Source organism: Nothobranchius furzeri, chromosome 2, assembly GCF_043380555.1.
Source record: "Nothobranchius furzeri strain GRZ-AD chromosome 2, NfurGRZ-RIMD1, whole genome shotgun sequence".
NCBI lineage: Eukaryota > Metazoa > Chordata > Actinopteri > Cyprinodontiformes > Nothobranchiidae > Nothobranchius > Nothobranchius furzeri.
In genome coordinates this window covers 52921155-52992208 of record NC_091742.1, presented here as the reverse complement: position 1 = coordinate 52992208, position 71054 = coordinate 52921155, and the positions used below count along the sequence as shown (strand labels likewise).

The 71054-nt window shown below is 46.0% G+C and overlaps 4 protein-coding genes across 11 annotated transcripts in view; 2 read left to right on the top strand and 2 right to left on the bottom strand.

The window, feature by feature from the left end:
- The window catches only part of LOC139061588 (uncharacterized), a 21152-nt gene extending 4440 nt beyond the window's left edge, over positions 1-16712 (top strand). The window contains exons 1-9 of one of the 7 annotated variants that reach the window (XM_070546465.1): positions 1272-1659; positions 1783-1949; positions 2396-2660; positions 11827-11878; positions 12215-12288; positions 12459-12670; positions 12742-12889; positions 14824-14933; positions 16067-16712. In XM_070546465.1, the coding sequence (XP_070402566.1) occupies positions 12249-12288; positions 12459-12670; positions 12742-12889; positions 14824-14933; positions 16067-16372 (816 nt within the window). In that variant the 5' untranslated portion in view covers positions 1272-1659; positions 1783-1949; positions 2396-2660; positions 11827-11878; positions 12215-12248 and the 3' untranslated portion in view covers positions 16373-16712. The other 6 variants (XM_070546472.1, XM_070546466.1, XM_070546476.1 and 3 more) reach the window with 6 other exon arrangements.
- Positions 16713-28680: 11968 nt separating this feature from the next.
- LOC139063751 (uncharacterized) lies at positions 28681-32528 on the bottom strand. Its single transcript, XM_070546481.1, has 3 exons — positions 32345-32528; positions 30494-31020; positions 28681-29825 (listed from the first exon to the last, which is right to left on the bottom strand). Exons 1-2 carry the CDS (start codon positions 32394-32396, stop codon positions 30494-30496), a joined length of 579 nt encoding a protein of 192 aa, XP_070402582.1. The 5' UTR covers positions 32397-32528; the 3' UTR covers positions 28681-29825.
- Positions 32529-41786: 9258 nt separating this feature from the next.
- Positions 41787-47283, bottom strand: LOC129165212 (putative nuclease HARBI1). Of its 2 annotated transcripts, XR_008564608.2 has the most exons (4): positions 46721-47283; positions 45512-46338; positions 45219-45425; positions 41787-45106 (listed from the first exon to the last, which is right to left on the bottom strand). XR_008564608.2 is itself a non-coding variant. In XM_054747800.2 (3 exons), exons 2-3 carry the CDS (start codon positions 46104-46106, stop codon positions 45376-45378), a joined length of 645 nt encoding a protein of 214 aa, XP_054603775.2. In that variant the 5' UTR covers positions 46107-46338; positions 46721-47283; the 3' UTR covers positions 45113-45375. The 2 variants fall into 2 exon arrangements, 1 of the variants encoding a protein (XP_054603775.2); XM_054747800.2 differs by lacking the exon at positions 41787-45106 and having other exon boundaries at positions 45113-45425.
- A 552-nt stretch (positions 47284-47835) lies between these two features.
- On the top strand, positions 47836-58176 carry gpr78b (G protein-coupled receptor 78b). The gene is made up of 3 exons (XM_015976853.3): positions 47836-49364; positions 49449-49562; positions 56261-58176. The coding sequence occupies exons 1-3, from the start codon at positions 48694-48696 to the stop codon at positions 56496-56498; spliced, it is 1023 nt and encodes a 340-aa protein (XP_015832339.1). The 5' UTR covers positions 47836-48693; the 3' UTR covers positions 56499-58176.
- The last annotated feature ends 12878 nt before the right edge of the window (positions 58177-71054 follow it).

Here is a 71054-nt window from a genome sequence, read left to right as displayed (position 1 = left end):
CCTATTCCAGATTGCAAAACTGTAAAACCACTCTTGTTTGTAGTTTTATATCGTCCACCAGGCCCTTACTCTGAGTTTTTGGATCAGATCTCTGATTTTTTATCTGATTTGGTGCTACATACTGATAAGGTCATTGTAGTGGGATGTAACAGACACTGTCTATTTTGGTGGCCACAAGGTGGCCTCATCGCTACATCTTGCTCTCCTGGCTCTAACGGAGCCAGGTGCAGCTCATTTCAATCAGTGCGCTCCCTGTTAAAAGGCAGCTCCTTCTGACAATCGAGGAGGGAAGCTTAGAAGAGGCCTGGTGTTAGAGCGAGTGTTCCTCTTTTTCCTTCCTAGAAAAGTCTCGTTTGATACCTATGTGGTTAGATTATCCTTCCTCGAAATATCATGCTTGGTTGTGTTTCACTAGCATACTCGTAAAAGAGTTCAGCTCACCCTTTTGGTGGAGTTTTTGGTGTTCCTCCAAATTCCTTCCTTTTACCCGGTTTAGTCCCGGCGCTTTGTGTTTAGTTGTTTATTGTTATTTACCCACGTGTTGGATGACCTCTTTGTTTATTAATCTTAGTGTTGTTTGCCCAGTGTAACCGGGTCACCTTAGTTCCCGGAAGTAATTCTGGTTGTACGTGTCATGCCGCTGACACAGGAGAGGCCAGGTGTGTAGTTAGAGGGCTGCTATAATTAGGGCAGCTGGGGTCTAGCCGCAAAAGCCGAAAGCCTCGCTTTGGGTGCAGACGTGGGTGTAGCTAAGTGGTGAGTGATCTGGCTTTGCTTTAGTTTAAAGGTTTTTTCCTTAATCGGTTTCTCTTTATGAAATGTGAGCAGGACTGAGGGGTGAACAACCGGGAATTTACATTGGCAAGCGGTCGGCCGATGAGGTACTGGTTTACAACATTCATAGCCAGTGGCGGCTGGCCAGTAGAGGGCGATAGGGCGCCGCCCTCCCAGTTTTTCCGTGTTTTTAATTTTATTTTAAAAAATAAATAAATAAAATTAACAATAATCACATATTCTAAGTTATTTGTGTGTTTTGTAACAAAAATAAATCATATATATATATATGTGTATATATATATATGTATATATGTATATATATATGTATATGTATATGTATATATATATGTATATGTATATATATATATGTATATATATATATATATATATATATATATATATATATATATATATATATATATATATATATATATATATATATATATATATATATATATATATATATATATATATTGGTCTCTGCCGAGCGGTGGAGGCTGTGTGCTGTTTTTCAATCGCCCAAACAGGACGAGACCAGCTGTCCAATTGCTGACAAGAATATCAAAGGGGTTGGAATGGGAATGTATCCAATCAGCGTCGACGTTGTTTCAGAAGCATGATGGGCGATGGAGCTACCGCCAAAGGATTCGTTGGTGTTCGGTAGAACTCGGCAGAGTCGTTTTTTGGTCGTGACGCAGATGTAACATGGACGCCGCCGGTGACTACAACCAGCATGGATACCGGATCTCAGCAGCCACTGAATTCAGTTCGGTCTCCTCCAGTATCCGTTCGAGAGGAGAACTATGGTGGAAAAACTTAATGTCAAAGAGCTTGGACCAGATCAGCCCGACGTAAAGATAAGCCAGCAGGAGAAGGAGAGAGGTAAACTGTACACACGACGCTTCTCCCGAAATTGGTACACCAGGAAGCAGTGGCTAGCTGGATGCAATCACGCTAATGCGTTATTTTGCTTTCCGTGTTTGTTATTCAAAACGGCTGGGACAGATAAGGCATGGATGAGTCAGGAGTTACAGACATGAAACATTTTTGTGAGAAGGTGAAGAAACACGAGTCATCCCGGGCACACATGGACAACAACACGGTGAAGCTAGCCATGCTAGGCAGCAGAGCTAACGTTGCCATGCAGAGAACAACAGCAGCTGGGTGCAGAGGTAAGCTGTACATTACATTTCTGTGAACAAGATAATCAGAATCAGAAATCCTTGGTTGTCCCACAAACCGGGACATTTGTTTAATAACATGTTTAATGTGCAATAACTGTAAAAACTAATTTCAACACACATACTTATTATACATATTTAATCACGTAAATGTGTATTTCATGTAAATTTGTACATACATCAATCTGATTCCATTTTACTTGTTACACTTCTGCTGCAGCAAACAAATTTCCCAGCTTTTGGGACAATTAAACATTTCTGATTCTCAATTAGATGTTTTTACCTCAAATGTAAAAACATCTGATTGAGAATCAGAAATGTTTTATTGTCCCAAAAACTGGGAAATATGACATTTGTAAGAGGATACTGATGACATTATTTCTTATAAAAGTGTTTCCTATGTACTTATCTGTTATTTTTTATTTATCATATGACAGGTTTTTCACACCATCCTGAGCCATGCAAAAGAAGATTCTTGTCACCACACCCATGACCACAGCCGAATCAGAAAGGTGCTTTTCTACTTTAAAGAGGATTAAGACTTTCCTTGAGGAACACCATGACACAGGATGGGCTGAATGCTCTTGCCATGCTCTCCATGGGAAAAAAAGCTTGTCACAAACATTCCTGACTTCAATAAAAAGCTCATCGAGAGCTTTGCCACTCAAAAGGACAGAAGGGCAAAATTTCTGTACAAATGAGGTATCACACACACACACACACACACACACACACACACACACACACACACACACACACACACACACACACACACACACACACACACACACACACACACACACACAATGCATCCACTTGATCTTTGTATAAAGTTGACCTTGGCACAACACTCCAGAAATATTTAACAGTGTAAATTTCTGGCATTTTGTCTAAGTGGTGTTTACTACCATTACTGTAACAGTGACCTGCTCATAATTTTTGGTGTTCACTCAAATGTTGAAATTAAACAAAATGTTTTTGTTACTTGCCTCTTGCATTGCCTATTTACCATTTATGGTCGTGTTATTTTATGTGCAATTTAATGCAGTATTTTTCAACCTTGGTCTGCAAGGCAGCGTGCCAATAGTCACACACCTGGATTAATCAGTTTGTCCAATGATGTAAGACAGGAAATAAGAGCTGTGCTTAATTCAGGAAATAGTGAAGTTGTGCACAAAGCTCAGAAAGCACAAGTTTGTTTAAAAATAAAAAATAGCACAGCCCCACCAAAAATATTTATAGCATTTTTTGTGCTTCGTTAGAATAGGACTAACAATGCGTGTTTTGTTCACAGATCTTAGCCTGCTACTGTTTTTCCAGTTCTTTTTATTAAACCTTTTCCAGCTCTTTTATTAAACCCTTTTTCCGGTTCTATTTTATCAATAGTCGTCTTCTCTAGAGGGGAAAGGAAGGAACACTTTTATGAGACTGGTGGTTAACATTGAGGACAGTGCTGTCTCTGGGAGGGTGTCACGACGTGCTGCGGAGTGGAGCGGAGATAAGGCGAGGATCCAGACCGGGGAGGAAGCAGGCAGACAGGTAGAATTAACTTCACAGGTTTATTAGGACGCACGCTGACAATGAAACAATGACTCCACACAGGACACAAAACAGACAGGGTTTAAATACAGGAGGACCGGGAGCTAAGGTGATTGGGAAACAAGAGGCAGGTGGGGGTAATTAACGAGACAGAGCTGAACTAAACAGGGGGACAGGACAGGGTGTGACAGTACCCCCCCCCTTCAAAGGGCAGATCCCAGACACCCACAGGAACAAGGAGCAGGGCGGGAGGAGGGGGACCCGGAGGGAGGGCCCAGAGGAACCGAGGGAACGATGTAGAGGCGGCAGGGAACAGCAGAGTCCGGGGGCCTGCGGCAGATGAGGCGACGGGCCCATGGAGGCCGGCGCCTGCGGCAGAAGAGGAGGCGACGGGCCCATGGAGGCCGGCGCCTGCGGCAGAAGAGGAGGCGACGGGCCCATGGAGGCCGGCGCCTGCTGCAGAAGAGGAGGCGACGGGCCCATGGAGGCCGGCGCCTGCGGCAGATGAGGAGGCGACGGGCCCCTGGAGGCCGGCGCCTGCGGCAGAAGAGGAGGCGACGGGCCCTTGGAGGCCGGCGCCAGCGGCAGAGGAGGAGACGAGGACGGACCCTTGAGGGTCTGCGTCCATGATAGAGGAGCTCTGCAGGCTGGGCCGGTGACAAAGTCTGCAGGCTGGGCCGGAGCGGCCCTCAAAACCACCATCGGAACCGGAAACCGTGGAGACGCCCGGCTGGACGGAGTGTCGACCTCTTGAGTGCAGAGAGCATCCCCAGACGAGCCGACTTCAGACGAGGCGACGTCGTCAGACGAGCCGACTTCAGACGAGGCGACGTCGTCGTCAGACGAGCCGACTTCAGACGAGGCGACGTCGTCGTCAGACGAGCCGACTTCAGACGAGGCGACGTCGTCGTCAGACGAGCCGACTTCAGACGAGGCGACGTCATCAGACGAGCCGACTTCAGAAGAGACGGCGACGTCATCAGACGAGCCGACTTCAGACGAGGCGGCGACGTCATCAGACGAGCCGACTTCAGAAGAGGCGGCGACGTCATCAGACGAGCCGACTTCAGAAGAGGAGGCGACGTCATCAGAGGAGGAGGCCACGTCATCAGACGGGCCGACTTCGGAGGAGGAGGCCACATCAGACGAGCCGACTTCAGAGGCGACGTCATCAGACGAGCTGACTTCAGAGGCGACGTCATCAGACGAGCCGACTTCAGAGGAGGAGGCAACGTCATCAGACGAGCCGACTTCAGAGGAGGAGGCGACGTCATCAGACGAGCCGACTTCAGAGGAGGAGGCGACGTCATCAGAGGAGGAGGCCACGTCATCAGACGAGCCGACTTCAGAGGAGGAGGCCACGTCATCAGAGGAGGAGGCCACGTCATCAGATAGGCCGACTTCGGAGGACACGCCTTCGGACACTTCGACTTCAGAGGAGGCGCCTTCGGACACGTCGACTTCAGAACAGGCGCCTTCGGACACGTCGACTTCAGAACAGGAACGGGCGTCGACTTCCCTTGACTTCTTGTCCGAGGGCGTCGGCTTCGGGTCCGGGGGCGTCGACTTCTGGTCCTTCGGTTTTCGGACAATCGACCTCTGGACCGGAACCGGAACCGTCTGCTTCGGGCCCGGAGGAGTCAGCTTCTGGTCCCTCGACTTCTGAACCGCCGAGTTTTGGTCCGGATCCGGTACCGTCTGCTTTTGGGTCGGTAGCAGGGCCACTGCTAGGAGAGCTTGGAGCGATGAGGAGAGGCGGGAGGTCAGCTTGTCCAACTCTAGCTCCCTGAGGCTGAGCGCCCAACGGAGCTGGGCCAGCTCAGTCCGTTGACCAGCGAGCTCCGCTGGGTGAATCCCGCGCTCGCTCCTCTGGCCCAGAGACGAGGAGGATAGAGCATCCAGGTGAGACTCCTGGCGGCTGAGGAGCTCGCGGAACCGGTCGAGCTCCGCCCGTTGCTCTATCAGCCGGGCTGCGATTGCTGCTCCTTCCTCTGCAACCGACGGAGGCTCCGGTTCGGCAGGAGACGGGACTGGTGGTCTGGCCGGGGGCGTGTCCGAACTGCCACGCCGGGCACGGCCAGCGGCGGGCTCGAAGCTCCGTCCAGAAGCGCAGGGCTGCGGTGGCTTCCGGCGTCTCTCCCCACGCCGTGGACCGACTCTGGGGGAACAGATCGCCAGCCTCGTGCCCCCATAGCTGGAGCGATCTGGCAGCGGCTCCCAGTCTAAACATGCCTCCGGTTCCGGGAGGACAGGGAGGAACGCTGCGGCCGAAGGTCGGCGAAGCCGGCGGCGGCGGCGAGGCGGAGATGGGGCTGGAGACGGAGAAGCCGGCTGGTGGGTCGGGGTAAGCCACTGGAGCAGATTCTCCCAAGGCAGAATCTCCCGGCTGGATCCGTCAACGGGTTCGGGTGGAGTCATTCTGTCACGACGTGCTGCGGAGTGGAGCGGAGATAAGGCGAGGATCCAGACCGGGGAGGAAGCAGGCAGACAGGTAGAATTAACTTCACAGGTTTATTAGGACGCACGCTGACAATGAAACAATGACTCCACACAGGACACAAAACAGACAGGTATGGCGTCAGAGGCGTGCCACAACACGTGCACGCGGATTGGGTCCACATCGCGCGTGTGAACGGGACTCGCGAGTGAAAATATACATAGCGAGAGGTCATTTGTGCACTGAGAGGGATCAAACTGTGTCTGTGAGCGCACAAGGATGTGCACAAGTGACAAACCTGCGTGCGCGCGTTGCCAACGAGCACACGGCAGAGGAAAACGTGCGCTCGCGGCAGCCTCTCTGCGCGCTCGGTTTCTGACTCTGCTCGCTCGGCTGTAAGGGGTTTTGGCACTCTGGAGGCGTGGCCTGTGGCAGATCTTCTCTGTCCTCTGATTGGTTAGTTTACCCCGCACTTTACCCTCTACCTATCTATATAAAGAAATCTGATATTCAGTAGTTGTTGTCATAGCTCAGCTGGTAGAGCTGGTGACTCTCCCCCCGGAGGATCCAGGTTCGAGTATGGGCAAGGCAAATAGAGTAGATGTTGTGTAATTTTTTCCTAATTCCTGTGATATTATTTTACAGTTGTGACCGTTCAACTGTCATTAAACGTCCGAATGTTTGCTGGGCAGTGTTTTAAAAAGTGCACATAAGCTAGATGATTTTAACCATATAAAATTAATATTTTTTGTGATACTGGAAAAATACATACTGAAATAAAACTACTGATTGAAAACTTTATGACTGTGGTTGTATAATATATGACTCACTAATACACTGCAAAGGCCCTTAGAGTGGGGCTTCCAGAGAGAAAGAGAGAGAATTTGTATTCTGTCAAAGTAGTAATATTACTTCAGCCACTCTTGAGAGGAGACTCCAGGTAAAAATAGACTTGTGGGTGTAGGTATGTTCAAGTTTAAAAAGTTCTTGCCTCATTAATGTATTGTTTATTTTTTTCAGCATTTAATTGACAAATTCTCCTTTCAAATAATTAATTGATGAGTTACATAATTGTCCATTTAGAATTGTTGAATGGACTGGGTCAAGTTTGGTGCACTTTATATATTTCAAAACATATTTTTTTAATTTATTTTAATGATTCATATAAATAATTTAAATGTTAATTTAATGAAATATTTCTATTTTTTCATTACCTCACCCTTGTTTTGACAAACGGGACCTTGCTGGATAATATCATGGAGAAACTATTTGTTCACAGTACTTGGCTCAGTGAGGATCTGTTTACCAAAGGAGGAGATACTCAGAAATCTGTCTGCAGATTGTTACAACCCAGACTGGAAGTGGTGGGCTGTAATAAGAAAGGAGACCAAACAGAGGAGTGGGGGGTTCAACAACTGATTTATTTAACCGTCACCTTATCGTGGTGGAGGAGTTTGAGTGCCCTAAGGATCCTAGGAGCTATGTTGTCTGGTGCACTTAGTGCCCCTGGTAGGGTCTCCCATGACAAATTGGTCTTAGGTGAAGGGTGAGACAAAGAACGGTTCGAAGGATCTTTCATGGCGGTTAAAACGAAGAGTCGGAGTACCCGGCCCGAAGGGTTACCGGGGTCCCACCCTGGAGCCAGGCCTGGGGTTGGGGCCCGTGAGCGAGCGCCTGGTGGCCGGGCTTTCGCCCATGGGGCCCGGCCGGGCCCAGCCCGAACCGGATACATGGGCTCGTCCAACTGTGGACCCACCACCCGCAGGAGGTAACATGAAGGGTCCGGTGCAATGCGAATCGGGTGGCAGACCAAGGCGGGAGCCTTGGCGGTCCAATCCCCGGACAAGAAAACTAGTTTTTGGGACATGGAACGTCACCTCGCTGGCGGGGAAGGAGCCGGAGCTTTTGGCAGAGGTTGAGCGGTACCGGCTAGATATAGTCGGACTCACCTCGACACATTGCATTGGCTCTGGAACCCGAGACCTGGAGAGGGGTTGGACACTCTGCTTTGCTGGAGTTGCTCTGGGTGAGAGGCGGAGGGCTGGGGTTGGCTTTTTGTTAGCCCCGAGACTCTCTGCCTGTGTGTTGGGGTTTACCCCGGGGGACAAGAGGGTAGCTTCCTTGCGCCTTCGGGTCGGGGAACGGGTCCTGACTGTTGTTTGTGCTTATGGGCCAAATATCAGTTCAGAGTACCCACCCTTTTTGGAGTCCCTGGGACGAGTGCTAGATAGTGCTCCATCAGGGGACTCCATTGTCCTGCTGGGGGACTTCAATGCTCACGTGGGCAATGACAGCTTGACCTGGAGGGGTGTGATTGGGAGGAACGGCCCACCTAATCTGAACTCGAGCTGTGTTTTGTTATTGGACTTCTGTGCAAGCCGCAGTTTGGCCATAACGAACACCATGTTCGAACATAAGGATGCCCACCGGTACACTTGGTACCAGGGCAGCCTAGGTCACAGGTCGATGATAGATTTTGTAGTCGTATCATCTGACCTGCGGCCGTATGTTTTGGACACCCGAGTGAAGAGAGGGGCGGAGCTGTCAACTGATCACCACCTGGTGGTGAGTTGGATCAGATGGCAAGGGAACATGCCGCGTAGACCTGGCAGACCCAAACGCATAGTGAGGGTCTGCTGGGAATGCCTGGCACAAGAACCTGTCAAGACGGTCTTCAACTCCCACCTCCGGCAGAGCTTTGACCACGTCCCGAGAGCAGTGGGGGACATTGAGTCCGAGTGGGCCTTGTTCCACTCTGCGATTGTCGAGGCGGCTGTTGCTAGCTGTGGTCGTAAGGTGGCCGGTGCCAGTCGTGGTGGCAACCCCCGTACCCGCTGGTGGACACCAAAGGTTCGGGGAGCCGTCAGGCTGAAGAAGGAGGCCTACAGGGCGTGGCTGGTCTGTGGGTCTCCGGAGGCAGCAGACAGGTACCGGATAGCCAAGCGGGGTGCAGCAGTGGCAGTTGCCGAGGCAAAATCTCGGGCGTGGGAGGAGTTTGGTGAGGCCATGGAGAAAGACTATCAATCGGCTCCAAAGAGGTTCTGGCAAACTGTCCGGCGCCTTAGGAGAGGAAGGCAGCAACTCGCTCACACTGTTTACAGTGGGGATGGGGAGCTGCTGACGTCAACTGAGGCTATAGTCGGACGGTGGAAGGAATACTTTGAGGAGCTCCTCAATCCCACCAATGCGCATTCCGAGGAGGAACCAGAGCTGGGAGGCCTGGGGATGGACTGTCCGATCTCGGGGGCAGAAGTTGCTGAGGTAGTCAAACAACTACACAGCGGCGGAGCCCCGGGGGCGGATGAGGTTCGTCCTGGGTATCTCAAGGCTATGGATGTTGTAGGGCTGTCATGGTTGACACGTCTCTACAACATTGCGTGGTCATCGGGGGCAGTTCCTAGGGAGTGGCAGACCGGGGTGGTGGCCCCCATCTTTAAGAAGAGTGACCTGAGGGTGTGTTCCAACTGTAGGGGGATCACACTCCTCAGCCTCCCTGGAAAGGTCTACTCCAAGGTACTGGAGAGGAGGGTCCGATCGATAGTTGAATCTCAGATAGAGGAGGAGCAATGTGGTTTTCGTCCTGGCCGTGGAACTGTGGACCAGCTCTATACCCTTGCAAGGGTGATGGAGGGGGCATGGGAGTTTGCCCAACCAATCCACATGTGCTTTGTGGATTTGGAGAAGGCTTATGACCGTGTCCCCAGGGGCACCCTGTGGGGGACGCTCCAGGAGTATGGGGTGGGTGGCTTTCTGTTAAGGGCCATTCAGTCCCTTTACCAGAGGAGCGTGAGTTTGGTCCGCATAGCCGGTAGTAAGTCGGACCTGTTCCCAGTGAGGGTTGGACTCCGCCAGGGCTGCCCTTTGTCACCGGTTCTGTTCATCACTTTTATGGACAGAATTTCTAGACACAGCCGTGGTGTGGAGTGTGTCGAGTTTGGTGGCAGGAGAATCTCGTCTCTGCTTTTTGCGGATGATGTGGTCCTCCTAGCTTCATCCAGCTCTGACCTTCAGCTCTTGCTGGGTAGGTTCGCGGCCGAATGTGAAGCGGCTGGGATGAGGATCAGCACCTCCAAATCTGAGACCATGGTTCTCGACCGGAAAAGGGTGGCTTGCCACCTCCGGGTCGGGGGAGAGGTCCTACCTCAAGTGGAGGAGTTTAAGTATCTCGGGGTCTTGTTCACGAGTGAGGGTAGGAGGGATCGGGAGATCGACAGGCGGATTGGTTCGGCGTCTGCAGTGATGCGGACGCTGAGCCGATCTGTCGTGAGGAAGAGGGAGCTGAGCCAGAAAGCCAGGCTCTCGATTTACCGGTCGATCTACGTCCCAATCCTCACCTATGGTCATGAGCTTTGGGTAATGACCGAAAGAACGAGATCGCGGATACAAGCGGCCGAAATGAGTTTCCTCCGTAGGGTGGCCGGGCTCAGCCTTAGAGATAGGGTGAGGAGCTCGGACATTCGGGAGGGACTCGGAGTAGAACCGCTGCTCCTCCGGATCGAAAGGAGCCAGTTGAGGTGGTTTGGGCATCTGGTCAGGATGCCTCCTGGACGCCTCCCCGGGGAGGTGTTTCGGGCATGTCCTGCCGGCAGAAGGCCCCCGGGTCGACCCAGGACACGTTGGAGAGATTACATCTCCAATCTGGTCCGGGAACGCCTTGGGGTCCTGCCGGAGGAGCTGGTGGACAAGGCCGGGGAGAGGACGGCCTGGAGCTCCCTAGTTGGGATGCTGCCCCCGCGACCCGGACCCGGATAAGCGGAGGAAGACGAGACGAGACGAAAGTAAGGATTTACTAAAGCAAGTTAGTGAACAGAAAATGGCCATCTCAAGGTTTTACTCGGATGTCCCTCAGCAGGGTGCAGCACTGTTGAAGGTCATCTGAATGAAAGCTTGATATGCAGCTTCTTTATGAAAGTGTGTAAATATACAGTGTGGTTGCCGTACATATGTCGAGGTTCTCAGACATCAGGCGTCTTTGCCCAGGCCTTCACCAGTGGGCTATTTTAAAAGTTGGTAAGGAGAAAAACCACAGCATATAGCTGTTTGTGTACAAATGCAAGGAGGGGAATAACAATCAAAAAGCTTGTGTTCTTGGACCAGATGAATGGAGTGCTCCACATGCACTCTCAGACATGTTATGGCTTCTGTTTCTATAACTTCACATGCAGACATTTGAGTTTTGCCAGAAAGGAAAGGACTAACCTGGGAATCTGGTGTGTTCAAAATGCTACAACTAGAGATGGTCATCATGGTAGACAGGGGTTTCTTCATTGATGACATTGTGCCCTGCAAAGTGTACAGGCCAGCTTTCCTTTCTGGCAAACCTCAAATGTCTGCATGTGAAGTTATAGAAACAGAAGCCATAACATGTCTGAGAGTGCATGTGGAGCGCTCCATTCATCTAGAACAGCTGAAAAAGAAAAAGAGATATTAAGGGTGATGTGTGTCAGCCTTCAGAAAGATGCTGATCAACTAGCTGAACAGGCAGAAAACAAACCGAGCACGCTCATGGCTCAAATGATAACAAAATCTAATACTCTAAGGAAGAGATACAGGGACAAATGCAATGAACTGACAGATGTTGAGTCAGAGCTGGAATCAAAAACTAGTGAGCTAAGGCACATGCATTAATCCTGTTGTGTGTGAAAAAAATGCTGTAGCATGTTCAATAACATGTAACTTTCCATGCAACTATGTATTTGCTATGTTCCAGGCATACATTTTTTTGTTGTTTATCTCAGGGTACATTATAATACATTGAATTCTCAGAGGATTTTTTTATGTACATATATATCCGTGGATTCTCATGTGTGTTTGTTTATGGCATTAAAAAGGTTAAAAATGGCATTAAAATGGCATGAAAAAGCATTAAATTTGTTTTGCTGATTTCTGCAGAAACCCTGGATAAAGAAAGTCACTCATCCTGCCGGAAAGATTACACACGAGTGTAAGGTGTATGGAGCTTTCAGTGAACTATTTTCAGTTTGTGAAAAAAAAAATCATGAATGAAAGAATTTGGAAAATCAACAGTTCATAATTGTTTTTAAGAATAAAAACAACAGGTTTTTTTCAGTCATTCTTGTGAAATTGATATTACTAATATTATTTGAAACACATGATCAAAATACAGTTCAACCCCAATAAAAAACATAAGAGATGTTTGATGCTTTTGGTGCTAAACTTTGGATCCATGACAGGTGGTCACTAGACTTTTAAAACCAGTCTAGAGCAGTTTCCGTTTTTATCTGCATGGCACAGCATGATGGTTGTTTCTGTCCTCCAGGTAAAGGCACAGTTGAAAGGAACACAAGGAAATCATGGATGGATTGGATGATTTTACAGTATCGATTCTAAATGGTATGTCAACCTTGTGTTTCAAAATATATTCATCTGTGTAAACTGCTGAGTAACTGGATTGTTTATGCTCACAGTTGTTTAATTTAACTATGTTCTGTAATCCTTATTCACATAGATTCTGAGACTGGAGATTCTCCTATGTTTTTTAAATGTTTTTTATGTTTTTTTAGCTGACAAGGATAGTCGAGTAACGCAGGCCAGGCATTACAAGACTCTGCAGGCAATGTATAAGAAGCCAAAGCCCAACCAAGACGCTGTCCGGCAAATCCTTGACCTTGAGTTTCAATCAAGACGAGCCTTCATTGACAGTGATGTTCTGAAAGAAGAGGAAAGAGCCGGAAAGATTCTCGAGGCATACCCATGTTTCAAGGAGCTTCACAATGTAAGTGGCTTATTTTTTATTGTTTCTTCCCCATAAAGCAAGCATATACTTTTTTGTTTCTTTCACTATAGGTGATGGACGAGCTGAGGCGCATCCTGGATAAAGGCAACTGCACATTCCTGACAGAATTAAAGAAGCGATGGGATGACTTCTGCTCCACGGTTCAGTTTTACGGTGTTTGGAAGAAGGTGTTGAAGCCACCCATGAACCTGGATGAAGGTTAGTCATTGTGCTGTCATCCACACACCATGTAACTGTTGCTACAGATATAAGTATGATTATCGTTATGTATATTGTTAACACTGATGAAACTGGAATAATTGTACCATATTGGTTAGAATGTCAGATGACCCCTCTTTAATAAAGTATATAGTTAAATATTTCTTAAGCTGAGGAGACCAAACTTTCTCAGAGAAAAAGATGATAGCTGGGGTGCACTGTCACATCCACTCCTGCCAAAACCAACCAGACTCCACCTCCCATCAGGCCAGGAGTCGAACCTACTGCTCCCGTCAGAAGCCAAATTTCCCGCTCCTCTCGGAAGCACACACCTGGAGCAGCTGGCTTTTTCCTGCCTCCCGCTCCAACTCCACCCGTGGGGTAATTCACCATCTGTGACAGCATGACTGAGCCCTGTCACGGATGGTGACTCACCCCACGGCTGGAGTCGATGGAGCGGGAGGCAGGAAGAAGCTGGCTGCTCCAGGTGTGGGTGGAGTGTGCTCCAGATAGGAGCAGGAGGTTCGGCTCCGGATCGGAGCAAGGAGTTTAGAGTCTGTTAAGGTAAAAGAGGCTCTAGTCTTGAGCTTGAAGAACCCTCGATGACTGACGGCGTCTGGAAGAATGCTTCCGGCTTTTATGAGTGGCGTAGGGAACGTTGGCGAGTGCCGGAGGCACGAGGCCTGATAGGAGGTGGAGTCCGGTTGGTTCTGCTGGGAGTGGATCCGGCAAGAGTGGATGTGACAGTGCACTGTGTGTCCTTGAACATTGATAAGTTCGAGGGGCAACAAGGACAAGAAGCTTGACCTTTCTGTACATTACATCAACTACATTTAAAATTAAACACAACAAACCATAAAAATAGTCTACAGTGTTTAAATTTATTTATAATTTTATTTATATTGCTCTTTGTGACTGCTAGGATTCTGGGGCCTCATTCACCAAAACTTTGTAGAAATATTCCTAAATTCGTTCCTATGAAAGAAATTTAGATTGTTCGTACAAACAGTCAAAATCCTGATTTATGAAACATGCGGTGGCCTCTCGTACGCACGTTCCTCTGTACTCGTCTGATTAAAAATCACACATGCATACCCAGGTGCTCATGTCTGTTCAGTCATTTATATACAGAAACACCCTCAATTAACCATATTTGGTCACGCTACGTCCTCAGCACATTAAGGGATTCCTGTTTTCTACCCAGAAAAAAGAAAACTTGCGAGATCGGGACACTGGCTGCCAAAGTGCAAAAGAACCAAGCTAGTTGCAGAGGTTATAAACACAGTCGGGACAGAGGAGAGGTTCCTGTCGGGAATAAATTAAAAATAGAATTGAATACATCGTAGAGTAACGAGTTGTTATTTACATTTAAGAAGTCGATCTGCCTGGTGTTTGTTTTATTTGGAAATGTCTGAGAGTGCAGCCTCTTCTGAGCTGTCATTCAGTCTGGTTACCTTGAAGCGTGTGATTGGGGAGCAGAGGAGGTTCTGGAGGGTTCTAGTTGTAAAATAGAATATGGACTGGATTCGGATTTGTGCGGTTCATCTGTCGCTCCACAATGGATCCCAAATCACAGCATAGCTCCAGATGGATCTCCTGCCAGTGCATTCAAGGACACGAGAGCATGCTCAAATCCTTAATAATAACATAGAAACAATCTTTTATTTAATTCAGGCAGTAAGCAAGTGCCGACTGGCTTGAGATCCAGTCAGCTGCGGAGTCGATGCTCTTGTGATTGACTCTTGAATGTCTAGACCTAAAATATAAGATGAACAATTTTTGTCAAATGAGTGTACATAATAATGCTTTCTGGTATTTAGAAAAATACAGGACTGTTAATGGTGACACGGGATTATTTGTGAACTCAAGATGAAGCTGTCAATCACATTTAGGCAGAGTAATGTTGAACTAAAAGTTGATTTACTGTGTTCCAGTGAAACACAACATAGCCCTGTTCAGGGCACTCCCCATGCTCTTCCCATCACCAGCTGTACCCCCCAAGAAGCTGGGACATGCCAGTGAGGCATTAATTCATGTCCTTCAGGTTAGTTTTCTCATATCTGTTGAATGTCTGCAAGTGGTTTTATTTTGTACATGCAGGGTTTTTCCTGACTCAAATTGAGGCAGAGGTGGTACCATCCTGACCATGCCCCACCACATACTCTGTGCATTCAACTGCCTCAATTTTTTAAAAGCCAAATATGTTATCGTTAAGTGTTTGAATCTAAGCTTCTGTGGATTAATTGAATATTTCATTTGACAACGTTTCAAGTGAAACAAAACTGGTTTGCTGCTAAAAAATATGAAATAAAACATCAAAATGATCAGGCTGAAATAACAGACTCTTATTATGAAAGGCTCAATAATATGCATTAGATTAGTGTTTATTTCCTTTTTACCATCTGATATTTATAGTTAAAATATTTTTATATATTTGACCCACATTTCAGTAACGTTTTAGGTTTGTATTAATAACACTCATCTTAGTCTAAATGACACATAAATATATGCAGTAAAATATAATGTATTTCATTAACATGCATTTGGATTGGAAATGGTAACAACATTTAATTTCTGCTGCTAACAATGCAATGATGGCATGTCTATTATGTACGGGTTGGCAATAATACAGTTTAAATTATGTTCACTACAACGGCTTGCTGTACTTCCTGCTCCTGTGTGTGGAGCAGACTTGTAGCAGTAATGTGACTCGTATCTGCAGCGGTTCTGATCCGTAGTGCTGCAGGATGCAGAATAAACAGGATGGTGGGGACTTTTCATCTCTCTCTCTCTCTCTCTCTCTCTCTCTCTCTCTCTCTCTCTCTCTCTCTCTCTCTGTCTCTCTCTCGAGGACTTTTCATCTTTCTCTCTCTCTCTCTCTCTCTCTCTCTCTCTCTCTCTCTCTTGGGGACTTTTCATCTTTCTCTCTCTCTCTCTCTCTCTCTCTCTCTCTCTCTCTCTCTCTTGGGGACTTTTCATCTTTCTCTCTCTCTCTCTCTCTCTCTCTCTCATAATGTAATGTAATTAAAATTAGTATTAGACAGAGTCTCTAAGTAATTAAAATTAAATGGTCAGTCATGTGGGGACAGCAATTGTGTCTCATGTAGTTGGACTGCACCAGTAACATTTCAGATTCTCTGTTCTACCATGAAGAAATAATTTGTCCTTTTTCTTTAGCCAACAGAAGATCCAGCCATGTACCTCCAGAAGAGATCCCTCTTGGGCCCGGTTTTGCTGTTTGATGGGTCATCCTGTCTTGTGGCACTGGAAACCACTCCCATCACCACATTTGCAAAAGAAGACCTCGGTCAAGGTTTGCTGTATCTAATGGCATACTGCTACACCCTGCATCTCACTTATCCAAAGTGTGTGGCAACCCTTCTGTCTGTCATTCAGACTGAAGTTTTAAAGGACAATATCCATGAGCAAGACACCACAGGCTCATACAAAAAAGCCATGGCAGAGTGGAAAAGTTTTTGTTAGAAGTAGCACTGTCCAAGCTAGACTGTCATGTTTGTTCAGAAAAGTTCTTACCCAACATTTAGAGGTTGTGATGTAGACATTTACAACTACATTCTTAATTTTTTTTGTTAGATTCTTCCTGACACTGTATACGTAACCAAAAAAAAAAAAATCTGTGTCTAAAATGTTCATCTTAAAACAAAGTTTTAGTATATGAAATGTTGAGGTTCTTCATGTGTTAGAGGAATACAAAACAATACGCTTAAAATTAAGATTTGTTAAGAAAGTCGTTGATCTGTGCGATGTTTGGAAAAATTTTTGACATTTGAAAAGAAATTTCAAATAAAGGTTGTTTATTACACCCTGTGCCTAATTTCTTTTATTATAAATTCTTTGTCTTGATTTAAAACAAAACCTATTAATGATTCTTGATTGCAGAAGATTAATCTTGTACAGTTGCTTGTTCCAAGATTGTTCATCTCAACATGAGAGGGATAAAAAACTGAAAAAAGCACCAACAGGCTAGTTTTGAGTTAATTTTATTTAATTTTGCACTTGAAATTAGTGTTTCACTACTTGTATTAAGAAATCTGTCACTTGTCTAAAGTGTAGATATTTTTTCTTATTTCAAGAAGTCTTACCAAGTGCAATTATCTTGCTGCACTGGCAGATTATTTCACTTAATTTAAGGTCATTTAGACTAAATTCAACTATTTTTTAGCTTATTTTAAGATGGCTAATTTTTGCAGTGTAAACCTTCAACTTGCGTTTTGGATCCAATCCCAACCAAATTATTTAAAGAAGCATTTCCTTTGGTTACTGCCCCCATTCTACATATAATAAATCTATCCTTAGTAAATGGATATGTACCACAAGATTTTAAGGTTGCTGTAATCAAACCTTCACTTAAGAAGCCTTCTCTGGATCCAGATGACCCAATGAATTATAGATCAATATCTAACCTTCCATTTTTATCCATAGTCCTGGACAAAATAGTGGCCATCCAAGTATGTGAGCATTTAAACACTAATGCTCTGTTTGAGGAATTTCAGTCTGGTTTTAGAGAGTATCACAGCACTGAAACTGCGTTAGTGAGAGTTACAAATGATATTCTTATGGCCTCGGATAAGAATCTTGTGTCTGTTCTAGTCTTGTTAGATCTCAGTGCTACCTTTGACACAGTTGATCACAATGTTCTTTTAGAAAGACTTGTACATGTTGTAGGGATCAAAGGAACAGCGCTAGGCTGGTTTAAATCCTACCTGTCTGACAGATTTCATTTTGTAAATTTACATGACAAATCTTCATACTCCAGGGTTACTTGTGGAGTACCACAGGGTTCAGTGCTTGGACCAATTCTTTTTACTATATATATGCTCCCAATTGGTAAAATCATTAGACAGCATGGGATAAACGTCCACTGTTATGCTGACGATACTCAGTTATATTTATCCATTAACCCTGATGAACCTAATCGGTTGGGTAGATTACAGGCTTGTCTTGAGGACATAAAAAATTGGATGACTCTAAACTTTTTGCTTTTAAATCAAGACAAGACGGAAGTTCTCATCTTTGGACCATAAATCCAGAAAAGGAAATTGCTTAGCCAATCACCTGACCTGAATGGCATTACATTAATCTCCGAGAACAAAGTAAGGAACCTTGGTGTTATCTTTGACCATGACATTCAAATCCCAGGTTAAACAGGTTTGTAGGATTTTCTTTTTCCATGCACCTTCGGAATATTGCTAAGATTAGAAGCATCCTTTCCAGGAGTGATGCTGAAAAACTAGTTCATGCATTTATTACATCAAGACTGGATTACTGTAATTCATTACTCTCAGGAAGTCCACAGAATGTAGTTAAAAGTCTTCAGCTTGTCCAAAATGCTGCAGCTAGAGTTCTGATGAGAATTAAAAAGAGAGATTATATCTCTCCTGTCTTAGCTTCCCTACATTGGCTACCTGTTAAATTCAGAATAGATTTTAAGATCCTTCTTCTCACATATAAAGCTCTTAATAATCAAGCTCCATCAAACATCAGTGATCTGATTGTTCCATACGTTCCTAACCGAGCATTTCGCTCTCAGACTGCAGGTCTACTGGTGGTTCCCAGAATATCTAAAATTAGGATGGGAGGCAGATCTTTTAGTTATCAGGCTCCTCTCCTGTGGAACCAGCTCCCAGCCTTAGTCCGTGAGGTAGACACCTTGTCTACTTTTAAGAATAGGCTTAAAACATTTTTATTTGATAGGGCCTATGGTTAAAATCTGATGTTAGCCTAAATCTGGACAAGTGGGGGAGTAGAGGGAGGTGGAGTGTACAGTCAGTAAAGACGGCTCTCCCTTGTACTGACTCCAACATGCCTCCATCTAAATAGGATAGATTATCATGAGTTATCTCTGTAGTTATGCTGCTATAGGCTTAAGCCTGATTTATGCTTCTCCGTCTGCGTCAGTGCGGAGACACGCAACGCCATTATCTGTCCTTGCGTAGGGCTTCGGCAGGCACGCAAGTACGTACGGAGTCGAGCCCACTTTTTTAAACATCCGTCGAACGAGACGGATTACGCAAGCTTGTGATTGGTCAGGACGCTGCTGTTGTTTACAGCGCCGCCATTGCAAAGAGAGCCGAGTTTAACTAGCGGCAGACATGGAGAAGCTTGAAGAATACCTCGCGAAAAAACTCTAAAAATATGAACGTTTAAATCCCGTGACTGGAGGAGTGAAAAGATGCGCAGCAAGCGTTTTATTTGTGGACGGAAATGACAGGAAACGTGGGTTTAGAGGTGGGGAGCGCATGAAGAGGTGGGAGAATGAGAGACAAATATGTCCGTGTTAAAAGTCTCTTATATACCCAAAAACACAATATAAACACACGATCTTGGACCGATACATGACAGGATACCACAGAACAGCGCTGCACCCTCTGTTGTCCTGCCCGGCAATTGCTTTGCAACACTCTCCAGGTGACGGAGAAGCACGAGAGCAAAACACTTCCGTATATCCGTGCGTATCTGTCCCTTGCGGAGCTGACGGAGAAGCATAAACCAGGCTTTAGACTGCTGGAAGATACACTGACCACTTTTCACATTCTACTGCTTTCTTCCACAATCTGCTCTTTAACTGTATTATTTTCTGCAATTTCAGCTGTTAACTTTATTTTCTCTCTGTTTTTCTCCCCAGAAGAAGCTACAACAATGTTCTACTGAGCTGTGGTGGCCTCATGGAGGGGGCTATTGTCTAGCACACTGCTGCTAAACACTTAAACTTTCTCCCTCTCCTGATAATAACTTTTTGCTTTCCTTGATAGTGGATGTGCTACTACTAGTTTATCTGTTTAATTATAGATCTACTAGGATAAATATAATAAAGTTTATCTCTCACCAAATAGAATATTTACTAAGAAATCACAATATAACTATAGACACATTACTTTGTCTTTGTGTGTGTGTGTGTGTGTGTGTGTGTGTGTGTGTGTGTGTGTGTGTGTGTGTGTGTGTGTGTGTGTGTGTTCTCGATCCCCAGTGAGTCGTGGAGGATGGCTGCTTATTCTGAGCCAGGATTCTCTGGTGGTTTCTTCCTGTTAAAAGGGAGTTTTCCTCTCCACTGTCGCTTTATGCTTGCTTAGTATGAGGATTGCTGTAAAGTCATTGACTTGATGCAATTTGCTGGGTTCCTTATATAGGAAACATTATTTCTGATTGGCTCAATGAACTGACCTGAATTGGAATGTTTATTATGTGAAATGCCTTGAGACGACTCTTGTCGTGATTTGGCGCTATATAAATAAACTTGAATTGAATAGAAGAAAACTCCCCAGTCACCACTAACTATCCTGTTTATTTATTGCAGATGGCTGCACTGATTATTTTTACATGATTTGTTCTGTAAAAGTTGGCATTTTTGGTAGTCTACAGTTTTTTTGTCAGTTTAAATTACAATTACAGAGGTAATTCTAAAATATTATGGATCATGATAAAGATCTATTGGAGGGGGGGAGGGGGGGGGGGTTCAAAGGGGGCCTCGCCCGGGGAGTAATTCCATGTAGAACCGCCACTGGTTGTACCTCACGTGTGATGGTCTCTTATTATTATTATCAAGCATAAAACCTTCATGTGTAGAGATGAACACCGGCGATCTGATTTATGTGCAAGTGTCTTAAGAATTCATAGCTGGTCTGATCCTTAGCGTAACTACGTACTGTACGAGCAGGAGGACACTGACATGAGCAAAAAGCAGGGACTACGCACACGCTCTGTTCTAAAATAAAATGTTTTATTTTATTTTAATTACCTTAAAAGACTCAAAGTCTCTTTTTACACTTTATATTTATTTAATCAGGATCGTTGTCAAGTCGACGCCAGAAACAATGAAACACAACATGAATATCAGATGAACAACAAGGCTTTATTCAACCGGTATTCATACAAGTTATCAATCATGAACGAAACATTTCTCTTACCGTTGCTTATGGGTGGAGAGCTGAACACCCCAGTTAGAAAACGTAATCCATGATAGGTGAAGAACTGAACACATGTAATCCATGAACCTCGTCAGGTAGAATCCAACAAGCAGCTCTAACAGCTCTGAGCTCTGCTCTGCTCCTTATACATTCCCTGATGTGCGTGCAAAGCTGCACACCTCCACCAAGATTACCTTGATTACATCCTCATGATCACATTATGTTCGGCTCTACCATGATTATCCTTGATTATATCCTCATGATAAGTGTGATTGACAAACAGTAGTGATCAATAACTTGTATAAAGCAATTATACAACAGATGACAAGTTCATTTTTATTACATTCCACTCTTGAACTTTTCATCTAATTTATGTAACATCACCATTTCCCCATCAAAACCAACGTCATTTATAACATACCTTGTAGTTCCACTTTAATTTTCATCGTAGTCTTTGCATTATTACCCAATTTATTTCTCTTCTTAATCGAATAACATACCAACAAATAATAAGATTACACAATGTTAGAATGCTGATTATAATTAATGCTGCAATCATAGGTGGAATTAGCACTTTATTAGCGGTACTCGACATGCCTGTAAATATATCCCACCAATGATGAGCGGAAGCCTGTTCAATCAATGTAGCAACATGTTTTATTTCCCCTTGTGCCACAAGAGTAGACACCATGAGCCTGGAAAGGTTGGACCTATGAGAGTCAATCAATTTTGCCACTTCAGTGGAACCATCCAATGCGCATTTGAATTGTTCCAGTGAGAGTGTCCAAGGGGAGTGTAAAACCTCCCATTGTATCTTAGTCAGCCGACTAGATACAGTGTAATTACTCAACCAATAGGTCACGTTATTCCATTCCCACATATGTATACCCTTGAGACAACCTGAAAAGGGAACTGAAGGTACCTGTGGGGAATTGGTCATTGTAGCCACGCATAAGGTGTTAGGACCCACCTGCCAAAACTGTTCCTCTGGGGGTGTGACCGTCCAATCACAGAGTACGACCCTTGAATCAGTGAAACATGGATTGCTATGTCCTTTTACCAATGGGCAGGCTAAACCCTTATCAGTCTCATCACAGTGTTTTACTTCATATGTTCGATTTGTTTTAACATCCCACCACTCTCCACTAACATGGAGATACCAAAACCCTTTAGTGGTTATCACCGGCAGTATCTGATATCTACACACAGTCATTACTGATGTCATATTATACTGATCCCAGTATCCAGTACACATAGATTTATTACAAATCGTCATTTCTGCATGTAGCTGTAGCCATAATGAACTACTGATGTTCCATAATGTTCGCCATGCATGATAGTTATTACTCATTACCTGTATTTGAAACCTATTTCTCTGTGTCTCAGCATGAATAGTCTGCAAGGAACAGACTGTCCAATTACCTATGTGTGACAAATTATGCAATGCATCATAAGTTTCATTCCAAAGCTTTAGATTCCATTTAAATACACTTTTCCACACATCACTTCCTTCTAACTGACTAGATACAGTCGAAGGCATCCATCTTGCAGTCTTGGTGACAGCTTGTGCGGTGTATTCTCCAGTGTTGGACAGCATAGTTCGTGTCACCTCATTGTCTGCTGTGTTAGCCAGACCATACAAAGTTCCAGTTCCTCCTAGCACGGTGTCATACCATGCTCGCCTCCTCCTGTTGCAAGGCGGAATAGGAGGGAATTTCACAGTCCATCGCACATATTCGGCTACCCTTATTTGTCCCATTTGTTGACAAGTGTGAACCAGGGGAGCTACAGCTGTCTGCGTAGCTCTAGCTGTGTCGGGCAGCACCCAGAATATGTACAAATAGGCGTGTCCTCCTGTGATTACAGTTCCATTCCTGATCCAGAAATCGTGATCAACCTTCATACTCCAATTTGTGCAATTTTGTATGCAAGTACCATTCCCCTGATGGTATGCACAGATGCGCGCTGCAGAATTAAAGGTTACTGTTGATCCTTGAACCAACACCCCCGGGCTGATCACCCTTCCTCGGATTTTAAGACATCCTCTGCACCGGTACATCTTACCGGTAGATGTTAGGTTTCCCAAGTAGCAAGCGTCATTTGCTCTGCATGTGAATGTGCCTTGAGTGCGGTTGGACATACTGCTAACCAATTCCAGATGGCCCATGACCCCTTCTTCCAACACTTGTCCTTCCGTGAGCCCCCAACAGAAATGTGCCCTCAGTGCGATGACAGCGAGGACATGGAGGACGATGACCAAACATCCGACACCACCAGGTCCGCGGAGCCCATCCATCGCCTCGACAAGGGTTCAATCCTTTTGTAGGGGAAGGGGACCCAGTCAACCACCGTCACTCAGACACCCGCCTATGGGATACATACAAAACTGCAGATAGAATGACAAGCATTAATTTTCTCTCCTGTAACATTTGTTTATCGGAATATTAATCCATTTTTCCTCTCCGGGGAACAATACACTTACCACAGCATCTTTTCCCTGTGCAATAATCTCTCCAGCTCTGGGAGGACCATTGAGCTGCTCCACCCACACTTTTGCCCCCGCAGTAAAGTCTGATGATCCAAACCCAGTTTCACCCCTCTGAGTGATAGTGGTAGGTTTAGTAATCTCTTCAACTTTGGACATTACACACCGTTTGATTACTAACTGAGCTATCTTGTCTCCTTTTTCCAGTACCAACGGTTCTTTACCTGTATGCTGACACACCACACCTATTTCCCCTTGATAGTCTGAGTCTATTACCCCAGCTAAAATGGTTAGACCCCTCAAAGCTAAACCACTTCTTGGACACACATGAGCATAAGTTCCTGGTGGACATTGAATTCCCAATCCTGTTTTTACCACTGTCACTTTATTGGTTACTAAAGTGATGCTTTCCAAGATTTTAAGATCTAATCCCACAGAGCCCGCAGTTGCTCTAACAGGGAGTTCTGCCTCAGAAGTTAGTTTCCACATTCGTATAGGAGGGTCAGTAGAAGTTGTTTCCCTTCCTGCCCTGGCAACCATTAGCATCAGTGGAGTAACTCCATCCCCCACGGGTCTGTTATTTAACTGATGTACTGCCCTAGTCAGATTTTCTCTCCATTTGTCCAAAGAATTAGTAACCGATAGTTTCCTTAGTTTCTCTTTCAGTAACCCATTCATTCTCTCAATGAGTCCACTAGCTTTCGGGTGATATGCTACATGATAGATCCATTCTACCGCGTTGTTCTCTGCCCATTCTTTGATCTTATTTCCAGTGAAATGGGTACCATTATCAGTCTGAACCTGCAAAGGTAGTCCATAATAGGTCTCTATTAATGACAGACATTTCAATGTAGCCTCCTGATTGGCGTTATGACACGGATGCACCACCAGTACCCCTGACACCGTATCCACGGCTGTGCATGCATACTTACAGTTTTTACTTTTTGGCAATGGTCCAATGAAATCAATCTGCCAACACTGTCCCGCTTGTTTACCTCGATGTATCTGTCCCTGTATATGTCGAGGGATTCTCTTTTTCTGATGTTGACAAGGTTCACAATCTTCTATGGCAGTTTTAATATCATCAATGATGAGATCTATTCCTCTGTCCCTCGCCCATTTCAATGTTCCCTGCACACCCCAATGTCCAGCAGTAACGTGAGCCCATTTGGCTAATCCAGGACTTGATTGTCTTACAGCCTGAATTTTCACTATCTTATCTACAGTCTGATTATGCAGGGATTCAGGATCATTGTTATTAGTATGAGCATCCACATGTAATACTGACACAGGAATATTTTGGCATTTCTCCCAAATGTCCTTCCATAGGTCAGCTCCCCAAACCTCTTTTGAATGTATCTTCCATTGTGTAGCATGCCAAGTTGGCATCCAAGTTAACATTCCTTGGGCTACTGACCAGGAGTCAGTATAAATACTTACTCCCTGCACCCCAGCTGCCATTATTACCATGTGTACTGCTTTCAACTCCGCCCATTGACTACTCTTTCCTGTCCCTGTGAGTTCCATAACTTGTTGTGTACCAGGGTTAAATGCCCCAGCCTTCCATTTCCTGGTTCCTGCCACATATTGACAGGAACCATCAGTGAACCAGGCTCGCTCCTGCTGCTCTGGGGTGAGTTCGCTCCATCTTACCCCCAGTTTCACAGGAGAATCCTGGATTGGTTTTACCTCAAAAGGCACTTCATCCATTTCTGGAACGTCTGCCACTTGCTCGTGGAGCATTGATACTCCTTTTTCTCCTGGTTTCATTCTCTCAGAAACATACCACTTCCATTTTATGATGCTAGCCTCTTGAGCTACCCCTATGCGGTGAGTTGTAGGATTGCTCATGACCCAAGTTAGAATGGGTATATGTGTTCTCATCATTACTTCATGCCCCACAGTTTGGGCTTCTGTTTCCAACAAAGCCCAATAACATGCCAACAACTGTTTTTCAAATGGAGTATATCTCTGTCCTGCATCAGGCAATTTCCTAGACCAAAAACCCAAAGGTTTTCTGCACCTATCTTGTTTTTGCCACAAACTCCAGTTAGCATAATCATTTACTGCAGAAACCTGTAACTCCACTGGTCCTGACAACATCTTCCCCAAAGAAACAGCTTGTTGGATGGCCTCTTTAGCTAGTTCAAATGACTGTTGTTGATCAGGCCCCCATTCAAACTGCTCCTTCTTCCGAGTGCATCTGTACAGAGGCTGCAAGATCTGTCCTAAATGAGGTATGTGGTGTCTCCAGAACCCAAACAACCCAATATACCGCTGAGCATCTGTCTTATTCTGTGGTATTGGGAACCGTGCTATTTTCTCTTTAGCTTTAGTTGTTATTTCTCTTTCCCCTCTATTCCAGATAATTCCCAAGAACTTCACTGACTGTGCAGATCCCTGCACTTTCTCTGGATTTATCTCCCATCCATGATTCTTCATATGTGTTATCAGAAGTGGGAGCAATTGCTCAACCTCTTCTTTAGTGTTTCCCTGAATCATGATGTCATCAATGTAGTGTGATAGCAATATGCCTGATGGGATCTTTAAAGTCGACAGATTTTCAGCCACTATCCTATGACAGATTGTGGGTGAATGCAAATACCCTTGTGGTAATCTGGTGAAGGTGTACTGTCTTCCTTCCCATGTAAAGGCAAACTGTTCCATCTTGTCCTCAGGGATAGGTATGGTAAAGAAAGCATTGGCCAAATCTATCACCGCATACCATGTACCAGAGTGATGCTGCACCCTTTCCACAATCGTGATAACATCCGGAACCGCAGACGTTAAAGGAGGAGTATGTTTATTCAGCGCTCTATAATCCACAGTCATTCTCCATGAACCATCTGATTTCTTCACTGGCCATAAGGGATTATTCCACCGTGTGGTGCATGTTTTCAAAACTCCTGCCTCCAGATATTCTTTAATAGTGTCCGTAATTTCTTTCTGACCCCCAGGCAACCGGTATTGTTTTTGTGATACCACCTGTGTTGCTTCAGGAATGGGAAAAGGTGTCATTTTGACCTTGCCTACCAAAATGGTGTGGATTCTGTTTATACCAAAACAAAATCGACCATGTTTCAGATGAAGAGTCATTCCGGCCAATATATCCATTCCAATAATCCATTCCTTTGCAGGAGCCACTACTACACTGTAATTTCTAATAGGTTGATTTCCTATTTTTAAGGGTAAAGTTACTCCCTTTCCTACTAACATCTGCCCCCCAAGTCCAGTCAAAGGTACAATGTTTCCCTTTATTTTATCAGGATTGCCATGAATTACCGAGGCCTCCGCCCCATTGTCAACCAATGCCATTACTGTCTGTACTGATTTTTTCCAATAAATCTGTAATTCCACATGTGGTCTGATATCATTTATTGACCATCCTGAGGCACTGGCAACAACCCGAGCTTGACCTTCATCCTATTCATCATCATGTTCCCTTCGGTGCTGTTTTTCCTTTCTACGCTTCACTGCCGCCACCTGATAACACTCATCTGAACTCTCCTCCTCTGAAGATTCCTTGGGAGGGGCGGAAGGTTCAGCAGGCTTCGACGCCACCTCCCTGATCACATTCTGCAACATTCCAACCAATTCTGACACAGACATCCTGTCGTCCTTTTCAGGACAATGTCTGAACTGACAATGGACCTTCAGTCCCATTTGGCTGCATTTCTCCATCAATGCATTAGTGGGCAATCCATCAATCTCCTCAAACGGCACTCCCGCTTGTCGCAGTGCCCTCCACAGATCTGTTCTAGAGGGGCCCATTGCCCCCCCTTTACGACCCCTTGAATGTGGATCAATCCTGGGTTTATTTTCAGTTCTAGCTCCCTCTCTCCTCGTCTCAGACCAATCACCCAGCGTGGTGAGTTCGCCAAGACGATCTTTTATCGCGGCAAAAGTCTGGTCTGCCGCGCCAAACAACAAGCTGGTCACCATGGGTTTATAATGTGGTGGGGCATGTCTGATGAGGTGATCTCTAGTTGCCTTAGAGATGTTACAGTCCACCACTCCAGCTCCCCCGTTTCGAGCCACTTGCTCTCTAATAGTGAGTCTGGTGAGCCGCTGAATGGCATCTCTCACTGTCTGCCATTGCCCTTTAATCTCAGACCAGTCCGCCGTGGTAGGATAGATTACATGACATGCCAGAGCATATGCATCCCCCACATTGAAATCTTCATCAGCTGGCAATGCCCGGACTGTAGCCCGGTATTCAGCATTTATCTGTGCATCAGTACTTAATCCTGAAAATCTCATGGCATCACCGGCATCTATGGCTATATCACACGCGCCATCCTCCATAAGGCGATTAAGCCAGGAGTCAGTTGGTTCGCCTGGGCGCTGTTTCAGCTTCCCATTCATGTGATTTAACTCATCTTGTGAATAATCCTCTAGCGTTGTTAGCAGCCTAGGGGCGGGTTGTGGCTGCTGTTGTAACATCCTTCTTATATTACCCGCCTCATCGAGTTCCGGCCGTCCCTGATCATCCACCATATCTACCAGTATTGGTGGAATAATTTGCTGTTCTCGCCGACGCCTAGTAATAGGTCTTTGTTCTGACATCTTTATCCCCTGTAATGATGGATACAAGGGCTGAGGTGGTGGGTCAGGTTTAATCGCCCACTCCTCCTCCTCATCATCCCCCCAAAGATCCCCGTTCCATTTCTCAGGGTCCCAATCTTCACCAACATTCTTTACAAACGCCCGGATCTGAGCAGGACCTGTTCTACGAGGTCGCTTCTTTTCCTTCCTTTGCGCTCGAGACACAAAAGTCAGCGTTTTATCCAAAACATTCTGAGCATGCTTTAGCTCTTTCCCCATCACACACACTCTCTGCTCAAACTCTGAGCATGATTTTCCAACTTCTTCAGCATGGATTTTCTCCTGCGCCGCTCGCTCTCTACAACTGCTCAATTCTAACTCCTGTTTTTTCCATGCTTCTGCAAAAAGCCACATCATATCTCTCACTCCTGCCAGCGGCGCTTTTTCTTCAACTTCTATCCGCGTCAAACGGTCCAGCACCACGGCGGGGCTGACCACTCCATTTAACTCTCCCCACGGCCCAGGGCGTCCACCGCGCTGCCTTAACATATCACCAATGGTTCGGAACTCCTCCGTTTCCCAGCCGGGAATCGGCACGGGAATCGGCGTTCCCTCCCCAGAAGCACTCGGCTCCTTTTTGCTTCTCCAAAAACACTTCATTGTTGCTGGAATAGCTTGACTGATCCTGTTCGTGACGCCAAAAATGTTCTAAAATAAAATGTTTTATTTTATTTTAATTACCTTAAAAGACTCAAAGTCTCTTTTTACACTTTATATTTATTTAATCAGGATCGTTGTCAAGTCGACGCCAGAAACAATGAAACACAACATGAATATCAGATGAACAACAAGGCTTTATTCAACCGGCATTCATACAAGTTATCAATCATGAACGAAACATTTCTCTTACCGTTGCTTATGGGTGGAGAGCTGAACACCCCAGTTAGAAAACGTAATCCATGATAGGTGAAGAACTGAACACATGTAATCCATGAACCTCGTCAGGTAGAATCCAACAAGCAGCTCTAACAGCTCTGAGCTCTGCTCTGCTCCTTATACATTCCCTGATGTGCGTGCAAAGCTGCACACCTCCACCAGGATTACCTTGATTACATCCTCATGATCACATTATGTTCGGCTCTACCATGATTATCCTTGATTATATCCTCATGATAAGTGTGATTGACAAACAGTAGTGATCAATAACTTGTATAAAGCAATTATACAACAGATGACAAGTTCATTTTTATTACACGCTCGAAACAACAACACCAACAATAACAGCAAGAGCACCAACAACAACGTGAGAAGAGACGACACGCGGGTCAGGAAGTCCAGCGAACCACTGGCCTCCACTCGTACAGAGGAGAAACAGAGGCTACGACGCATCTGGAAAAATGAATCCTTTTGATATTTTAGAGGAGAGATGGACGCAAAGAGAGCAGTCTGTGTTTCAGTGTGCTTTTAAAAATCCTCATCAGAGCGTGTCGTGTTTGTTCATCTCTCCGTCTACTTGCCTTTGAGACAATTAGTGTGCTTAGTTTCTTCGTAAGACTGCACCCGAAAGTTTGTCTAAGCCAGCCTTTTTTGTGTTGAGATGAATTATTGTGCTTCTCGGTCCACACAGCAGTCTGAGGCTGGGTGGAGGTAACGCGCTGGGCTGCAGAGGTCAGAGGTTGTGTGGGAGCAGCTTCCTCGCATCAGGAGAAGGAGCCAGAGCTACTGCACCAGATAAAGAGGACTCCCTCTTCAAGGCTACTCAGGAAGCACTTAACATGGGAGGGCCAGACGCTCAAACACGAGCTCCCCAAAGCGCCAGCATTTAGTCTTGGGAGCGCCGTCTTCTCACACACCTACATGTCATGAGGGATGGGTCAGGGGGAGGGGGGCTGGAGATCAGTCGAGCATTGCATCCAGTTGGTCTGCCAAGTCGTCAAACATGCTGCCGATGTCATCCAGGATAGAGACGGTTCCTTTTTGGCTGGAAAATTTTGAAAAAGAAAAATGGAATAATTAGCTTTTATTGAGGCTTCGATAAATATGCTGACAGAATCAATGAGTCAAGTGTGGAGGTGAGTTCCTCCACTGATGGAAAGCAGCTTTAAGATTCAGTTTATGGGTGACATTCACTATTTTCACACACACACACACCTGACAAACTCAGAAACATACAATAGAGTCGACTAATTGTAAAGATCAACAAAAAGTAATAAATCCCAAAATAATAATATAAATCATGATTTTTGTTTATTGTTTATACTTAAAAAACTCATGTTTTACAATTGTTTTCATTTTATAGGAGAATGACGTTTTACAAAGACCAGTAAAGTACATGAGAAATCATGTTTTTATTAGGTGTCATGGCTGCCATGGAGCTTCATAAAGAAAGTAAAAATCGATTAGACCATCTGGACAATGACTGTTCTCTTCATTTGAGTTTTTTAGTTTTAGGTAATGTAAAGGGGGAAATCTGGAAGTAAAGATGATTTTCTAGATTTTTGCCCCTCATCCAGACCTAATTTCTGAAATTTCATATTAGACTTGTTTATTTCAGAAAACAAAAAGATAATGTGATGTGTTTTATTTACCCGGACATCCTATGTAGAGGATTCTATTTGATTCTACTCTCTAGCATGACTTCATACTCACTCATTTGGCTTGTCTTCCTCCTTTATTTTGTGCTCTACAGCCTGCAGAGCTGCAGCCAAGGAGGCGCTGGTCTCCTCCAAACGATTCTGAATCTCTCCCTCTTTCTCCCCTTCCTCCACGTGACCCACCATCTCCTCCTTCGCTCCATCCCTCCTTAAAGGCTTCCTCGGGTTCTGCCTCCTTCTCTCTCCTCCCCTCCTCCTCTTCCTCCTCCACCTCCCTTCCTCCCAGGAGGTCAATAGTGAGGCCAGCGATGGAGGAGCGAGGAGGTTTGACGGGGTGAGGCGACGGAGTGGAGGGACTCTGAGCTGGAGACGGGGAAGTAGGAGGGAGTCCCGGAGACAGACAGGGGCCGGAGGGGGTGTCAAGAGCTGGAAGAGGGGCTACAGAGGAAGGCTTAGGGGCCGAGGTGGGACTGGCTGCAGCCGGGCTCATGGTAACTGGAGACGCTACAGCTTTGCCGGGTTTGGGAGCTGTCGGAGGCCCGCGAGGCTTCGGTGATACTGGAGGAGGAACGCGCTTTGGCTCTAGACAGAGAAAATGGCAGAAAATATTTTGAATTGAATTAAAACAAAACCAACTGGGTTATAGGTAGGGCCAGATTAACACTTTGTTGTACCCTGGGCAACAATATTAAAGGGCCCCATCATCACGACCCAAGGATCACCATAATATGGTCACATACAGAATATTTTACTGTAATATGCAGTAAATATACTCAATACTTGAATGCCTGACATCACGTAACCCGCTCAGGGTATGTTTATGTTTATGCTTATTTACTTAGCAGATGCTTTTATCCAAAGCGACTTACAATTTATAACCTATAGGGCATGTTGTGATCTGTGGGAGAAACCGGAGTACCCGGAGGAAACCCACGCATGCATGGGGAGAACACGCAACTCCACGCAGAAAGGCCACAGCCGAGTTTCGAACCTGCGACCTCCGTGCTGCAAGGCAACAGTGCTAACAACTGCGCCACCATGCAGCCCAACCTTTGACCCACCTCGTGTGGATTGACCAATGAGGAGAGGTTCTTAACTTGACGCCCTCTCTTCATTGGTCAGTCTGCATGAGATTGACTCTCAACCGCTCTCAACTGACATTCAAAGTCGTAGGCAGCGAAGCGTCTCTGTGCAGTGCAAAAGCTCGGGTGGAAAGTTTGTTTATTATAGGGTGACCATATTTCCATTTCCAAACAAGAGGACAGGGGATCTGTGCCTATGACGTCACACTATGGCAACGCCACACAAACCATGTTGGGACCCATTTTTTGTAAGAACTAAATTAATATCAGATTCTGCCAATAAAAGGGCTCTAAAACAATTCATGTGTAATTATTTAGCATATTTATTACAAAATGTCATTTTCTGCTTTAGTGCTGCAACAAGGTTTTATTAATAAGAAATTATTGTACCTTTTGTTTTACTACAGCATCGGTAAGCTTCCTGTGCACAGATTATTAAGGATGCTTGTTTCAGCTGTGAGATTAGACGATAGGATCAATGAAAAAATAAGTTGTCACACACTCCATGGAAACTTTCAGAGAATCCACAAATAGTGGCTTTCACATGGTTTTGTTACTTTTTGCAAGTTTAGAAAAGCAGCAGATGAGACATCATGTCTGATAATTTAGTTCTATTTCGTCTAGTCTTAGCCCTTAAGCGAGCTGCTATTGGAAGGGTGATCTCAGCATCAGCCAATCATGAAGAGCTTAAATGTACGCCCACCACGTGGGCACCCCTTGTGGGTTATATAAGTGGAACGACCCCACTGTTCGCCTCCGTTTTCTCTTCACGCCAAGCTTAAGAGCTTCCTTTAAGAGCAATTATACAAGAAAAATCTACTCACCGACCATGTCCAGCGACGCCAGGATCTGCCCGGCCTGCCAGACGGGCTCCATCTCCAGCTGCGACCTGCACGCCAAGTGTAAGGTCTGTCTCGGGGCTCACCACGCTGGCCTGGCCTTGACCCCCAGGCCTCGTGCCCGTTTTGTACCGCTCTGCCCGTGGCTGAAAAGGTCCGCCGGGTCGAGTACTTCACACCCACCACCAACGAGGAAATTCCGGTGGCTGGCATGTACTCGCTGGACAAAGCGTTACAGTTCTTCAACGTCGGCCAGGAGCCGGCTGGCTCCTACCGACTGGACGATGTCATCGACAGCAAGGAGTACGACGAAGCTGGCTGCCATAGCCCTTTTTCCCTCCGGTACAACACGGAGGTCGACCGCAAGGCTGGCTGCCATAGCCCTTCTTCCTTCCTGTACAACACGGAGGTCGACGAGCCTCGTGAGGAGCACGACGAGCTTGGCTGCCGTAGCCCCTTTTCCCTCCTGTACAACACGGAGGTCGACGAGCCTCGCTCAGCGGGTCCTTCTGCCCCAGTGGCTTCTCGCTCCTCCCTGCCAGCAGTTAGAGCACTGCTCCAGGAGCTGCCCACCATCATCTCCGCGGCTGCGGCCCGCAAGGGGCTAGCCGTTCCAGAACTGGCTCCGCCTGAGGCAGATGAATTGACAGGAATTTTTGGGGCGACGCAGACGCGCTGTCCAGACCCCGTCTGGCCACGCTTCCCCGCTGCCATGAGCTGCTGGTCCGCCGCCTTCTCCGAGCCTGCCGGGTTCAAGGCGCCAATTTCCACATATGTGCCCATTACCAAGGTCGAGGGCTTCTCCGACCTGGGCTGGCCATCCGTTCCCTCACTGGAGCCGGACTTGGCTTCGCTGTGTGGCGTCGAGGCCAAGAACCACCTCGTTGGACCGCGAGCAGTTCCCTCTTCTAAGCATGACCAGCTGCTGAGGCAGCTCGCCGATCGCGCACACCAGTGCACCTTCCAGACCGGCGCTGCAGGAAATAACATCGCCTTCTCGCCTTTGGCGTTCCCAAAATGGTGGAGGAGGTTGACGCTCCTGTCGAGTCAGAAACCATCATTACTAAAACTGCTGATGCCATCCTCAATCTGTGCGTGGCTGTACTCACCGGTTCTGCTCGCATTGCTGCCTGGCAGACCCTTATCCAGCGGCCTTGTGGCTCATGGCCCTGCCCTCCATTCCTGAACACCTGCACAGAGAGATGCTGGAAGGCCACATCACCTCTGACGTTCTGTTTGGTCCCCATCCTACGAGCATCATCTAGAGGGCTCAGCAGCTGAACTTTCAGCCACGGTGCGAGACCTGGTCCACTCTCGGTCAGCCTGCACTCCGGCCGTTCCCCCAGAGGATGGGACGAACGGCGAGGAAACTCCAGGCGCCCAGCTGCATGGCCAGCCCCGCAGAGCCGGCCTCCCACTGAGGCGGGACCAGGGAGTTGGCAGCCAATGGTTCCGAATGAGCCAGCAGACACAGCCTTGGCAGTCTCAGTCACAGGAATCTCGCCGAAAACAACCACGAAAACGACTCGTTGGGGGAATGTGTGTGCTTATGACTAATGTTAACTCTGTGAATGATTTTGGTTTTGAAATAAAACCCAAAAAACGTCACATCGAGAGCACAGTCCTACAGTCCTCTGCAGAACCCTCTGCCGAATCCTCACACATAATGTTCCCCGCACCAAGCACTGCAGCACATCTGCATGTTCACACAGTCTGACTCGGTCATGTTACACGGCTTGCTGTAAGGGTGCGCTCCATTTGCGCAACGGCCCCAGCCTACGGCCAGGCCCGACTCATCCCGCTTCCCCCACAGCGTTGGGTGGGACGGGATGTCATGGTGCTGTCGCGACCACGCGCAAAGTGCGCGGCTCCATCCGCTGGCACTTTGTCGTTCCCATGCACAGGCCCGGCTCCCACTCGTCCTTCATCCTTGGACTCCACGCTCTGCGGTGCGGATCAGCCTCTTCCAGCTGTTTCACACTCGCCCTTTCGAGCACAGCCCTCCATGGGTCGCTCCCAGTTCTCTGGTACAAGCGACGGCGGTAAGGGCGCGAACCCAATCCTCACGTGACCTCGAGCACACGTCCGCTGTCGAAACGCGCGCACGAATGCCTCCCTTTCGGCTACTCGCTAGCCCAGCGCACTTTCTCCAAATGTCTGGAGACTGCGCTGCAGCCACTGCGCACGGCGGGAACGAGGGTTTTATTTTACCGGGACGATCTGCTCCGATGCCCCTGGTCCGAGGACGAGGCGTCAGAGCAAACCAGGAAATTAACAGAGCATCTGTCAACCCTGAGGTTTTCTATAAACTGGGGGAAGAACTCCAACCTTCCATCCCAGTCGATTGTGTTTCTCGGGGTGGAGCTGAACGCCTCCCTAATGAGAGCACGTTTGTCACCGGTGAGAGCGGCAGATCTCACCACGGTGATCTCCCGCGTGCAACCCCGCAAGATCGTGAGAGCCCTGTTAGTCATGAGACTTCTGGGCATGATGGCTGCAGCCCACTCGGCGGTGCTACTAGGGTTGTTGCGCTCTCGGCGCCTGCAACGCTCATCCGCCTCCGGGTACACCCGATACGTCAGAAGAGACGTATGTTGAGGGTTCCCACATCAGTGGGCGGGGGCCTCGCTCACTGGGGGAACCCCTGCATCCTCTCACACGGGTTCCCATCGGAAGTCCTACGTCACACGTATCTGTGTTTACGGATGCGTCACTGTCTGGGGTGGAGGGCACGTGCTTGTCCCATACGGCGGCAGATCGCTGGCCCTCCCACACGCACGAGCACATAAATGTGTTGGAGCTTATGACAGTGAGGAATGCGCTCAGACACTTTGCTGCCCTTCTCGATGGCCGTCATGTCGAAGTTCACACAGACAGCCAGGTGGCGACAGCCTACATAAATCGCCAAAGGGGAGTTCGATCCCTCCCACTATTGCGCGTAGCCACAGGTTTACTGTGTTGGGCACATGTCCACCTGCTGTGCCACCTACAATCTGGGGATCCTGAATGTAGCGGCAGACATCCTGTCGAGAGGGGTCCCCGCGACTCCGACTGGCGTCTGCATTCCGCACATCTGGATAAAGTTCGGGGAACTGTCTGTGGAGCTGTTCACGGCTCGCGAAAACGCTCAGTGTCGCCTGTGGTTTTCCCTGAGTCCCCGGGACCAACCCCCGTCTGGGGCGGACGCCTTCTCACACCAGCCCTGGCCTCGAACGCTCCTTTATGCGTTTCCACCAGTTCCTCTGATTCCCCGTCTCCTGGACCGAGTTTGGTCAGAACAGCTCTCGGTAATTCTGGTGGCTCCCAGACGCCTGTCCGCATCATGGTTACCGGACCTGCAAGCGCTACTGTCCGGCTCCCCGTGGAGACTCCCGCGAAGGGAGGACGCCCCTCCCCAGGCGGATGGGATTATCAAACATCCTCCAGAAATAGGCCAACGGCTGTAAGTCTGGCCGCTGAGCGGTCATGCTTAGGGGTTTGTTTCTGGGCTGCCGCATGATGTGGTCACCACGATTCAGAGTGCGCGGGTGCACCATCACATCTTATGCTGCTAAATGGGCAGCTTTCCAGAAATGGTGCACAGAGCGGAATTTTCAAGCGCTCTCCTGCCAGCTGGCGGATGTCCTATCGTTTCTACAGATACTGATGGACAGGGGCCTCGCATTCAGCACTATTAAAACATGCTGCAGCTATCTCATCCTGTCACCAGGATTTTGGTGATGGGTCTGTTTTCAATCATCCCCTCACAAAACGTTTTCTAAAAGGTGTCAGAAGGAACAGGCCTGTGTCCCGCCCGCTAGTTCCCCAGTGGGATCTAACGGTGGTTCTGCGTGGCCTATTTGAAGCCCCATTTGAACCCTTGGACATGGTCTCACTCAAGTTCCTGTCACAACTGCCTTGCTGCTGGCACTGGCATCAGTCAAGAGAGCGAGCGACCTAACTCGCCCTCTCAGTGGCTCCCGCATGCCTCAGGATCTGGGAAGATGGAGGGTCTGCTGTTTTATGCCCCAGCCTTTGTGCCCAAAAACATTAATACTTCCTTCAAATCCAGGTCAATTTTCATTGGCTGAACTTTTTCCTCCTCCCCATAATTCTGATGAGGAGGCGACTTCCCATCTTCTCTGCCCGGTGCGCGCGCTCGCACGATATGTGTCACGCACTTCAGGGATTCGCCGCTCACAAAGCATGTTTGTGCACTACAGGGAGTCTTCCCTTGGGCACGCGCTGTTGGCCCAGCGCCTTTGACTCTGGCTATGTGACGCCATTTCACGCTTACACATCAGCAGAGCGGGATCCCCCCTGAGACACTCAGGGCTCACTCAGCCAGAGGGATTTCCTCTTCTATGGCGCCCCACAGTGGTGTGTCAATGGAAGTCATTTGTCAGGCTGCTTCATGGGCTTCACCCTGTTCCTTTACTCATTATTATTTACGAGATGTGTCTTCAGGATCCATCACTCGTTCAGTGCTTGGACCTCAGCAGGCTGAGTGAATGCATTATGGCACCTCATCAACCTTACTTGAATGAATTTCATCCTCTTGTGGATGATGTTTTTTAGTGGGGGCCTTACTCTTATCTCTGGCTGCGTCAGCCTTTTAAGCCCTGGGCTGAGGCTGAGCGACCCTCACTAAAAGGAGACTTGTTGGGTGTGTCCATTGGTTGAGCTAACCAGTGTGGCGTAAACCCATCCAGCTGCGCATTATTCCAATAGCAGCTCGCTTAAGGGCTAAGACTAGACAAAATAGAACATTGGTTACGTATTGTAACCCCAGATTCTATGAGTCTAGTCGCAGCCCTTAAGCCACTGGCCCCACTGGTTCTGTTAGGACTAAGAGCCATCGGAGGCAAACAGTGGGGTCGTTCCACTTATATAACCCACAAGGGGTGCCCACGTGGTGGGCGTACATTTAAGCTCTTCATGATTGGCTGATGCTGAGATCACCCTTCCAATAGCAGCTCGCTTAAGGGCTGCGACTAGACTCATAGAATCTGGGGTTACAATACGTAACCAACGTTTTTCATCTGATGATATTAGAACATGTCAGTGATGTCTGAGGAGCTTTTATAAACACTGTATAACTAATACTCCTGGAGAGGGTATGAATTACAGAGGCTTCTGGGGAGCCCAGTTATTGGGGGGGGGGGGGGGGGGGGTAATTTTGCCTTGGCCCCCAAAATGTCTTGAAACAGCCCTGGGTGTGTGACTGAGTTTTGAAGGTGATCTGAGCTGTATCAGATGTATAAATATGACATGTGTATAACTTATTGCTTTATACAGGTAAAAACGTGTAGTGGAGATAAATCTACCTACATTTTACTTTTTGTTTTGTTTTCTTGTTTTTATTGAACTATTTTCCTGTCCTGTCTGTCTCTCATCTTCCTGCATCTCCTCTAAACTCTCCAGAAAAACTGCTGCCTGGATTCTTACTTTTTCACCTTACTTTTGAGCAGATCAAAGGGATCTCCTGACCGCAAAGCAGAGTGCGCCTTTCGATGCTGCGTCAGTGAAGTGAAATCACTGCAGCACAGGTGATGAGCTCCGCAGTAGCAGAGCGCTTCAGGCTCAAATAAGACAGAAAGTAGAGAACATGTGCGGGCATGAACGATGGCATGCTAATTATAGTTTTTTGGTTGCGCCACTTTGAGAATGGACCGTGCGCTGGAGCGCTGCGCAACAACGCGCTGTGCCGCTCTCTGTGCTCTCTGCTCAAAAGAGTCCATAAATGATGTAATATAGGTAGAAAACTTTTTTCTGGCTCCCCTGGATGTGTAGGATATACAGCTCCCCCATAATTCGATCCCTGCTCCTGATGAAAAGCCGGACATTTTCATCAATACAAGAACCCCCAGTCCGGACGCCCCGGACAGAGAGTGAAAAGTGAACATGTCCGGGGAAAACAGGACGTACGGCCACCATAGTCCTCATAAAGCAGGAAATTACAGATACATAATTTTGCTCGTGCCCTTGCTGCCCTGGGCCCTTTAGAGTTTGTGGGCCCTGGGCAATTGCCCAGTTGCCCATATCATTAATACGGCCTTGCTCTCTGTTGAGGGTAACTCTGAAGTGCCTTTTTTTCCCCTCCCCGTGACTCTGGCCTCTTACGGTATTACGGTAGCGCGACTCGGGTTGCGAATGACCACAGTCACCAATTCTTGTCATGTGTCTACAGGGGTGGACCGTTAAAGCACCCGAGCGCCAATGGCGCTAAATTTTCTCGTTGGGCGGTAAATACTTGACGACTTACCGCCCGGGTGGCGCCCAAGCCTTGTTTGTCATTTACACACCGGCTTTCACCCACATCATGGCCCCGCCCTGTAGGAAGCCGCCGTTTTCGTTTTGCGCGCGTGAACCTGCGCGCCTCTAGCCACGTACTGCACGATTCTAGTTATTGTCACGTGAACTATTAAAGACGAAGTGGAACCACGCTAGAAACACACAAGCACGCAGGAAGATCGCGCCGCCACAGGGTTTGGATTTCTTGATGAAATCTCCGGCAAAACGCTTTAAAACTGGTGAGGAGAAGCGAGACCGTTCGAAACGGTATGAAGCAGAGAAGCGTGTGCGTAGGTGGAATGATTCTTGGCGGTTTAAAGAAGACGGGAGGTGCAGAGAATGGCCGTGTTGGAGTTGAGCAGCGCCTCGCCTGGAAAACAGACAAGAGCAGATGGAAGCAGCAGGGGGAGTGGCTGAAAGTCAGCGTTTGAGTCGGACAGATTTCCCTGCATGTGTAGCTCGGGGGTGACGATGGCTGAAGATATCGCGTTAGCATTCACACTTGTTCAATTTTCAATTTTAATTCTGGTGCCTGTTAGGGCTGTAGCGAAGCCTCGACGACGTCGATGGCTCGATTCTAAAAATTTGTCGACGTCAGATCCGGAAGTCGACGCACCGCGCCCACTTGTTGCATCCCCAGGAGTTTGTAAATAGAAAAGGAATCTGCATGTTTTTCCTCTAGTTCGCCCTCTTCTCCGCCTTCACTAACATCTCCGCCAAATACCGAAGACCTGGAATAATGTCCGTCCGCTACTAGATTCCTTTCCTGTTTTGCCCGCCTTCGTCTCCCGGCAACGGACAACAACTTCCGGGGTCAGATGTGCTGCTTCGTCTCTACCGCAGATGTAGATCACCGGGAGCGTTTCTCCCTTCATAAAGGAGCTTCTTTCAGACATTAGGAGAGCTGATTTAGTGGTAGCAGTCTCTCCTCCGTGCTGGTCTGTTTGCTGGGTGTTTTTGGTTTATTTAAACTTGGTAACTTGAACTTAACGTTGGTAAAGCTACTGTTAGCATCTTCGCTAACAGCTTCTTGCGTTGGGATAAGCTGTTACGTTTTGGTTTAGAGTTCATCTTTTTTGTGGTGTAGATCTCCCTTTTATTACATTTAGAGTGTTGTGGGTTTTCGGTTTAGTGTATAATATCACCTTGAGTTTGGTTTAACCCGTAACACCACTCGCCTCACGCACATAAGTGACCAAAACAAAGCAGCATGGAGACACTCCGTCTTCTACCACCTCTCAGGCAGCTGCCTGCACTCCCAAGATCTACATGTCACCAGAACATAACCAACCGCAACACAATAAAAGCAGTGTTATACAAAATGGAAGGCCTGTGGTGTTTATTCTCTTACAGTAAGAATTTATCAATTTTTTTGAGGAATTTATTTGAGATTTTCTGGTTTTTGTTAATTGTGCAATAGAAAAATAATCATTAGATTAATTTTCTAAATAGTCATTAGAATAGTCGACTATTCGATAAAATAATCGTCAGAATAATCATTTTAAAAATAATCGTTTACCCCAGCCCTAGTGCCTGTTAGCAGTTGAAACACATCCTCACGTAATTGTGGATATCATATATTGTATATGGAGACATGACTGTAATAATAAGTAAAGGTTACCAGCTGTAGGTTTAGTGTGTTCATAGGAAACGTGACAAAAGAACACAAAACACATTTCTCTTTATGGCCTATATAGTTGTCATCATCAACATAACGTGATTTACAGAATACATGTGACCAACAAACATTTCATGTTCTACCACCCGATGTTTGGATCAAAATATGAACCAATCAGATCTTAGATCAGGTGAGAGCCAGGCGTTTCCCATCATCCCCTAGGTTTTGTAGCCGGTAGAGAGCAACTGCAGCGCCTTGCTCCAAAATATGCGGCCGCCTTGATCTCACGAGGTTATCGTTGCCTACGTATGCATGACGTCAGAGCAAGTCGTCGTCAAGTCGGACACAAATCTAACCGGCATGCACTGCTAGCCGATCACCGCTGGTCTACTCTGCGCAGAACTGGCTCATCTCGAACACAGCCAATGGCTCGAGTACAGCAAAGCGGAGGAGGTGATGTACTGCGTTGTATGCCATAAGTATGTGACGACAAAATCGTGTTTTGTTGAGGGAACAAACAAATTCAAACTTGAATACGTTATTATGTTTGTGAATGTGTACAAAATAAAGGTTTATTACATTTAAAATGGTTCAGTTGTTATTTTGACTCGTTTTGGCAGCTGACCAGCGGGGCCAGTAAATTTTCAGAGTTACCAGCCCGGCTGGCCGGTTGGTTTTGAAGTTAAAGTCCACCCTTGGTCTATGTCTGTATGTCTGATCTCAGAATTGTGTGTACTGAAACTCTAATTTCCCTCTGGGATTAATAAAGTATCTTTGAACTTGAAATTTGAATTTATATATATAGCGCCTCTCAAGATAAAAATCACGAGGCGCTTCACAAAAACAAAAACAAAAATGTAAAAATATAAAAAAGCATTTAGAAAATGTTTAGAAATACATTTAAAATGTGCAAAAATAGACAATTATGATTAAAAAATAAATGTTAAGAAAGAGAGAGAGAATAGGAAAGAGGGAAATCAGTGGATCCTGAGGAAGGTGGAATAGGTGGGGAGAGCAGAATAAAGAGAGAGTAGTGAAGAAGGTCATACAAAGCCAGCCTGAACAAGTGAGTCTTCAGCTGCTTTTTAAAGGAGACCACTGAGTCCACTGATCTCAGGCTCAGGGGGAGAGAGTTCCAGAGTCTGGGGGCCACAGCAGCAAATGATCTGTCACCTTTGACCTTTAGCCTGGTGCTGCACAACCAGTAGGCTTTGATCACTGGACCTCAGGGACCTGCTGGGGGTGTAGGGACTAAGAAGATCACCAATGTAAGATGGTGCTTGTCCATGTAAGGCCCTATAGACCAGAACCAGGATCTTGAAATGAACCCTGAAGTTGACTGGTTTAGTTGAATCGTGTGAAAGGTGTTAAAAACTGATGTGTCTCATTGGTCTGGCTTAGTAACATAATTGAGAAATGGTTTGGTTTTTTTTGACTGATTTATAGGAGCAATTGAAAAAAAAATCGCTTAATTTTGGAATAAAATTCTAATAAAAAAGATCAAATTGTATGAAAGTTGTTAAAATGGCTGTGTCTCATTGGTGTGGCTTAGTAACACAATTGAGAAATGATTTTGGTTATTTTGACTAATTTACCTATGCAATTGAAAAAAATCCCTTTATTTTTTTGTAAAAATTCTAATAAAATGATCAGATCGCATGAAAGGTAAAAACTGTTGTGTCTCATTGATCTAGCTTAGTAACACAACTGAGAAATGGTTTTGTGTATTTAGACCGATTTACCGAGGAGCTATTGAAAAAAAATCCCTTAATTTTTGATAAAAATTCTAATAAAAAGATCAGATTGTGTGAAAGTTGTTATAAACGGCTGTATCTCATTGATCTAGCTTAGTAACAACATTGAGAAAAGGTTTTGGGTATTTTGACTAATTTAGCTAGGATCTATTGAAAAAAAATCCCTTAATTTTGGAATAAAATTCTAATAAAAAAGATCAAATTATATGAAAGTTGTTAAAAACGGCTGTGTCTCATTGGTCTGGCTTAGTAACACAATTGAGAAATGGTTTGGTTTTTTTTGACTGATTTATAGGAGCTATTGAAAAAAATCACTTAATTTTAGATAAAAATTCCAATAAAAAAAGATCAGATTGTATGAAAGGTGTTATAAACGGCTGTGTCTCATTGGTGTGGCTTAGTAACACAATTGAGAAATGGTTTTGGGTATTTTGAATAATTTAACTAGGATCTACTGAAAAAAATCCCTTAATTTTTGATAAAAATCCTAATAAAAAAGATCCGATCATATTAAAGGTGTTAAAAATTGCTGTGTCTCATTGGTCTGGCTTAGTAACAACATTGAGAAATGGTTTTGTGTATTTAGACTGATTTACCTAGGAGCTATTGAAAAAAATCCCTTAATTTTGGAATAAAATCCTAATAAAAGAAGACCAGATTGTGTAAAGCGTGTCAAAACTGTTGTGTCTTGTAAATGTAATTTTGAGTCATTTAGGAAATAATTCTGGAAGTTTTTTATTTTTTATTTTTATTTTTTGTACTCGTTTACAAAGGACTACAAATTCGTTGATAGTCCCTAAGCGAACCACCGTTCCCAAAGCGAGTCCTCGGAACTCCATGAACCTCCCAGAGTGCACCAGTTTACTTTTGGTTATTTTCCCACACAATGCAAAACAAATGTTCTCAAAAATTTGTAAAGCTGAAGATGATTTAAATAAAATACTGTCACGATCTGCCCCTGCCTTCCTGACTGTGTTCCTCTCCTGCCCTGATTAGCCCTTATTGTTCTCACCTGCCCCTTGTTAACCTGCCCATGTTTTCCTAATTAGCCTTGTGTATTTATACCACCTGTTTTGCACCTGTCCTTTGTCGGATCATTGTATGTGCATGTCTCGTTTTGTCCTGTCGCGCCCGTTGCTATTAAATCCATTTTATTTCATCCGTGCCTGCTCTTCTGCCTCCTGAACCCCCCACCACACATGGTCCGCCATCCCCACCCTCACATCATGACAAAGGCTGTGTCCGAATCCACGGATAGGATGCTTGTGAGTGCGCATTTTGAGGTCGATGACGTCAAAGCGCAGCGACGAGTACTGTCCGAATTCCAAGAATCCTCATTCTCGCGTCCTCAAACGCGTCCTCGCTCCACCCACATTTCGAGGATGGGTCTGATGGATCCTCACAGGAGCAAGGGTATCCCAGCATGCTTTGCACGCCGGCCGCTGGACTCGACACTCGCAACAACGGCGGACGGAGCGGGACAGCAGTACAGCTTAAAATGTAAGTTAGTTAAAAAAATAGCGGTCAAAAAAATAAAATACGTGTTTGGGCACTTTTGGTTTGTGTTTTATATAAGATCTAATACCGCAAATTGTTTTTTTTTTCATGTAATTTAAGGCTAAAACATGCCCCACCGAAAACCAGCTTGAATGTTTAATAGGAAAAAACCCACCGTAAACTAGCTTGATCCCAGCAGGCTTTTCAAAAGAAAATAGCGGTAGAAAACTAAGCTGAAAGCGGTTCTGTTTATAGACATTTGTCGTTTGTATGAGTACATTTTAAGCAGAAATCAGCGAGAACGAGCTTGTATGGTGGTCCCGTCATAATTCCCGTGTGTGTGTGTTTATTTAGCGAATAAAGCTTCTCATCATTTGTTTTAAGGTTAACACCCCACCGTAAACTTGCTTGAAAGTCTAATAGGAAAAAACTCACCGTAAAAGAGCTTGCATCTTATGTAATCATGTAACGAACGCCAAAAATAACGAATACTAAGTTTAATGTTTATTTAAGTTAATTTTTAAGAAACCACATTACTGATTTAATGTTTTTAATTTCATTTTAGGCGGAAAAAAACACAGAACACAATTTTCATCTCCCATGTTGATAAATTAAAATACTGTTTATTGCATGTTTTATCAACTATGATTTATAATCTGACTTTGTTCTTCTATTCCTCTCTATTCTCATCCAGAACCAGTACCTTTAAGGAGCATCTGTAATTTAATTATGCCCACAGTGTTCTCTGTTGTTAACTGACAATAAAGCCTTGTAATTCTAATTCCCTTTGTCTGTAGGACTCCAAGTATCCAGGGTCAGGAGAGGGAGTCAGTGGAAAGCCCACAACTGAAACCTGGCCCTGGTTTGTCCCCATGGACGAGGTGTTGGGACAGAGGCCTTCCACTATGCCTCCTGTCCTTATTGCTTCCATTCCCGAGGACACTCCAGGGCCAAGTGCAGCAGTGGGTGAGACAGAGGACAGGGAGAGTGGTGGAAGGAAGCCGGACTCCTCATCAGGGACAAAAAGGAGAAGGGCTGATGAGCTCCTTGACCTGATCAGGGAGGACATGAGACAACAGAGGGAAGCGGAGGAGAGGAGAGAAAGAAGGATGGACAGATTTTTAGCATTGATGGAAAGGATGGCAGAGAAATGGAGTTTTTTTCTTTTAGTTTCTTCTGGTTCAGGTTCTATATATGTGTTTGAATGTTTTTGTTATTTGTTTAAATGTAATAAAATTTCTATTAATTGATAACTCTTTTTTGATCATTAACAGTTTTATTATTCAGTTTTTAACAAGTAACAACATAGTAAATAAATTGTAAGGGAACACTGTAAGGAATAAAAGTAAAGATAAAAGTAAAATATATACAGTAAACTTGGAAAGCAGGGAGTCTTTGGTGGTGTTGCTAAATCTACTAAACATGGATCATCGAGGTGGATGGAGTGCAGGAACCGAGATCCGTGGCTGAACGTTTCTGGTTGGCAAGTGGAACATCAGACAGAGTGGTCTGCAGAGGGTGCGTCTGGATGCGTCATCTCACTGTCCACTGCATCGTCCATCAAAAGGGTTTGCTGGGCTGGCTCAATCGACGGCTGTCACATCACTAACATTCAGATATATGCAAAAAAGGAGATCATGAGTATAATACTTGTAACTCTAGCAGATAACAGGACTAAATGATTTTTAAACTAGAGATTCCTACGTAAATTACTTGCCTGTTAACAGTAATTGTGATCTGGTGGTACTTCCTCCAGAGCAGACACCTCAGCAGAAAGTTGGTCCCGCCAGAGGGCACCACTGACTGCCTCCAAACCAGCCTCCCCCTCATCTTCTGGAGCATCATCCTCCAGTTCATCGTCCTGCACCACAATGTCACCAGCACTGAGGCAGATGTTGTGCAGGATGGTGCATGCTATGATGATCTGTAATAGAGATAAAAATTTAATTTATATTTCATTCCCAAACAAAGATTACACCCAAAGTTTATTTCCACTTTGTGTTAACTTACATGAGGTACAAAGGTGTGGTGGACCTCCATCGCTTTCAGGAAGATGGTCCTGAACCTGGTCTTCATCATTCCAAAAGCATGCTCGATGATGCAGCGTGCCCTGGCTGTTGAAGCGCTGGGCTCCCACACCTTGAACCACCCGTTTGTAGGGGGTGATGAGGGGGAGTGGATGTTGGAGGCATGGGTACCCTCCATAAGCGAGGATGAAGTGCCCTGGAGGAGGATAGGCTGACTGCCTGTACAGTGGGCTGTGCCGGAGGACCCTGGAGTCGTGGACCGACCCAGGCCAGCCCACATAGGTGTCGATAAAGCGGCCCTGATGGTCACAAACTGCCTGCAGGATGATAGATGGGAACAGTTTCCTGTTTCTGTAGCACTGACCATCAGGACCGCTCGGAGCCTTGATCCGAATGTGACAGCCGTCGATCGCACCTGCTGCTTTCATGAAAGCTCTGTGTCGAGCCAGCCCAGCAAGCCCACGAGACACAACCTCCATCTCCTCTGGGGTTTTGGGGAGGTAAATGACCTGGTGGAGGATTGCGACCACATCCTCCGTGACTCGATGGACGATGTCGTGGACAGTTGAGCGAGGCATCCCAAATACTCTTGAGACCACCCTGTAGGATGTTCCACTTGCCAACCAGAACAGAAACACCAGGGTCTCGATTGTGGCACCCCAACCATGTCGCCGATCTTGGTTCAGGAGATTTAGCAACACCACAAAAGACTCCCTGCTCAGACGAAAATCTGGCCTGGGATCTTCCTGGTTAAAAAAAACGGTCCAGGACTGGCACACTCATGTTTATCCTACAGTACAGGGGTCTGTTCTGTTAAAAGAAAAGTAGAGAACAATAAAACAATTTTAAAAAACCTGTATAAATGCTTGAGATTTTTAGAAGAGAGCTAGGCATTATTAGGCATAAGTTGAAAAGGACAATACACATTAAACACATTGTAATGCTACTTTTACTATGAAATTTATGCACAGAACCAAGCATTATGATCAAATACAAACTTTTAAAATGTCATTCCATTAATTATTTTAGATGAATATAGGTTAAATTAACTATATGCATGTTAGTCTACTCTATACTAATGTGTATATTCAGCCACATGTCTTTCTGTTGCTTAAAATATAAATGAAACTATAGCACTAAAGTTAACATGTAATGCCTGAAAGCTGGTTCACTAAACAAAAAATAATTTTACCTGGATATGGCTGCTTCTCAGCCTTAAATACAAAGGCCGGTGACGTTTACTAAGCAGTCGCAGCTCCTCAAAAACCAAAAATAAAAGGGAATACTGCTGTGGATCCATTTTCACCTCTGACTAGCTTGTTAGCTTGTTAGCCTGTTTGACGCCGTCACGGTAGCTAAGCAACTGGTCCTGGGGGCGGGAATAAAAACGAGGCTAGTACTGTCCGAATTCAGAGCCTCTGACTTCCGGTTTTAGCGGTCTAGCAAGGACCCGGTCTTGCTAGACCGGCGAGGACCCGTACTCACAAGCATCCTACCTCTGGATTCGGACACAGCCAAATACACGCTAAATGTCATGAAAACTATGGGGTGCCATTTGTAAAGTCAAACAGTCATAATCTAACAGCAATATTTTTGGTTATTTAGCATATCATAAGAGAAAAAAATTGGGAGTTCACTTTTTCGAAGTCATATTTTCATAATGTTATTCATACATTTATAAATGTTAAAGTTTCCAAATAAATATTTAGTTAGCAAGATAAATATTTAATTTGCAGTTAAATATTTATTTTGCAAACTAAATATTTAGGTCTGATCTAAATATTTAGTTTGTAAAATACATATTTAATTCACTAACTAAATATTTAATTTACTAATTAAATATTTATTTTGGAACTAAATATTTAATTTGTAAATTAAATATTTATTTTCCAAAATAAATATTTAGATCCCAGCTAAATATTTATTTTGGAGCTAAACATTTAGTTTGCAAAATCAGTATTTGGGAAATAAATATTTAAGTCTGACCCAAAAATATAAACTATAGTGTGGAGCTAAATAACATCATGGAAAATAAATATTTAGCTGGGATCTAAATATTTCTTTGGAAAATATTTAATTTACAAATTAAATATTTAATTTAAATTTTAAATATTTATTTCCAAAATAAATATTTAATTAGTAAATTAAATATTTAGTTAGTGAATTAAATATTTATTTTACAAACTAAGTATTTAGATCAGACCTAAATATTTAGTTTGCAACATAAATATTTAACTATAAATTAAATATTTAGCGTGCTATCTAAATATTTATTTGGAAACTTTAACATTTATAAATGTATGAATAACATGGTGAAAATATGACTTTGAAAAAGTGAACTCTCAATTTTTTCTCTTATGATATGCTAAATAACCAAAAATATTGCTGTTAGATTATGACTGTTTGACTTTACAAATGGCACCCCATAAAGAAATTAAAAACTAGTTTATTGCATCATGTGTTGTTATTGTTGTTTTGTTCTAACAGCAGCCCTCAGTCATAAATGTAATTTATTTGCATTTCAGTCACAAATGATGAAACATTTTGAACCCATGAATATAAATGATTGATGTCAGGAAACGACTCGCGCGCTGGCTGCGCACCTGGTGCCAAACCGGTCAGACAGATGCGTCTCTGCAAGCAGGAGCTCATTCTGATGTGTTCCTGCAACTCTCTCTTCCAGCCGGTGACTAAAACTCTAAATGTCGTTTATTTTTGCGTGCTTATTTATTTATTAACGTTTTATAAGTTTGCGCAAAAATCGATGCGTCACAAGATGGAAGCACCTTATTTTTCTATTTAACAACCAGTGAATTTTGGGGGTATTATTTAGGTCGGTCCCTCTAGTGGACCTGATGCCCACCCCTTCTAACCCCCCCATCTAAACCTGCTGATGAGAGAGTGGGAAGACGCGCACGCCTCCCTCCATGCGCCAAAGCCACTCTCGCGCACTTTAACGGGGAATAATAGTCACATTGTCGGTGGGAGATGCTGGTGAGGATCCGCTTCAGCACGCTGGACAGCGCTGGGAGGAAGTTGGAGAGGACCGTGACGCGCGCACACACCCGGATCTGAAGCTAATGTTGGAGACATGAGGGTGATCCCGGTGGATCCAGGAGCAGGTTAACCTGAAGACACGGAGGACAAGGGGGAGGAGTAGAAGACATGGACTTTGCTGAAAGCCTCTTCGCCTTGTTCATCGTGGTGGTGGCAGTGGTGTCTCTGCTGTCCAACTTGTTGGTGCTGCTATGCTTCGTCCACAGCAGCGAGATCCGGCGGCAGGTCCCCGGGGTGTTCACCATGAACCTGTCCTTCTGCAACATCCTCATCACGGTGCTCAACATGCCAGCCACTCTGGTGGGCATCATCCGGGACCAGCAGCCGTTCGGGGACCGCGTGTGCCGCGCGGTGAGCTTCCTGGAGACCTTCCTGACCGCCAACACCATGCTGAGCATGGCGGCGCTCAGCATCGACCGCTGGATCGCGGTGGTGTTCCCGCTCAGCTACGCCACCAAGATGCGCTACAAGGACGCGCTGATCATGGTGTGCTACTCCTGGCTGCACTCCTTCACCTTCTCCCTGACGGCGCTGCTCTTCTCCTGGCTGGACTACAGCCGCGCGTACGCGTCCTGCACGCTGCAGCCCAGCGCGGAGGGCAGCGACGGGGTCAAGTTCACAGTCTTCACCGTGGTGTTCCACGCCACCAGCTTCATGCTGTCCCTGCTCACCTTGTGCTTCACCTACTTAAAAGTGCTGAAAGTGGCGCGTTTTCACTGCAAGAGGATCGACATCATCACCATGCAGACCCTCTTTCTGCTGGTCGACATCCACCCGAGGTAAACCAGCTCACGTGCTCTCGTTCAGTCTCGTGCACGTGATTAAAAGTGCTCAAGACACGAAATTGCTTTTTTTAATTGCAGCGTTAAACAAAGGTGTTTAGTTGAGCAGAAGAGGAGGAAGCAGAGAGCCACCAAGAAGATCAGCATCTTCATCGGTTCGTTCATCATCTGCTTCGCTCCTTATGTGATCACAAGGTAAGTCTACCTGCTGACAACTCATCAATGATTTAATTTACTGTAAAACCCTTCTGCAGCTGCTTCAAATATTCATGATCCCACTTGTAAGTGAGAGCACACTCAGGTGTGGGTGGTCAGGAACTTTGTCACTTCAATTCAATTCAAAAATACGTTATTAATCCCAGAGGGATTAATTTCTCCTGGTTTTAGATAAATAGCATCCAGATGTGCATCAGCTTTGTTGATTCTGGTGTTTGTAAACAAAACCCACCTGGACACTTGCAGATAAGACCAGAAAATCTGACAGAAACAGTCAGTTTACTCATAAATGAGACTTTCGTCGCTTCTGTGGTGACAAACGACACTGTAAGAAATGAAAAGTTGAATTTAACCAAGTTAAATCAACTGGTCCCTCTAAACCCTTAAATGTAAAGAATAATATGTTATGTAAAAAATGTGTATTATTGTTTATATTTAAGCAACTACAGTAGGTTTAGTTGAACCAGGTGACACGACCTGGTTAATTTAATTCAACGTTTCTTTTTTTAGAGTGCAGGAAGTAGTGTTAATGTTATACATTTCATAAAAACAACATTTCAGATTGACCAATATATTTTGTCTCTTTCCTGCCTACATGTGTGTTTCAGTGTCTTCTCCATTATCATCTATGAACCTCCTGATTGGCCAGATTTATTACTGGGATCCTGAGGGTATTGTAATATTGATATCATGAGGAGTTATTGCTCCTTTGCCATTTTATGCTTTTAGTGCAGAAAAAAAATATTTTGGTTTGATCCATCTTTTCTCAGATGATATTAGTGGGATATTTTAGTTTACAAACACTTTTTTTAGTCTTCTGGAGCCGCATTTACTGACCTGTCCTTCAAAAGGAGGCTCCTGTGCATACACATGACCTGCAAATAATAATTTTCTGTCTCATAGTCTTGAATCAGCTCCAAAACTATTTATATAAAAGGGGAAAGATGCAAAAAATATATATATTTACAAATTTCAATGTCATGCTGGTACTAACTCTGAGTGCATGCTTCTTTAAGTGTGTGTAAATGACCTTTGAATTCTTTTATAAGTGTAAACACACACACACACACGCACGCACGCACGCACGCACGCACGCACGCACGCACACACACACACACACACACACACACACACACACACACACACACATACATACATACACAAATAGGCACTTGGGCCAGCTCCTCCAGGGAAATCCCAAGGTGTACCCTGGCCAGCCGAGAGACATAGTCCCTCCAACGTCTCCTGGGTCTTCCTTTAGGTCTTCTCTCGGTTGGACGTGCCCAGAAAACCTCACCAGGGAGGCGGCCAGGATGAATCCTAATCAGATGCCCGAGCCACCTCAACTGGCTCCTCTTAATGTGAAGGAGTAGTGGATCTACTCTGAGCCCCTCCCAAATGACTGAGCTTCTCACCCTATCTCTAAGGGAGAGCCCAGACACCCTGCGAAGAAAACTCATTTCGGCCGCTTGTATCCGTGATCTCGTTCTTTCAGTCCCTACCCAAAGCTCGTGACCATAGGTGAGGGTAGGAACGTAGATCGACTGCTTATTCGAGAGTTTTGCCTTCTGACTCAGCTCTCTCTTCACCACGACAGACCGGTACAACACCCGCATCACTGCAGATGCAGCACCAATCCGTCTGTCGATCTCACGTTCCAGTTTTCCCTCACTCGTGAACAAGACCCCGAGATATTTAAACTTCTCCACTTGGGGCAGGACCTCGTCCCTGACCTGGAGAAGGCATTCTACCCTTTTCCGACTCAAGACCATGGTCTCAGATTTAGAGGAGCTGATTCTCATCCCAGCTGCTTCACACTCGGCTGCGAACCGCTCCAGCAAAAGCCAGAGATCACGTTCTGATGAAGCCAACAGGACCACATCATCTGCAAAAAGCAGAGACCTGATCCTCAGGCCTCCAAAACGGATCCCTTCTACACCTTGGCTGGGCCTAGAAATCCTGTCCATAAAAGTTATGAACAGAATTGGCGAAAAAGGGCAGCCTTGGTGGAGTCCAACTCTCACCGGAAACAAGCCTGACTTACTGCCGGTAATGCGGACCAAGCTCTGGCACCAGTCATACAGGGACTTAACAGCCTGTGTCAAGGAGCCTGGTACCCAATACTCCCGGAGTACCCCCCCAGCAGGGCCCCATGAGGGACGTGGTCAAACACCTTCTCCAAATCCACAAAACACATGTAGACTGTGCTTTCGTTCTTTTTTAAACACAGAAACAGTTTTGTTTACCTGTTTGTAGCTACAAACAGGTAAACAAAACTGTTTCTGTGTTTAAAAAAGAACGAAAGCATGGATTTACAAAGACACAGCAAGAACACACCTAACATGTAGACTGGTTGGGCAAATGCCCACACACCCTCCAGGATCCCCCTAAGGGTGTAGAGCTGGTCCAGTGTTCCACACAGGTTAATGATTCACTAAAATACGTTTTGTCAATAAATCTTAAAGCTCTCATTTGTCATGGTCTGCGTCTGCATCTCCCGTCATGTTTCTCCTTGTGTTCTCCATTCTGTCACACCCTGTCCTGTCTCCCCATTCTGTTCAGCCATGTGTCCCTGTTAATTGCTCCCACCTGCCTCTCGTTTTCCAATCACCCAAGCTCCCAGCCCTCATGTATTTAAACCCCTTCAGTTCTGTGTTTCTTGTTGGCTCATTGTTTCCATGTCCTGTGTGTTCCTGATTAAAATCCCTGTTTTAATGTTCCTGTCTGCCTGCCTGCCTCCTTCTTCACCCGCATGTGGATCCTCACCTACGTTTCACTCACCAGCACGCGTGACAGAATGAGCCAACCCACTAAAGGATCCAGCAGGGAGGTTCTCCCCAGGGAGTGCCTGCTTCAGTTCCTCACCTCGGACCACCGGCCGGCTTCTCCTCCTCCGGCGTTGCCTCGCCGCAGACGCCGTCGCCGAACCCCGGCTGCGACGATCCCTTCCAGCCTCCCGGAGCTAGATGTGAGGTTGGACCAGGAGACGCAGCTAGACCGCTCCTGCTACGTGGGCACCAGACTGGCTGTGTGCTCCCCCGGAGCTGGTCCACGGTGTTGGGAAGGATGCCGGGCTCCACCGTCACCCCTTGTCCCAGGACGGAGCCGCGAGCTCGCCTTTGCCCCAGCTCTGCGCGCCAGCTTGGACCCGCCCCCAGTCAGACCAGCAGTCCCGTCTCCGGTCCAATCAGCGCCTCCGTCATCTGTAGGTGGAGGAACCATGCCTACAGCCCAGCTGACAGAGCTCGCCAGTCTCCAGGCGGAGCTTGGCCGGATCCGTCAGCTCGTCAGCCTCCAGGAGTTCCAGCTGGACACCCTATCCTCCCCGAATCACCAGGAGAAGGTCTCAGTTCAGTCAGCAGCTCCCTCGTTTCAGGGCCAAAGGAGCGAGCTGAGCTGGCCCAACTCCATCAGAGCCTCAGTCTCCAGGAGCTCCAGCTGGACAATCTATCCTCCCTGCTCTCCCAGTTTCTGGCGCCACCAGTTCAGTCCGCTCCAGTCCCAGCAATGACCCAAGAGGCTCTTACCCCGGGCCGGCCAGTCCAGAAGTCGGCAGCCCCTCCTGCAGCGGCTCCGCCTCCACTCCAGAAGTCGACGGTTCTGGTCCAGAAATCAATGTTCCGGTCCAGAAGTCGGCGGTCCAGAAGCCGGCGCCCCCGGACCAGAAGCCGATGCCCCCGGACCAGAAGCCGACGCCCCCGGACCAGAAGTCGACGCCTCCGGACCAGAAGTCGACAGAGGTCGACGCCTCTTCCAGTCCTGTGGTCGACGCCCCTTCCAGTCCTGTGGTCGACGTCCCTTCCAGTCCTGTGGTCGATGCCCCTTCCAGTCCTGTGAACGACGCCCCATCCAGTCCTGCGGTCGACGCTCCCTCCAGTCCTGCGGTCGACGCTCCCTCCAGTCCAGAGGTCAACGCTCCCTCCAGTCCAGAGGTCGACGCTCCTTCGTGTCCAGAGGTCGACGCTCCATCGTGTCCAGAGGTCGACGCTCCTTCGTGTCCAGAGGTTGACGCTCCTTCGTGTCCAGAGGTCGACGCTCCTTCGTGTCCAGAGGTCGACGTCCCCTCCAGTCCAGAGGTCGACGTGACCTCCAGTCCAACGTCTCCCCCTCTAGTCCAGTGGTCGACGTTGTCTCCAGTCCAGTGGTCGACGCCGTCTCCAGTCCCGTGGTCGACACCGTCTCCAGTCCCGTGGTTGACGCCGTCTCCAGCCCCGTGGTCGACTCCGTCTCCAGCCCCGTGGTCGACGCTGTCCCCAGTCCAGTGGTCGACGCCATCTCCAGTCCAGTGGTCGATGCTGCCGCCTCCAGCCCAGAGGTCGACGCCGCCGCCTCCAGTCCAAAAGCCAAGGACGTCTCCTCTATTGTCTCTGCCTCCTGTCGCCGCCGGTCCTGCCCTCGCCAGATGCAGGCCCCCAAGATCCCGTCGTCACCTCCTCCTCTGCCACAGACGCAGGCCCCCAAGAGCCCGTCGTCGCCTCCTCCTCTGCCACAGACGCAGGCCCCCAAGAGCCTGTCGTCACCTCCTCTGCCCCAGGCGCAGGCCCCCGGACTCTAATGGTTCCTGCCTCCTCTCAATCCGTCCCTTGGTCCCTCTCGGCCCTCCCGCCGGGTCTCCTTCCTCCCGCCCTGCTCTGTGTTCCTGTGGGCGTCTTGAATCCGCCCTTGGGGGGGGGGGGGGGGGGGGGGGTACTGTCACACCCTGTCCTGTGTCTCCATTCTGTTCAGCCATGTGTCTCTGTTAATTGCTCCCACCTGCCTCTCGTTTTCCAATCACCCAAGCTCCCAGCCCTCATGTATTTAAACCCCTTCGGTTCTGTGTCTCTTGTTGGCTCATTTTTTCCATGTCCTGCATGTTCCTGATTAAAATCCCTGTTTCAATGTTCCTGTCTGCCTGCCTGCCTCCTTCTTCACCCGCGTGTGGATCCTCACCTCCGTTTCACTCACCAGCACGCGTGATACATTCCTCTCTAGGTTCTCCTTTTGTGTCTCCTAGTGCCCTCATGTGTCCTTGTTTGCATCTTCATCTTGTGTCTCCTGGTGTTCCTCATTTGCCCCCAGATCTTCAGCCCTCAAGGTTTCCCTCCTCAGGCATCCCCCTCCCAGGTCCTGTGCTCCCTTGGCCCCCTTTTATTCACGCCCCTGTAGTTTTTCTTTCTGTATTGTTTTTCTTGAGTTTCAGCTTCCCCCTAGAATATTAGTTATGTTTGCTGCCCTTCTGGTCTGTAGGTTTTTCTCTTAGGTTATTTTCCCTTAGTTACAGCTGTTCATGTTATTAGTCTCTAGTGTGTTTTTCCCACTGGTGTTTGAGGTTTTTTCTCCCCCCTTAGATTATTAGTTGTTTCCTGCCCTTCTTGTCTTTAGGTTTTATTCTTAGTTCATGTTAGTTTCCTCCCTGATTAGTAACTCAGTTCACCTGGGCTCTCTCCCCACACACCTGCAGTTCATCTCCCTCTCATCCTCCCCAGTGTATAAAGCCCTGTCTGAGTGTTTTGTCGGTCCATTGTTTTGTGTCAGCGTTGTTTTGTACCTCGCCTCTATGTTTTGTGCTCTATGTGAGCTTTCATTCTCCTGGTGTTCAGGACTTTGGTTTTTGGCTTCCTGCCCTTTTTGGATTTTTTGTTCCTCATCCTGAATAAAAGGATTTTACTTTAAAACCGCTCCTGCCTTGTCATCTGGTGTTTCTGCATCTTGGGTCCTAACCTCCTCCTAACTCCCAACGTGACACTCATACACTCATTATTTTAATAAATCTGCAGTGGTCTCTTATGTAAATTAATACCTTGTGTCGTTCTCTGAGGAATAAAACTCTGGCGCTTCTGTCTCAGGAAGTAGAAGTTAGTCGGATAATTGGAGGGCAGAAAAATGACAGGATTACAAGTGTTAGTAATATTCATGATATGCAAACATCTCGCCTCTGATTGGCTAACAGCAACAAGACTCTTGCATTGCCTACATTGTCGAGTTGCTAATGGTTACCTTCTAGTTGCCGAGACACGATGTGCTCTCTCTTTTCCGTTGTTATAAACCAAGGTGGGCGGGGCCATAAAAGCACAATTTCCCTGAAGAGACTGGCCTTTTCTGACTCCATAGTTTTTGCCGTCTATTTCTTTTCTGCAGGAAATGCATAATGATCTAATTTTTTAGAACAAGTATTACCCGGGTTCTCATTGAATGACACCTTTAAAGTGACACCAGTTTAAAAATACATATTTGTTTTCATCTAGTTTTCTGTGTATTTAAGAACCCACATAATGTTAGCTGCTAGCTGTAGCACGTTCCTGTGCCACCTAGATGCTACAGTTGGAACGTTTTCATAATTCTGATGCTAAAACACTGAAATGCGAAACATATGGAGGAGTAAAGGCCATTGACATGAATTTCAGATAAGTTTTTTAGAATGGCAGTGACCCACTTTAATCTTGGCTTTGCTTATACTAGCCGTTAGCTCGTCAATCAAATCAGAAAATTATATGTAGTACTCCAAACTGATGCGGTTTTAAGAAACATCTAGAACGGGGAGATCACAAGAGTTCACAACTCCAAACCACCTTTAGAAAATCTGAGCTATCACCTACAAAAGGATTTCAAACACAGAAGCGTCACGTTCTCAGAAGAGAGAAGCTGGTCTTTACAGTTTCTACTGCACCAGAACTAAAATCTATTTCTTGTCCCTTCAGATTGGCTGAGCTCCTCCCGTTTGTGGACATCAACCGCCACTGGGGAATCATCAGTAAGTGCCTGACTTACAGCAAGGCTGCGTCTGATCCGTTTGCCTACTCGCTTCTGCGTCAGCAGTACAAGAAGGTCCTAGTTTCTGTGGTCAACAGGCTGCTCCGCCGTGACCTCTACCCCTCGTCGGGCCACAACAGCTCTGTGGACACGGAGAATGACTACTGTCTCCAGAGGATCAGCTAATGGCGAACCTGTGGACAGGACGGACACGCTCCAATGGTGCAGGGCCAAAAATAAAGGCTGGCTCGTGGAGAAGGTGGGCGGAGGAAACAGGATGAGGAGAGACGACAGGGCATTGTTACAGGGGAAGGAGAAAACAGGGGAGGCAGGGGACAGAATGTGGGTGGAGGGCATTGAAGGAGCAGAAAAATAAAGAAAGCAGAAAGTGGGAGGATGAAGCGGGGACAGGTGAGGGCGACGAGAGACGAGGAGTGATAAGATGGCAAACAAGAGATCTGTGATTCATCAACTACAGCAAAAACAACCATACAGATCAAAACTGATTCGCTTCACCCAGCTGATCTGCTCAGCTGGAGTCTTTGACGCTTTCAGAGACACGTGGAGGACAACGTGGCCTTTCAGAGCTGAATCGGACTCTTTGAGAGGATTCTTGGAATTGGTGGTGTGACAGCGGTCATCCTGCTGCACATTCTAGACATGTTCTGTGCTTCACAGTCTTTAAATATTGATGCACTTTGTCAAAATGTCCCCAAGCTACTGTAGTCACAGGAGCCAAAAGGGGGTCGAGATTCACACGATGAGTCTGGTGATGATTTTCTATTTTTAATACAGCTAACAAGTTCCAGAGATGAAAGATGTGAGTGTTTACATTTACACCACGGTTTTTAACCCTACCTGTGGAGCCCCCCCTGGAACGTTCATCAGAAAAAATAAAATAAAAGAGTAAAGGACGGATCAACGCACTGTAAAAAATAATAAAGTGGAACAAGAGAAAAAAGGTAATTTAATTTAATGTACTTATTTTATTTCATGGCAAGATACAATCTTTACTCAAGTGGTTTTAGTGCCTAGATTTACCAGATAACTGGGTTCAGATACTCAAATTCAGCCTCTGAGTCAACTAACAAATCTACATCCACTAGACTGGGATTTCTATTTCATCTTTAATCATTCATTTGTTTACTCACTTCCAAAATGTAGTCATTAAGCATAAAAAAACGCCACAACTGAATTAATACTCACACAAACCCCAGCAATGTCAACAAGATGAGCTTTTTGTTTTTAAAGGTGCAATTTGTAAGAATTCAAGTGTGAAATTACCACAGAATAGTCTAACCATGTTGGAAGAAAGGTTTCACTGAAACAGGTTTCATTCTCAGCTGGTCTGTTTACGCTCTGAGTTTGTGAGATTGTAATTGCAATTGAACACTGGCAGGCAAAAAGCTTCAGAGTTGTTTAAATAACCAAATCCAGTAAACAGGAACAACCTCAGAATTATTTCTGGTACCCCTAAGAAGCCATGACATTGTTTTGTTTTACTCTGATATCAAGTGAAGCAGGCTGGAGGCTAACTTTGAGCTAACAATGTTAATGGTGAATTAGAAGCAAAACGTTACTAATAACTCAATATTACAGTGAAATTTATGTTTGAAGTGAATGAGTAAATCGTGGCATTTCATTTCCTTTAATTAGTCGTTCAGAACTACAACAGCAAGATGGCAAACAACACTTCCTGTTTCGCTGGAGACAAACTACTGTAATACATCTAGTAAGTGGTCCCAATCTTAAAAAATCGGAGTGCCAGCACCAGATATAAAAATGTATCTGCTTATCAATACTGTGTATGACTCATCTTTACTTGTCATCTAGAATCTTCTGGTGTTGATCCATAACTGGCAACAGCCATGAAACATATGGAACAGGAGTGAAAAATTAATAGTCGTGTCTAAAATGGACTGCAGTAACCACATTTGACCACAGGATGGCATTCTTACAAATTGCCCCTTTAAATGATCCCCCCAAACAAGCACCCTTCCTTACAGTTTACCTATGGGTTTTAATTAAAATATATATTTGAAAGGAGCTATATTAAACTTAAATAACTAAACCCAATTAAAGGCCTTAAAGGCCAAATTAGCCACTAGAATGGGAATTTGTAATAAATTAGGGATAAGTTAGAGTTTAAACGATTCTTTATGATATCGATATCATGACATATTTAACATATGGTCCAACCCAACAGTCATTTGCTATCTTAGACACCATATTGGTTGTTTTTAGCTATTGACCATAGAACATAGGGATGTATTGTCTCCATTGTTGAAAAGTGATGCCACAATGTCTTGTTTACAGACTCTGCCACGTTGTATCGAATCATTGGCTGTGTTTAAATTCTGTGATTGAATCATTTGATTGTTGCATTTCGAGGTTGATTGCGTGACAGCAATGTGACAAAGGCTGTCTAAATGAAAAGGTTCCTCCAAAATGGGCCCACAGATGCGTCCTTTTCCACGGATTTTAAGGTCAGGTCTAATTCATGGCCAACCCTGTTCCAAGGTTCATAATAACTGAGTCCCAAGAGAGAGAGGATTGTAGTTTTAAATTAAGCGTTGATTGCAAAAATGGATAAAAGCTATTTTTGATCAAACTCAACAAACTGTATTTTGAGAAATATAAAAGAAATGCATCCTGAAGGAAAAAAATAGTGGAAAATGTACAAAAACAGCGTTCTGTTTTACGAGGTGAACTCCTCAAATGTTATGCTGGTGAAGGTTCTCAGTCACCCAGGTCACGGTAGTCCAAGGGGTTCATAACGCAGCTCTGAACCAAATCCCCAAACAGTTTCAGTCTCGGTCACACCCTCCTTCATCTAATGAATACAACAATCCCCTCACAATAGAGACTAACAACCTCGGCGACTCATCAGGAGACAGGGAGGAGGGGTATTCACATGTAGTTTCTGGTCGTTAAGCAACAACACACAGGAATAGTTTATAAGCTTGAGTCATATTCCAGTCAGCTGCCTTCATTTGAATCCTTTGGGTCTTCAAATGTTAATTAAAGAGCAAGTCACCCCCAAATCAACTTTTTTTTCTGATAAACTATATAAATGTGTGTCTAATCGTGCTGCAGACACGTGTAGTTAATAGTTTTGTACTTTTAGTTAAAATTGTAATTTTCTGCCTAAAACTGTCAGTGTTGTACCTTTGTCAGGTAAAAACTCTGCACTGCATTTGAATTTAAATCTGCCACCGCTATTGGCTAAGAGGTATGCTATGATGTAAACTGGTCCTTATGATGTCACAATGCCGTTGTGAGCCTGTGTGTATGTGTGTATTTGTTAGCGGCTACACCCTCTTGGTCTGCTAGGCAACAGCATTTGTTGCATTTTTCAAACATGAAGAGGGAGTGAAGTAAGTTTCTTGTAGGGGGTTACTTGCTCTTTAAATAAAATTAGTGATGATATTAAAATCTTAATGCAGTTGTGTTAACAGGTTTTTGTTTTTTATGTAGTTATTTTTAAAACATAATTTTGGTCGTATTGAAAAATCTTCATAAACAAGCTCCTAAGATGCTAAAGATGCTCTAGCTCCTCAATGATGTTATAAAAAGCTCTGGAATATTTTGCCCATATGTCGAGATAATGCTGGAATAAATCAGAAGTCCAGACCGCCATGTTTTACAGCAGCTTACTTTAAGTTTTAGACCACAACAAATAACCCAGCCGAGCTCTCTGGAGTATGTGGCCCCTGAATTTGGACACAGTCACAGTCTGAGACACTTTTGAATGTTTCAGACGTGAATCTGCAGCAAAAGTGTTTACACAGCTCGTCCAAAGGTCAGATTTCCAAGATCAGGGGTGATTTTGCCAGTTCAAGCAATAACAATCCCAAGGAAAGACGTTAGCATATATCCAAAAGGTCTGCAGTTTATTTTCTGTTGTGTTTACCTCGGCCACGTTACCGAATGCCCTCGTGTTTAACTTCCTGTCTGGCCCTGTCTGAACTACTGAGCTCAACTCGCTCTAGAACCGTAGCACATAAAAAAATAATCCAGAAGAGTCAGTTTAACAAAAGAACATGACAGTCCGCTTTTGGGACTCATCAGACACGTGCTGCTTTGCCACCGGTCAAAACACACCCATGGACAATGACGGCAGCTATTAGTTGCAAACTACGCTTTGCAGACGTTACGTAATGCTTGCACGGTCTAGTGGAAAGTCACAATAAGGTCAACAACTAGTAAATAAAATCTGAGCTCTGCTTTTATTCATTTCTAAGACGGGCCACTTTGTTCACATGAAGGGGGCAGGGACTAAAACGTGTAGTGGAACCAGCCACTAGGGGGCGCTTGTTTTGGTTTGGTTTTCAACACTGTGTTTGGATGTCTACGGTCTATTTTTGTGGATGTTTTAACCATATTGAATCAAACTAAATTCTTTAGATAAACTGGATTTTCAGCAACTGTGGACTATACTGGGCTTTGTTTTTACATTAGCTTTCATCCTTAATCTTTCATACAACCTTTCCTAAGCAAAGTTCCCCAAAGGGTAGGAAACATTTTTTACTTTAACACACAAAATGTCCTAAGATCTCAGTTACAAATGCTACAAACTCCACATAAACCTACAGGGTTCAAACATATAACCTAATGTTGACTGTTTTGGTAGAATTAAGTAACAAAGAAGGAATCCATTTGATTTCATTAGGGTCAAATCTGCTGTGATTGCAGCTAAGGCGAATCAGAACAAAGATGCACTGAAAACAAAGAATGTACACCTTTAAGTAATGATAACTGGACAAAAATAATATAAAAACATTCAGTGGCTGCAGAGAAAAGTTTCAGATGAATAGAATTTTTGACAAATGAATTAATTTATTGGACTTGATCTTTCCCATCACCAGACTCATACGTCAGCGTGTGACCTGAATGTTTTAGACAGCGCACTTTAGTCCGAGGTGTAAAACCAAGACTCGATTTGCAAGCAGACTGCAGAAAGAAACAAATGTGTGTCTGGATATTTAACACCATGATGATGTGCTTTGCTCTGTACAGGAGCAGCTTCTTATCTAGATTTAAAGGATGTAGCATAGCCATGGTCTCCAAGTGCTTTAAAACACACTGTTTAGTGTCTGTGCCAGATTGAAATGTGTGACTTTTCCAGCTGCTCGGTACTTTTACCAGACCAGCTGCTTTATTATAAAACAGAATCTATTTATTTGGATGTATTTGACCCACATGTATTATTTTCCTCCTGTGTGCTGTTCTTGGACAGACTGGTTTCATATTAGTGGAATATGTGCAATATAAAAGCTGTCAGTTTTGAAGCTATTAAAAGTATTAATGTTTGCATAGTGGCATCCTTGAAACTGGTACAATACCATTCATTCCCATCATGCCTCATTGCTGGACTTAATTTGTAGGTTTATAAATTCAATTTAGTCAGTAGAGTTTAACCTTTGTGGACACTGAAGGATTAACGAGGAAAATATTTTGAAGGCAGTTGTTCAAAGTTTATGAGCGATGTCTCGAATTCAGTCAATTTCAAAAGAATTTAAATTTAATATATTCGTTAGTTCTGTCCGAGGAAATTGGAACATCGACAGAAACGTGAGAAAATCAATTTGCAGGAGTTTGCCTAATAAGAGCAGGTCACAGTTCAGTTTACTCTAACTCATTAATGGGTTTTCCTCAGCTGGATGCATGAAAACAGTTAAAACACTATTTATTTGCAGACTTGAATTGAATAATCACAGTGTTTGTGTGGCTCAGAGCCAGAACCAGGCAGTTTCTCCACTTTAACGCATCATAATTAACCCCTCTTCATCAGAGGCTAACGAAGAAGAATAAACTGGTAATTATAAATGATTCAAATGGAAAATGTATTCAGGGTAAAGTACATGCTTCTTGTTCAGGAAGCTGAAATTACTTTATAGATTTTACATTTAACTGATGTCTTATGATATAACATGCACTTAAAAAAATAACCCACCTTTACAGTGCCACTCTCTAGCTTCTCTTTGGGAATATCAAGACATTCCTGGGGCAAAGACAATGTATAAAACCCACTAAAGGAGTTCTATTCAGATAGATGAACCACCTCAGATGACCTTTTGAGTAGGAGGAGCACCAGCTCTTCTCTAAGGTCCACTTTAACAAAGGTGATCCCACCTTGTCTTTAAGGCTGATCCCAGCTACTCTATGTAGGATGTCTTTTCAGCTGCTAACATCCTGGGTCGTTGGTATTTTTACAAACCAGTGAAACATGAGCTTTGCATTTTGACTCAACTCCTTCACCACGACCCATTGGAGCACTGCTGTCATCATCACCGTAGACAAAGTCCTAATCAGTTTGTCCATGTCATGCAGGACTGGAGACAAAGAACAGCCCCAGTGGAGACCAACCTGAACTTGAAACAAGCTCATCTCAATGCCAAGACACAACTCCTGCCTCTTCAAGTGTCCGTGGCCCCCCCACCGCTCCTAGGGACATGCCTGTGATTGAGGTGGCTGTAGCTCAGGAAACAAGCCCAGCAGCAGCTCCTCAAACATCTGGGTTGAGTCCATAGGCGTCATTTTAACCGGGGACGCCGGGGACATGTCCCCGGCAAAATTTGTGATTGGCAACTGCCCCCCTCTTTCAAAAACGCCTGCTGATGAGGATTTTTGTTTTACCAGCTCAGATCTTATACCGGGGTCGGCAACCTATTCCCATCAAAGAGCCATTATTACCCATTTCCCACGGTAATTTTGGACGGACCTTAATAAGCAGTGACTTAAGTGAAGCAGGCAGGTCGCGCTAGGAAATTTAGTTTAAAAAGACGTCATAAATGTGTTCCCCCGTCATTTTAATTTATAAAATATGAAGTAAAAACTCCCAATTTAATTTTCATTCATTTGTCATTAATATTTAGTCTACACCCGTGCGTTAAGTGGACCATCTTCCAGTAAAAGCAAAGCATCCAGCCCACCTCTCCAAATGCGTAAAATGTGCATCAGCCGCTAGTTAGGTGCGCCGCGCGCACCATCAGCTGATCAGCCCAGACAAGAGCAGAGCAACTAGAGAAAGAATAGAGGATAATTGTGTCTGGATGTGGATGGAGATTACATTTTACAGCAGCCATCATCATCATTTAAATGCATCATTTAAATAAGTAAACCATCACCTGGCTTCTAGTCCATGCTATCAGCATTATTTTAATTGGTGTGTGTGTGTGTGTGTGTTTTCCACTTCGAACACTGGTCTAACCAACCAGACCAGTGTGTCCAGTAACATATTAATGTTACAATTAAACAGTTTCCCTTCATGTAGGCTAGGAACATTTCACCTGCCGTGGCCCGGCCGCTTCTGCTCCACATAAACTTTGTGTGTGATCAAATGTCTCTACGCGTCATGCGTCTCCATATTAGAGACGGGAACAAGCGCTGTTCAGCCAAAGTTTCATAATTTCATAAAAAGAACATTTTTCCAAGTGACATCCCTCAGAGAGACCGGGTTTCCAGACTGTTTCAGTGGGAGGAAATCATCGCATGAGCCGTGGTTCTGCACTGCGCTGCGAACCCCTCAGATCTTCAGCTCACTGTCCACCGTGGGCGCTCCGAGCCGCGCTGAACACAGTGTTCAGTATAAAGCTCTGATGTTCTGATGGGAATATTTTACCTTCGCCATGTGCGTTAATGATTAAAATGTCAGCTCATCCATGCGCATCAGTGTGCGTCGGGGTAATTATTTCAAACCAAGCAACATCCTTGAGTTCATCTGTCAAAATAAACAGTCAAATGGAAATATATGTAACCTGCCATTTAACTGTTTTGCCTTCCTGTGAAAATTGTTGCAAAGAGAAACAATTAAACTTGATTAACCCCAGAGCCACCCAGAGAACCAGAGCGCATGCGGGAAGATTCCTCCCACTGAAGCGAGTGTTTTCCAAACCCTGTCTCCCAGAGAGACTTGTCACTTAGAAAATGTTCCCTGATTATGAAACTTTGGCTGAATAGCGCTTGTTCCTGTCTCCAATGTGGCGACACATCCAGGAACCTGTCTGAGGAGAAGCCCAGAATCTCATATTGTCTTCAGCTCATAAAGTGCCTATATGATTACGCACAAGCGTGACCCGTCAACCCGGTCTCACAGTAAGACCGGGTTGGAACTGTTCAGGTTTACGCAGACAATCTTTACATTTAGAATTGACTTACAGATGTAAAATTAATGCAGTAAAATATAAAGCATTTTATTTAAATATCCATTCATTATTTTACAAGCACAGAGAGCCGCATCAGATGGATGGAAGGGCCGCATGCGGCTCCAGAGCCGCGGATTGCCAACCCCTGTGCTAGCCTACTTTATTTTACCCAGCAATTTTTAAACCCCACTCAAGTGTATGGTTATTGTCCCCAGCAATTCTGAAAACAAACTGACGCCCTTGGTTGAGTCAGAACCATCACTGACTGGTCTGTATCTATTGGATCAAAGCACTCAACCTTAGTAAATGTTAACACTAATGGAAAGTCTGTGCTGTGTTCTGCTTGGCTTGTTGGTCTAGGAGTATGAATTTTGCATTGGGTGTGAGAGGTCCTGGGTTCATATCTGGGATGAGCCCAACTTTTAACAGTAAATGTATTTGTGAGTTACAGAAATTACATGAAGCAAAGTGAGGGGAAAGCTTTCTGTGCGTGGAGGTGCTAAGTTGTTTGCCACTCAAACTCTTACAAAATTGCAAGTTTGTCACAAATAAAAACTTGTTTTGTGCACCACTGCCATACTGTCTTTAAGTCAACCCTTTATTAAAAACCAAACAAGTAAGGAAAACATTCACATGTTAGAGACATTACTGTAACAGATACACAGTCAATGGCCTTTTCACAAAAGGTGTTGTCTAAACTTGTGTACTCACATACTTGTGAAACGCCATCAACACTGGCCCTAGTATGTATCATAGCATGGTCTCTCAGAGTTCCTGGATGTGTTCTTGCTTTGTCCATTGTATAATTCTGTGGACTTGGGTCAGAAAGTTATCCCAAAATGCATGGCAATGCACTAGGAAGTGAGATAATATTATCCCCGTACAGGCCTGTCTTCATTGGCTCCCCATAGAGAAGCCATTTTATATGTTTGCTCTTTGTTTCCAAACCCCTAAATGGGTTGGCTCCTCCGATGAACTGGTAAACATCTTTTCTCCGACAAGAAATATGAGGTCTAACGTTCAATTCCTCTTACCAATTCTGAAGAAAAACTAGGGGAGACAGAGTGTTTTCGATGACGGGTCAGATTGTGGAACTGCCTTCCCTTGCAACTAAAGACGACAGAATTTGGAACATTTAAAATCCACACTTAACACACACTTATATGAACAGGTTAATATATTGTAGATGAATGCTTTTGTTATTGTGTGGTTGTGTTACACCATTATGTTTTGTGATTTTATTAAAATGGACATTTGTTTTTATGCTGAATCTTATTCTGTTAAGCATTTTGGGGTTGTTCACATAACTGGAAAGTACCGTATAAACAAACTTACACTGACCTTGCATTGCAAACCGTTATACCCCATACAGAAAATGGCAGAGGAGAAAGCTCATAACTGTCTTTATATCAAAAATACAACTAATTACATCTGAATAAATCCACATAAAGTTGTTTTGTATTTAACTGCGTGTAACCTGTATAATTCAATCAATCAATCAATCAAAGCTTTATTTATATAGCGCCTTCCGCAACCCTGTCGGGTAGCCCAAGGCGCTGAACATAGTACATGACAAAGTTAAATATGGTGAATAAATCGAAAATAAAAGCAGTTCAAATTACAAATTACAAAAAAGGTAAAACATTCTAGTAGAAGACAAATGGGTAAAACAAGGGATAGAGTGAACCAATGAAAACAGGGAAATGGATGGACCACCAGAACCTGACTCACATTCGATCCGCCAAGCAGCTCAATCCTGGCCAGGCCCGCTGGGCCCTCTTCTTCGAGCCCTATGAGTTCCATCTCGCCTACCTCCCTGGAACAAAGAACCAGAAGGCTGATGCCCTCTCTCGCCAGTTCATCCACTCCACGCCAACATCCGTGCCGGCACAGATTCTCCCAGAGCACCGTTTCCTGGCCCATCTGAAGTGGCCATTGGAGGAGGCCATCCAGAACGCCCTCCGGGACGACCCCGCACCACCAGAAACCCCCGCGGGTCGTCATATGTCCCTAGGTCCTGTCGTAGCGAGGCGCTCTGGTCCCACTCGTCACGCGGGTTTCTCTCGAACCCTGAAGTTCCTCCAACAAGCGCTCTGGTGGCCATGCATGGCGAGGGATGTAAAGGAATACACTAGCGCCTGTGACATCTGCGCCCCCTCCAAGACACCCAGCCAGGCCCCTGTTGGTATGCTCAGACCTCTTCCGGTGCCCAGCCGTCCTTGGTCTCATGTGGGCCTGGAATTCGTCACAGGACTCCCCCTCGGTCAACAACCTCAACCTCCTGTCAGAACCCAAGTTCCCAGGCCAGCCTCTCCCAGCTAGCCGGCCTCCACTAAGGACCACAACTCCCAGCATGCCCCTCGCGGGGATTCCCTCCACGTCGCACCTACGTCACAAACCGCGGCTATAAACGGAAGTCGCCTTTCTAGCTCACCACTCAGTCATGTTTCTTCAGATTCATGATTAGAGTTTCCAACTTACTGATCCATTCCACGAACTATCAGCTCATAGTAAGTTATCTTACTTACTTCTGGAAAGCCTGGCATTTCCGTGTCACTTCGTTGACGCTCGGGGGTTTCCTAGATTAAAGCGTGAGCCGGCGTTTCACCAACACTCCCACTTCCGCGTCTGTGAAACCACGCTCCCTACAAACTCAACTCCCGAATCCAGCCGACCAGTCTGACACTTCCTCCACGAAGTTCAGTAGACCTCGGTCATCACTCTTTTGAAGGAGATGATGTGTTCTGGTCTGGCTCGCCACTCCCTCGTCAAAAAGACTTCTGTTTTTTTTTGTTCCAGGAATCTCAAAAACCTAACCTGTACAAAACAGAGCTATTACTATCTAATAATCAAAATCTACCTTAATTGCCATAATATCACATTAATGTGTCATAAATTACAATTTACCACAATAGTAAATACTTACAATAATCCATCTTTTTCAGTGCTTTGTTTGTAATAATCTCTCCCTAAAAGAAATAAAAATCTAAAGTTTTTACCCATGAATTATGACTGTAAATTTGTTAAACAAAAATATTTTCACAAATTCATAAATATGTTTAAATCAGTTCGCCACCTGGTTCAGAACTTTTGCCACCACAGATTCAGCTACCATAACAGTCACAATCTGCTGATTTCTCTAACATAGCTGAAGCTCCTACCTCAGTAGTCGACCGAGACAAACAACACCTAGTGTTAAGTTATCCTGATTGCAATAATCTTTCTCTTTCCACCGTGTGGACAGGTGAACACCTCACCAGCTACATGGATGGTCAGAATCTCAGCTTTGTGCAGACCAGCTTGCCTCTCTGGGTGAGAAGGTGGACACATCATGGGCCCTGAAACACCTGTGGCCCCCTGTAACCCCATCTTAAAACCACCTGAAGGGTTTGTGTCTGTTTAACTTGGCTTTTCTGTAGATGACCTTGTCAGTCTTCAGGTCCAGCATCCTGCTGTCAGCGGGATGATCTTGAACCCTTTTGACCCAAAAGCTTTTCAACATCTTTCACAAGGTTTTGACTCTTTTCCAGAGCTGTGTGCTCTATCTTGTGTCACGTTGTGAAGGGTGGAGATGATGGACCACGTGTGGAAGAGCTGACCAGGAGGTAAAAATGCAGGCTTCAGAAAAATAAAAATGAATTTAATTCCAGAACGGGAACGGCAGGAACAAAACACAACGATGACTTGACCAACAACAATGATCTGACAAAGGACATAACGAGACGGGAGGTATAAATACACTGGGGAAAATGAGGAACACATGGGCAGGCTAACAAGGAGCAGGTGAAACCAATAGGGACTAATGAGGCAGGAGAGGGACACAGTCAGGAAGGCAGGGGCAGATCGTGACAGTACCCCCCCCCCCCCCCCCCCAAGGGCGGATACCAGATGCCCACAAGGCCACACACCACAGGAGACCGGGAACACTTGACTTGACTCGGGACAGGGACTCGAAGACTTGACCGGAAAGACTTGACTCGGGACAGGGACTCGAAGACTTAACCGGAAAGGCTTGACTCGGGACAGGGACTCAAAGACTGGAAACACTTGACTTGATGCAGGAACACTCGACTTGACGCAGGAACACTCGACTTGACGCAGAAACACTCGACTTGATGCAGGAACACTCGACTTGACTTGACGCAGGAACACTCGACTTGACTTGACGCAGGAACACTCGACTTGACTTGACGCAGGAACACTTGACTTGACTGGACAGGAACACTCGACTTGACTGGACAGGAACACTCGACTTGACTGGACAGGAACACTTGACTTGACAGGAACACCTGACTTGACTGGACAGGAACACCTGACTTGACTGGACAGGAACACCTGACTTGACTGGACAGGTAAACTGCAGCAGCCGGGCGTGGAACCCAGTAGAGACTGCAGGAGCAGGCGTGGGACCCAGCAGAGAACTGCAGCAGCAGGCATGGAACCCAACAGAGAACTGCAGCAGCAGGCGTGGGACCCAGCAGAGAACTGCAGCAGCAGGCGTGGGACCCAGCAGAGAACTGCAGCAGCAGGCGTGGGACCCAGCAGAGAACTGCAGCAGCAGGCGTGGGACCCAGCAGAGAACTGCAGCAGCAGGCGTGGGACCCAGCAGAGAACTGCAGCAGCAGGCGTGGGACCCAGCAGAGAACTGCAGCAGCAGGCATGGAACCCAGCAGAGAACTGCAGCAGCAGGCGTGGGACCCAGCAGAGAACTGCTGCAGCAGGCGTGGGACCCAGCAGAGAACTGCAGCAGCAGGCGTGGGACCCAGCAGAGAACTGCAGCAGCAGGCGTGGAACCCTGTAGGGACTGCAGCAGCAGGTGTGGGACCCTGTAGGGGCTGCAGCAGCATGAGACCTGCAGGCATAAGCCCCGCAGGCGTGGACCAGGAAGTGGATGAACAGAAGGAGCGACGCGAGGAAACCCAGCTCAGCGGCAGGTACTCGACAACCGGTCTGAGCTGGTGCACAGCACGATTCGCTGGGTCTCAGGCAGAGGCTTGGGTGCAGGGAAGCAGGAGAAGAGCGGGGAGACCAGCCCTACCACCCCGGAGAAAGATGGCGTGCGTAGGGGGTGTAACTCCCTCAAAGCTCCAGGATCTGCAGCTTCCATGAGAAAACATCCAGTCTACCTGGCCGACGGAGGACCCAGCCCACGTCGGCGGGGTGGGCTGGGTCCTTCGAAGGATGCAGACCCTGAATTGAGACACAGCCAAAAAGTATCGTGTCAATGGGCATAAACTCCTTAAAGTCGCACGTGTTGTGCTAGCCACAAGGCTGCTGCTAGCTGTCGAGAGCGGCAGCTATCCATCGCTAGCTTCTGTGGAAATCGGGTTGAACCACCAACTGGAACTCCTGGAGACTGAGGATCTGACGGAGCCAGGCCAGCTCAGCTCGGAGACCGGCGAGCTCTGCTGGGTGGACTGCAGGCTTGCTCCTCTGGCTCTGAGACGAGGGAGCCGCTGGTTGGACCGGAGGCGGGGCCGCTGGCTGGACAGAAACCCTCTCCTGGAGATACGGGGTGGATAGGGTGTCCAGCTGGAACTCCCGGAGGCTGACGAGCTGACGGATCCAGCCAAGCTCCGCCTGGAGACCGGCAAGCTCTGTCAGCTGGGCTGTAGGCGTGGTTCCTTCGCCTGCAGATGACGGAGGCACTGACTGGACTGGAGCTGATCCAACTGGGGCGGGTCAAACCGGCGCGCCGAGCCGGGGCAGCTGCGAGCTCGCGGCTCCGCCCGGGGACAAGCCGTGGGCCAACTCCGGGGGAGCACACAGCCAGTCTGGTGCCCACATAGCAGGAGCGGTCCGTCTGCGCCTCCCCGTCCAACTCTCCTTCCGGCTCCGGGAGGGTGGAGAGGATCGCCGAAGCCCGGGCTCGGCGGCGGCGTCCGCGGCGAGGCGATGCCGGAGGAAGAGGAGCCAGCCGGTGGTCCGAAGGTAAAAACTGGAGCAAGCACTCCCAAGGGAGAACCTCCCCGCTGGATCCTTTACTGGGTTGCCTCATTCTGTCAGGGCGTGATTGTGAGTGGAGCGGAGGTAAGGATCCAAACGCTAGGGAGGAAGCAGGCAGGCAGACAAACTAGAAGACTCAAAAGGGTTTTAATGATATCTGGACACAGGACATGGAAACAATGAGGCAACAAGAGACACAGAACTGGAGGGGTTTAAATGCAAGAGGGCTGGGATCTTGGGTGATTGGGAAACGAGAGGCAGGTGGGAGCAATGAACAGAAACACAGGCTGAACCAAATGGGGAGACAGGACAGGGTGTGACATTCGCTGCCTGAGGGACCTCCATCCTGGGGGACTTCGCTGGCTGAGGGTCCTCTACGCCTGTTGCTGTCCGCCTGATCCTGCCTGCCTGATGTCATCCTATCGCATGGAGCTTCGCTTCGGTCGTGGTTCGAGATGTCCTGAGTGCCCGGCGCTGAGAGGTCGCCTGGAGGCCATCCAGGGACCTGCCGCTGACGGCTGGTCGTCTGTCTACATCCTGTGTGGGAACACAGGCTACTTTATACTTTTGCATATGCCTTTGGAATTACTTATGATAATCAACTGCTATTGAAATAGCCGACTTCTCGAGGATTACTTTACAATGATCT

Coding starts and splice junctions, on each gene's coding strand:
- LOC129165212 (XM_054747800.2), bottom strand. CDS start 46,106: ATGCCTCGCTCAACTGTCCACGACATCGTCCATCGAGTCACGGAGGAT. Junction 45,426..45,511: donor ACCACACCTTTGTACCTCAT/GTAAGTTAACAC, acceptor TCTCTATTACAG/ATCATCATAGCATGCACCAT.
- LOC139063751 (XM_070546481.1), bottom strand. CDS start 32,396: ATGGAGCCCGTCTGGCAGGCCGGGCAGATCCTGGCGTCGCTGGACATG. Junction 31,021..32,344: donor GGCGTCGCTGGACATGGTCG/GTGAGTAGATTT, acceptor TTCTCTGTCTAG/AGCCAAAGCGCGTTCCTCCT.
- gpr78b (XM_015976853.3), top strand. CDS start 48,694: ATGGACTTTGCTGAAAGCCTCTTCGCCTTGTTCATCGTGGTGGTGGCA. Junction 49,365..49,448: donor CTGGTCGACATCCACCCGAG/GTAAACCAGCTC, acceptor TTTTAATTGCAG/CGTTAAACAAAGGTGTTTAG. Junction 49,563..56,260: donor GCTCCTTATGTGATCACAAG/GTAAGTCTACCT, acceptor TTGTCCCTTCAG/ATTGGCTGAGCTCCTCCCGT.